A 72089-nucleotide genomic window follows, 5' to 3' on the forward strand; every position below is an offset into this window, starting at 1 on the left:
AAAATTCTGAACTCCTTTATATCTTGTAGTCTGTACAAAAACAGGTGGTGGTCACATCAGTTGGCAGGCCATAGTTGCTTACCCCTGTTTATATGAATAAATTATAAAGACAAATTGAAGCTCTAGATTACATTATCTTTCTGTAGTAGGATTTTATTTTACTCCCTGGCAGGTGGTAGTATGGACAAGACCCTATTTATCTAACTAGGGACTAAGTTAATTTGGATCTAGTTTCAATCTTTGTGAGGGTTAATTTATTTCCACTCACTCTTCCATGTATAAGCACATATGGAGATTGCAGATGCTCTGTTCAGTTTCTAGGTTCTTTTGACCAAATACTACAAACAACAAATGACAGTTCCTCAGAGGCCACAGAGAGTTGAATGTCAGACTAACACATTTATTTACGTCCTTTCTTCCTAAATGCTTGATTCTTAAAGAGTAAATTCTATCTATATCACTTAGTGATAATAGCATTGTTTTAGAGATGTAGTAGAGTTGATTGTATAAAGAAATGAAGAGTGGAAGACTAAAAAGAACCCTGGTAAAGAACCAATGACTCCAGCTCTCTCATTTGAACTCAGTTTCTTTACATACACACACACACACACACACACACACACACACACACACACACACACGCTTCATATGTTAGCGTGAGGTGACATAAAGCAATGTGAAGAACTCAGAGTGGGGGGGAAAATCTGGCAGAGAATCAGAGTTATTTTATTTTATGATATGATCATTAAAAGGTGAATAAACAAAAGGCTGGATAAGAAAATTTATCTCCTTAAACATCTGCCTACTCAACAGAAAACAAAATTACATTCTATGGAAACTAAATCAGTTCTCCAATCCTCTGTTCACTATTACAATGTGACTTCTTAGTTTGTTATCTCTGGCAATTCCACTATCATTGAAAACAACTTCAAATCAGTCATATATATATATATATATATATATATATATATATATATATATATATATATAGTGTGTATACATATATATTTCATAACTTATTAGATCAGGTGTCTTAGATGTCTTGTGTTTAATGCTGGTTTCTTAATTGTCAGCTCAATGCTTTAGAGAAAAGAAGATCATGTCATGGAAGACAGGTATAATTATGTTCTAAGTGGGATTTTATTGCAATAAAATGAGTGAGTATATGTATACTGCATAGCTTTATACGTAGCACATCATAAGAACATATGAGAAGTCTTAGTAATTATTGCTTAAATGACCCAATTCTAAGAATACCAAGAGAAAAAGATGAATTTGATGGACTCTAAACAGCCTCACAAATGTAAAAACGAGTCCTGATTTTTGTATATTTTTAAACTGTAGATGAATATCAACTCCTATTAAGGCTATAAGAAATCAAATGATTGAAGGGTATCAAGGATAACCAGCAAGACTGAGGTTGGGGCCAACTTGAGCTAAGTCTTCAGAATGAGTGTTGAGTGTGAGGTGATTAGAGTGGAGATGAGAAATATCAGTTTAAAAGTTTAAAAGCTCACACAACAAATTCTGGGACAAGATTGATGATTCCACCTAGACACTTTAAACTGGCTTCAAGTGTCAAAGTATCATAAATCATCCCTTTGTATGTCTGATTGTAAAGATCCTTGCTCAAACTCTACTTGAAAGCTGCCTCTGCCCTCTTTTTAGAATACATCAAGACTTACTATCCCTTCGGTTGACATTGGCGAGATGGGCAGAGAACATAGCCTAGATCCCAACAAGACCCTGGCCCACTCCAAGATGGAAAATTAACTTTTTCACCATAGAGACAGTTCCTAAGAATCAACCAGCTCTCCTCTCCCAAGTGTGAGTATCAGAATCAGATAATGAACTGCCTCAGTAATGAGGTCTCAAGGCACTGTAGTGTTCATATCCTGCTTTTTTTTTCTTTCATTAATCATTGGGGAGTAAAAAGTGCTATTTGGGGGAAAGATACACAGGATACTGACAGAAGTTTAGTACTTTATTACCCTCCTCTCATCTATTGTTGCTGCTTTGTGATCTACAGACAAGCTCACTGTGGGTAGGACTAGAAAATCTGAAGGAACTTAGAATTTCTTTGGCTCTAGTTTTGGATGGATGACTGGCATTGTTTCTCTCCTCTGAAGTAGCCACTTTTAGGTGTGGCTTCTTGGAGATTTGTCAGAGTGCCAACCATCAGGGGTTCCTAAAACATCAGTAACTCCATGACAAAGCTCTGTTTATTAGGTAAAATATAATTGTTTGTGATACGTAATTTAAAGTTAACTAACTGGTAGGTTTTAAATAATTTTAAAAAGAGCCGCAACAAAAACCTTGGGAAACATTTTGTATCTGTTAGTAAGAAATCTATAATATATTATTATAGATAATAAAAATTTCAGAATGATGGATGGGACTCAAGCTTGAACACAATTCTCTAGAAGATTTAAGAAGCTAACTACCTGGTGAGTCTTTCTTTGCTTTCTGTTTAGGGGGAACATTTACAAGAGTCACTCAGTTGGCACATATCCACCCTGGGGACAGTCTATAGACAGAGAACATGGCCTCTCATACAGCCTATGTAGACCTATCTGGAAATGCAGATGAACATATTGTATAATATGATAAAGAGGGAATAAAATACTTGAAGGGCTTTGCATTAAGTCTGATATCCAAAGCAGTTCAAGAATGGAAGCTTCATGAGTGCAAAGACCATCCTGATCATTTTTCTCTTCCGCTATCACTGTCCTTATACTTTTCCACCACTGAATACACTGTACTATCAAAGACATGGTTTTCCTGAGGATAACCAAGCCAAGTCTGATCTCAGCAAACTGAAATGCAAAGGGGGTTGTTGAAGCCTTCAGAAAGTACAACAATAAATTGGTTCCCTTCTCTAAAATAATATAAACAGTACATTCACCCAGAATTTGTCCAGAGACAAGACTTTGTACCACCTTTTATGCCATCTACCTGATAGAAAAGAAAGGCAATAGAGAGCCCTCTAGACTACAGCATCCTCTGAACATTGTGCTTTCCACCCAATCCTCACTCCCCGCTTCACCATTTCTCATCTTGTCCTCCTTCCTTACATATCCAAGGGCTGGATGAGCAGCGCCACTCTTTTTTTTTTTTAATTTTTATTTTTATTTTTTGACACAGGGTTTCTCTGTGTAGCTTTGCGCCTTTCCTGGATCTCACTTTGTAGACCAGGCTGATCTCGAACTCATAGAGATCCTCCTGCCTCTGCCTCCCAAAGTGCTGGGATTAAAGGTGTGTGCCACCACTGCCCAAAGTGAACATGCGTTAGCTGAGAATCAAACCCAGGTGAACTGCTTGGAAGGCAGCTATGCTCACACTATACCACCAATGCAATGCTGCAGCTCCACTCTTGTCAAGGTCTCTAATCTACCTACCCTTCTCTCTTAGAGAGGCACGTACATAATGACAACAGGAGAGAAATGTTTAGACTGTTAATAACTTTGAATAAGTGGACTGGAGAAGGAAGTAAAAATATTCCAGGCCATGAGCATAAAACTACAGGTCTGGAAAAAAAAATGCCTTTTATTCACTGAAATGAGATTAAGTTCTAATAATAATAAGCATGAATTTCAGTGTATACAGGTATAATGGAAACCTATTCTAAAGGAGTCGCCTCCAAATTATCAGTTGCATACCAGACAAAAATCCCAATGAAACTGCCTACTGCTCCTAGTTGCACTAGTTGGGTGAGCAGCCACTATGACCTCAGGAAGAAGTAAAATTTTGGCCATCATAAACGGACTATTAGAACCAAAACTGAAAATTGTGTTTTACCTAATTCATATCCGTGTTGGGACAGTTCGTATAGCTATTTGTGATTCTGCTTGATACACTGCAAAAAAGATTTCAAAGGAGAATGAAAAGGGGGAATTAGAAAATTTATAAAATCAGGTTTGAAGTATTCAAAGAATCGTTTACAATACAGAGAGTTATGATTGAATTTAAACTGGCTAAGTTGTCAAACAGAAAGGAATAACTACTAATAAAATTACTATTTATTATGGGCTTCCTGTTTGTCAAGTACCAGATCAAATTCTTCACCTGCATTAAACCTGTTTAATTCATGGCAGCCCTGTGCTTTATTACTATAATCAGTTTGCAGGTGAATTTTGAACATTGTGGTTAAAAGTTTGAAGTGATTGAAGGAATTTATGCAAGGGTGCCCAACAAGTAGTTTTTTCATGAAAACATGATTACAGCATTCAGGTAGAAGTGTGGACAATGATTAACTCAACTGAAATGTGTGAAATGGATATAGAAACAATTGCAGTGATTCAGGGGAGGATGATGAGCATCAAGTGCTGGGTGCTGGTGGGAAGTAGGAAGAAGAGGGAAGACAGGTGTATTTCAGAAAACTATGCCTTTAGGGCAGTATGTAAGGGAAGAGAAGCAATTCAATGGCCTCTCAACTTTCTGGATGGAAGTAAAGGCTAAATTTGGTAAAGATGGGAGGGTATTTCTACCCTATTATAGTCTTCTGTTCCAATTTCACCTTGGGGAAGACAAAAGGTAGATGGTCCAGTTTCTTTTCTTCCCTAACATTGTATGGGATGTACATAAGTAAAGTAAATCAGAGGATTTCAGTTCCTTCTTTGTTTAAATGAATTTTCTCATTTTTTTCCACATAGGGAAGCCCATTCTCCCTTTGTCAAAGATCCTCAGCTCATTTTATCCATTTTCCTTCCTTTAGCTAGAATTCTAGGAAGTAGCAGAATGCACGTATTGAAACACTCTGAAGCCATTTCCATGATGTCAGAGAAAAGTTGTTCCAGGTTTTGTAGGATAACTCGCCAGTGGCTTTTCTACTTTTTATGATCTTTGAGGATGACATGGGTAGGTAGATGCTGGGCCTAAGGAGGCAATGGCTAAGACTAGACCTAGTTCTGAGGTGGTTCTGAGGTGGAGAATGCCTTCTAGCGAATGTACCTAGCACTGGGTATTGGATGGTGAAATGTAGAAAGAGTATTAGTTTCACACATCTTTATTTTTGTCTTTATCTTTTACTAAACCACTGGTCTTTTTTTTTCCAGATAGAGTTTGTCACATTCAGTATCATACTTGCTTTTAACCTAGATCCAGTTCTCTAGTGGTCAAGTAGTTGTTTATTTAGAAATAGTTTTATTTCATTTTTTATTTCTGTGTGTATGTACATGAATGAGCACATGTGTGCATGTGTCATGTACACATGCACATGATGGTGTACATTGTAGACACCAAAGGACAACTTCTGGGAGTTCTACCATGAGGATACTGGGACCAAATCTTCAGACTTGAAATTTCATCACTGGGTCATCTTGCTGGCATTGTTTCTTTATTTTTTAAGGCAATTATCCTGAAGCATACTTGATACACAATAAACAATGAATATTGAACAAATATAGCAGTTAAGTGTGAAAAAAGACACATCCATGAGCTTCAAACATTCCCTAGAGGCTCTTGATGCTCTATTGTGTGTTCTACCCTCTCAAAATGTTTAAAATTTATAGCACAATGTTATTAACATAACCATTATGCTATATAGAAAAATCTTAAAAAGTAATTCACATTACATGCTGAAATGTTATAGTTGTTGAACAATTCCCCATTTCTCTACTCTGGCTACTGATAATTACTGATATTGCTAATTTAGTCTATATTATTTTGAATACTTAAGTAACTCACACAAATTGTCCACCTGTCTTGCTTGTTTCACTTGCATGACATACTCTAGATGAATCCTCATTACTATAAATTTCAGAATTCCTTCCTTTCAGAATGAACTATACCCTATTACAGAATGCTTTTTTTTTGAGACAGGGTTTTTCTGTGTAGACCTGGCTGTCCTGGAACTGACTCTGTAGACCAAGTTGGCCTTGAACTCAGAGATCAGCTTGCCTCTGCCTCCCAAGTGCTAGGATTAAAGATGTGCTCCACCACCAACCGGATTCAAATGTCAATTTTCTTTAGCCTCCCTTGTTTTTTTTTTGTCTGGATTGTTTCTCTAAGTTGGCTATTGTGTATAGCACTATAATAAAATATGAAAGTAAAGGTAACACTTTAGGGTTGTGATTTAATATAAGTAAGCATACAAAAAGTTATTTAACATGACAAGTTATTTGAAAAATAAAATTAAAATATATAATTAGATGTCACATCCTAAAAGTTAAGATGTATATAAAATAAATTATAAGCATGTATAAATTTGTGAATAATAATAAATATTATTAATATATAAAAGTGTTAAAAATATTTGAATGAATGGAAACCATGTGCACTGTTGATGGAATATAAACAAAGCAAAATCACTGTTGAAAACAGTGGAGGAAATTCCATGAAAGTTAAAATAGGACTAACATGTGACTTACTAATAACTATATAATCAAGAAACTGAAGCTAGGCTATTTCTACAAATCTCTTTTAATTTTGATCTACTTGGTTTTTTGTCTCCATCTGTGCTCCCAATCCCATGGTCCTAGCTTAAGGATTCTACATTCTCAAAGGAAAGGTAGCACAAAGAGGAAGACTGAGCAGTTCTCCAATAGCTGAGCCTTGAGACTCTGGGGTCTCCAGTCTTACCCAGGGTAGACACATTTGTTACTGAAGGCCTTGGTCCAGCTGACTCTGGTTTGTGTTTGCCTCATCAGAGCTTTTCTTCCCTTTGTCCAGCTCCCTGAAGTATACACTAGTCTCAATGTTAAAGTCAAATGCAACTTTTGTAACAGAGTTCCTCTTTGAAGGTTTCTCTAGCTTTGGTTGGCAGCACAGGCTTGCCTTTTTTGCTGTTTTTCTAACATTGTACTTTCTGACTCTGTCTGGCAACATGATCATTGTGACTATTATTCACCTGGATCATCATCTCCATACTCCCATGTACTTCTTCCTGGCCGTATTGTCCATCTCTGACACCTGCTATACTGTGACCATTATACCACGGATGCTTTCTGACCTCCTCAATCCATACCACACAATTGCTTTCCGAGACTGTGTGGCCCAGATCTTCTTTTATCTAACTTTTGGCATCAACAATTGTTTCCTACTCATGGTCATGGGATATGACCGTTATGTGGCCATCTGCAACCCCCTAAGGTATTCAGTCATCATGGGTAGGAAGGCTTGTGTCCACTTGTCATCTGGGTCACTGGGAACTGGCCTGGGCATGGCTATTGTCCAGGTTACATCAGTGTTTAGCCTGCCCTTCTGTGATGGCTTTATTATTCCCCACTTCTTCTGTGATGTGAGACCCCTGCTGAAGCTGGCCTGCGCAGATACCACTATCAATGAGATTATCAACTTCGTTGTCAGTGTCTGTGTCCTCATTTTACCTATGGTTGTGGTCTTCATCTCCTACGTTGTGATCATCTCCACCATCCTTAAGATCGCCTCCGCCGAAGGTCGGAAGAAGGCCTTTGCCACCTGTGCCTCCCACCTCACTGTGGTCATCATCCACTATGGCTGTACTGCAATCATTTACCTGAAGCCTAAGTCCCAGAGCTTGCTGGGGCAGGACAGACTCATCACAGTAACCTACACTCTTATCACCCCTCTACTGAACCCTTTAGTTTACAGCCTGCGGAATAAGGAGGTCAAAGACGCCCTACGCAGAGCCATATGGCAAAAGCCACTTCCTTCTTAATCAGGCTCCTTTGTGAACTCAATTCCTTCAGTTTGTGAATGTGCACGTATTGTAAGTTGTTTCTGATAATGCCTTTACTTATGGTATCAGGAAGACCAGAATACGCTAATGGTGAATCATCTAGAGGCTTCCTTCTATGCTATCAGAATTCTCAGTGCTCTGCTATAGAGGAATGAGATGAGGGTTTTTATGTACTTAGGAGAATTAGAATTAAAAACTATAAACATGGGTTACTTATAGCCAGAGTCTTGACAAGTTTTTAATTGAAAGCTTTGGTCCAACTATGCATGTCATGGTTTGACTAATACCTTTTCACTTCCCTGCCAAACTCCTTTAAACCTAGACCTTCTTCAATGCCAGAGGCAAACTGCTTTGTGTATAGACCTGTTCACGTGTGCATATGGCTACTCTCCATGAGAATAATTTGAATTGCAGTCATGTGTCACACAGTCACCTTTAAGCCAATGATAGACTTCATATATAATGGCAGAAAGCATATAGCTTATATTATACAATGGGCTGGTACTATGTGTGATGTGTAGCTACACTATATGATATTGATACAATGACAAATTTGCTTACAAATTATTTCTCAGACTCGATCCTCACTGGTAGGATGTACAAGACTGTATCCACTCAAATTTATTAAAACACTAAGTCCATCAATTGTCTAAATGTGATATGTATCAGTTCTGGAAACAAGCCCAAAAAGACATGTTTGTTGTTGATAAGGCTGCTGGTATAGTCAGTATTCAAACACATACCTTTATGTCAAAGACTTTCTTATTTTCTTTTTCATGAATATCACATTAATACTGAGTGATGACTTGGGGATTTTTAAGAGACTTGAAGTATGTCTTTGAAGTGGATGGTATTATAGAGGTAAGAAAGTAAAACAGCACCAGCCACAAAGAATACAGGTGTGGGCTATCTACAATCCTATAATGCATACTTGAGAAAATTCAGACCCAGAAGAAGACCATACTGACAAGGTTAGCTTTGTCCATCCTTTCAATGTTGGAATAAAGAAAATGAGTATAGAAGGGGGCCGGTAGATATCACTGTAAAAGAACATCAGATCCATTGTTTGACAGTAGCGGAGCACACTCATGGAAATGAACAATCTGTAATTTTAAATTAGCATGTGTCATTTTGTAAAAAAAAAAAAAAAAAAAAAAAAAAAAAAAGACTAGAATATGAAGTCTGTACAGGGAAGGAATGTGGAGTGCTATGTCTTCCCTCAGTGTCCAGATTTCCAGAAATAGTGAAGCCATTTCCTTTCTGTGGAGTTGGTTAAAAGACAATTTTTAAAAAATAGCTTAGCAATTCTGTTGACTCAAGTTAAATAAAGATATGAAGTATGCTGGTATGATGAGCAGTAGAACAGACATCACATGTCTGAAGATGAATTTGCCAAAGGCTGATGTACACCTCCAGATCGTACACTTCAGGATCCACACATGAACTCTCTGGGTAACCTAGAACCCTGGAGTGAGACTCTCAGTGAGTCCTCTTTGGAAGCATCCTTGCTAAGGATCTGCATCGTGTTTTTATCATGTTTGGGGAATATGCTGCCTCCAACGGTTTGTCTATTCTATGGTGTCTCCTCTCTATGGTGATTATGGAGAGCTGTCTTGGGTCCAGAGCTGTCATCTGTGAGATGGTTTAGAGTTTTTGCTGTGACTGTTTCACATTTCAGGTTTTCTCTTTCAACCCTGCTTCTTTCACCTGAGCAGAGGTGTAGGTGATGCATTCAAGCCTCTGTCATGGATTCTATTTGCTGTGCTCACCAATCTGCAGCTGCGTTTTAGAATTGCATTTCTAGAACAGTTGGCATTTGTGGAAAATACGATTTTTAGCCCTAACTTATTCTAGTACAGGTGGATGAGATCTTTTCTTTCAGTTTTAAAATATATTTTTGTTACAAGTGCTGTTATATCTACTATGACACAATGATTTTAAAATTTTGTTAAATAAATATCTGAGGTTTTTTTCTGTCTGAATTTTCTATAATTTCAGATTCTTTTCATCCTGACTCCACATTGCAGAGGGGCTTTTGCCCATTGTCTATGCTGTATTGAATATCAACGAGACTGACAGTACACCTATACCTTTTCAGTTCTGAAAATGGAAGAATTTGGATGTTGCAAACAGCATATGCAGGTGAATTTGATAGTAATTTTGAGAGCATTGAGGGGGGAAAGCTTTAGAGTGGGAATACTGTGACAATTGAAGCACCAGATGCGGACATGAAATTGCTAAGTAACTGTCCAGACCTGGGCAGGTGATCTAAGACAGGAAGACAGACTCTGATGTCATCCATAGACTTGGCTGTCTTGGGGCCTTCTTCCCTTCACAGCAGGAAACTGCATCTCCAGGTTTAGAGAGATGCCCCTCTGTTTTTCATTTCCCATTTGATGAAGAGAAGTTCACCTTTCGTCTAAGGACTTAATTTCCAAACAGTCTCTCCTGATATATCTTTTGTCTAAATCTTTATTCTGGTGGTGTCCTTGGAATTTATCTTCCAATATCACAAGCCAGGAGATGCTCATCTGTTTTCCCATCCTCTAAGTATCAGAAACTCATAAGGATTTGTGATTATCTATTTTGAGGGAGCAAATGTTGCTTTATGCTCTGTCCTGGACCAATTTAGTATAGATCAGAGGTGACCAAGGAGGACAAACAGGTAAATCAAGAAAGGAAATTTCCTAACTAACCTGAATAACGTACTCACTCTTTGACATAGATCAAATACTTCACATATATTTTAAAAAGGCACTGGGATATATTTTAATCCCAGCACTCAGGAGGCAGAGGCAGGTGGATCTCTATTAGTTAGAGGCCAGCCTGGCCTACAGAGTGAGATCCAGGATAGACACCAAAACTACCCAGAGAAACTCTGCCTTAAAAAACAAACAAAAAAAAAAAAAGAATCTTTTAGAAAGAGTATAATTTGGGCACCACTAACTATTAGAATATTAACCCAATTTCCTAAGTTACTTCTGGAATAGGATATGAATGACCATGAAAGTTAAAGAAATAAAACAGAAATAGCAGACACAGATCTGAAATTAACCGGGAATTTATATATGACAAGGAGCACACCAAAGTAGTGACAGATCTAGGTGCCCAGTGATGGAGCATGAAAGAAAATTCAGCCTGGCACTGGTGGGAAATGACTTCTGAGCCTCTGAGCCTAGATGATCACTACATGCAAAGTGAGTGGCAGTGTCTGAGACAAGGGAGACTCTAGAAACCACCTTGTCAAATCCCTTCTCATACAGGAAAAACAGAATCTCAAAGATTAGCCAGTCGCCTGGCCCAGTCCATCACTCAGTGAGAAGCAGCTTGGACTTCCATCCCTCTGCTCTGTCCATGGCCCTCCCAAGCTTGACTGGGGATGGAGGGAGGCAAACAAACGGTGACATTCAGGAACCTAGATATTCCCTCAGATGTCTCTCAAGCTGATCAAGCCTGGGAATTTCTGCCCACATCAAGCATCTCTCAGTTCTAACTCTGAGTATTTGGCATCACAACCAAGTCTGAGATAAAGGAGGGGCTTCCTGTGTAGTTCAATGCCAAGGACAATGACATAGTAGGGAACTCTGTAGAGCAATGTGTCTTGACTGTGTATATTGGCAACACTGTGGTCTGAAGGCTTTATACTGAAATAAGCCTTGGGCAGGAAGCAGAGAAAGTTTCCCAGAAAATCACCCAGGAGTTTCCAGTAGGGACTTTTCCCTGCAGAATCTCTTCTGCATTCACCACACCTATTTACATGAACCCATGTGGCAGGAATGTAGTCATCCCTTACCATATGAAATGAGGAGAATATTGGGGAGGAGGATGAGGAAGTTCACATAATATATCTGTATGTCTACCTTTTAAAAAGGCTGAAGCAATTACTATGTATATTCCACTGACACTTCTTGAGGAAATAAAAATTCCAGGCCTATCAGTCTTTACAAATTACACTCAAAGCTTTTCTTACAATGTCAGTAGGTGTAGAGTCTAGGCAAACTTAAGCCCTCTGCTCTCATACGCCATCATAAGCTCCAGTCCAGCACTGACAGCATGGACTCTGTCCCTTCGAGTTTTCCTTAAGCCCCAACTCATTGTCTGCATGAAGAGGAGCAGGAGCTGAGTTAGACATGATGCCTATCTTCATTCCTATTTTAGAAATGAAACACTTGACTCATAAATACATAAGCAGAGTTTCTGATATCATAAACCTAGGAAGTAAAAGAATAAAGATTTTGATCCATGTCATAATGTGTAGTTTGGCCCTAATAATGGATATCTTTGCAGGAAAGAAACTTAATCCAATTTACACTCTGAGGCAGACCCAGGCCTTCAACAAATGATTTGGTAACAAAATGAAAGAGATAGAACACAAACCTATTTCCCTTACCCAAGAACTGATTAGGTCCTATACCAGTGTTTCTCAACCTTCCTAATGCTCCAACCATTTAACAGAGTTCCTCATGTTGTGATGAACCCCAACCATAAAATTATTTTCATTGCTACTTCATAACTATTATTTTGCTACTGTTATGAAGAGTAAGTATCTGGTATGCAGGTTATGTTTTCATTGTTACAAATGACCCAAAGGGATCATGATCCACAGGTTGAGAACTACTGTGTGGGATTATAAACAGTGTTTATCATTTGCTGGATTTCTCAAAAGTCATTTGCTTTGTTCCTCTATGAAGATATGATACAAATTGCAACTGTAAGATTGGTTAATCTGATATGACTGAATTGATCAACTATGAATCCTGTTGTTCGAATCTTAAATGGTCTTATAATAAAAACCTGGAGCAAGATATTGGGGTGAAAGCTGAAAGATCAGAGAGGCAGAGCAGCCAGCCACTAGTTCTTACCTCTACAAAATCCTCAGCCGAAAGAGAGTGAGTTCCTGTTTCCTCATACCTTACATACCTTTCTCTGCCCAGACATCACTTCCTGGTATCAAAGGTGTGTGTGATTTCCAGTACTGGGATGAAAGGTGTACATCACCACTGCCTGGCTCTGTTTCCAGTGTGGCCTCAAACTCACAGACTTCCAAATGGATCTCTGCCTCCCGAGTGATAGGATTAAGCGTGTGTGGCACTGTCTGGCTTCTATGTCTAATCTAGTGGCTGGTTCTGTCCTCTAATCCTCAAGACAAACTTTATTTGGTTACAAAGTATATCACCACAGAACTTCCCATGCCTTGAAGTCATCTCAACTTTTATCAAGAGTCAAAAGCTCCTAGCAATCGAAGGCAGAACACAAAACCTTGCCAACATCACCAGTATCCTACCATGTCTTCTGTGCTACCTACCTCCTTCTTATGATGACCAGGAAAGGTTATTTTAAATTTGTGCCCTCATGGGTCTTTCTTCTAGATGAAAACAAACAATCTCTAAAGGTACCATGCCACATGATTCCACACTTGCTTTATTCAAATTGTGCTTCTCTTTTACAAACACAAATAAAGGATTCAACTCATTCTTTAACTTATTAAACCAGTGTTTATTGATCATTTACTATTACATGTTATTTAGCCAGCTGCAGATGGTTTAATGAAGCATTAATGCAAATCCCGAGGCACAGATTTTCCTATAGATAATGTGAGTGCCCTTTGACAGTTGAGAAACTATTGAGGACTGTGGAAAACTAATGTTAAGAATTCTTTCTCCAACAATGGCATCAGTTCCTTTATGTGTCTAGGTTAGGAGTTAAGTTTCAAGGTTTGTTGCATTTTCCTGTCTTCCGAATCTTCATGAGTAGTTTGAACTGTTTCTGGGTGGAGAACAATAACACCGTGTCCACAGCAAACAGAATTGCCACCAGAAATGGGACAATTAACTGTAGCCAACGATACTTGGTTTTGTAAACTAGAATGAAACATAGAAACAGCATTTATACAATTCAGATTAGAAACTGAAAGGGGGGATTCAGAGATACATCTTCTTGAAGAGGGACACGAGCATGATTCCCCACCCTTAGCCTGATGGGGTATTCAGGAACAGAGAGAAAACACCCAGGATACTAGGTTCCACAGTCTGCTCTCTAGATCACTGCAGAGGGATAAATGTTTCACAACAATCCCTATCTAGCTATTTCTTCTAGTCAGTGAAAGCCATGGAAACATGATGCCAGTAGTTGATGATTTGAAAGTACAAAAGAACACATCATAGAACCAGGGGTAATTAAACATCAGTGCTGGGGATACTGTGAATGTGTTGCTCTGATTGATTGATAAATAAAATGCTGATTGGCCAATAGCATTTTGGCAGGAAGTATAGTATAAGTGGGATAAGCAGAGAATTCTGGGAAGAAGAAGGCTGAGTCAGGAGTCATCAGCCACAGACCTAAGAAGCATGATGTGAAAGTACTGGTAAGCCACAAGCCACATGGCAACTTATAGATTGATAGAAATGGGTTCATTTAAGATATAAGAACTGGATAGCAAGAAGCCTGAGCCATTAGGCCAAACAGTTTAAATAAAATTATTGTCTGTGTGTTTATTTGGGTCTGAGTGGCTGCAGGCCTGGGTGGGACTGGAGATAAGTCCAGCAACACATCAGAAGTATAATTCAAACTTTGGCCAACTTGCTTTTTTATAGATAAGTACAAGCATGCCAAGATAAAGCAAAATCTCCTCCTTCAAAGGCAAGCATTTAAAAGTTCCCCTCTTTTATGACATTTGGTAAGAGTGGCTTGTCTTATGAGCCATAGAGGCAGCCACCTGCCTGCCCTCTGCGGGCTCACTCTCATCCTCCAGGACCTGCACACACAGCTCACTGAGGGATTGGTTTCCTTCCCCGTCATCTTCAGCTAATATGGACTCTCCAAGCTCTTTGTATCCTTGCTTCCTCCAGGTTCCCAAACCACTTCCAATCTCATAGATATAAACACTCTTCTTAGGAGCAAGAGATAATTTTTAAATGCTAATTGTAGCACAGGACTTGACAGCTTATAAAGCCATTTGACAAAACTATCTCATTAATCCTTATAAAATTTCATTTTGTGCATAGGTATTACCATCAGCATTTAGCAAATAAGGACTCTACTATGGCAATATGTTCTGGGTCTCCTTCTTCCAAGACAGTCACAGATTCCCTTGTACTAACTTTAAACACAGGCTCATATGGCCACTTTCTCTGTCCATGCTATGGACTATTTTGTTCTAGATCAACTTACCTTTTATTACAGTAATTCTGAGTTTCTCAGATGTGTAGTTCAGTCGGCGAAGAAATCCACTACAGTAATAGGTGCCGCTGTCATTAAGTTTGGCATTTCTAATGGAGATTTTGGGGGTCTCATAAGTGTACTTGAAAGCAAGGTCATCCTTATAGTAGATCACCTTGCGGAGAGTCCAGTTATTCCAGCCATGGCATCTGATGTCAAAGGACTTATTGTATAATACCATATCAGCAGAAGTCTGAAGGAGCAGCCAATCTGAAGAGTATTCATTACATTATGGTTAATATAGACTTAATAATTGATAAGCATCCTGAGGAAGGGGATGGGGAGAGAGTAGCAGAGAAACAGATCCACAGACAGGTAAAGGGTGTCCATGAAATCCATGTTTTGGTTCATAAGATCAATTAGAAAATAAAGACAAAATAATATGTATAATCGGAAATCTATGCCAGTGAATCTTTTCTCCCTTTGAAAAGTCAACCAGGAATCATAAAGTGTCTTTGTACTCTACTGCTGAGCCCACATGTGGAAAGAACAAAGACCAGAATTCCCTTCAGATTTTTCTAGCTGGATCTAGTTAAGAGGAAGCAGATAGACATACTCCTCCAAAAATATTTGAACTTAGGGGGATTATTTTTTGTCCTCTCTTTCTTCACAGAGGCTTCTCAGTTATGTTAATTATAGTAGGCCAAAATATTTCCTTAAAATATGTACATGAATTTTAACTACTATTTTAATTTTTATTTTCTGTCACCTTCCCTAACTGGACCTGTGTGTGAAGAGACTGTATCTGGTTCTGTTTTGTCAGTAGTACCTAACACAGTGTGTAGGAGTTTGTAGATACTCAGCGCTTGTTTGTCAATAATGATTCAGCAAGTTCAAAGAATCATGTTCTATGGTTAAAGCCATTTTTAAGAATTGTAAAACATAGCTGGGCGTTGGTGGCGCACGCCTTTAATCCCAGCACTCGGGAGGCAGAGCCAGGTGGATCTCTGTGAGTTCGAGGCCAGCCTGGGCTACCAAGTGAGCTCCAGGAAAGGCACAAAGCTACACAGAGAAACCCTGTATCGAAAAACCAAAAAAAAAAAAAAAAAAAAAAGAATTGTAAAACATTCATAAATGGAGGGTTTTGAATGAGAACATATCTTACTTGTGCAAGCATGTTGTATTTAAGAAAAAAACCTTTGAGGACTTCTCTAAATTCTACTACCAGGAAATAAATGACTATTCTATATGGTTTAGTTTATACTTGGAATTGGTTTATAGATGTTAAAACCTATGTTTTCACTCAAGAAAAAAATAATGTCTAACTTTCCCATTTGAAAGATAGTTTGCTCATTCAACATTTATTGATACCTAGATATGTTGTATTAGGTTTTGACAGTAAAAGAGTAATAAATAAGCAATATTTGTTGTAACAAAATAAACAATAGAATTGTTTTTAGTAGCAGAGAAGGACATGAAGAACATGTAGAGGCATCGTTCATGGCCCACAGATTGTTCAGAGAAAATCTTTACTCAAACATTATGATCCAAGTATACATACACAGCTCCTTGCAGTGTCCATATGCCTATCATGTCATTTGATCACAAAATGCATGTCTACATCTAGGTAAAATAGAAGAAACAGAGCAGAGGAATAATATTGATCACTGAATAGACTACTGAGAGAGAGAATGTAAGGAGATGTGCCAAAGAAAAGACACTGAGATGTCTTGAGTGAGAAGCCCTAAATCTCTTAAAATAAACTACATTCCTGCCAGCTTCTAGTGCAGTGGTTCTCAACCTGTGGGTCATGACTCCCCTGGTGGTCAGATGACCCTTTCACAAGGGTTGCCTCAGACAATTGGAAAACACAGATATTTACATTATGATTCATAACAGTAGCAAAATTTTATGGTTGTGGGGTTACCACAGCATGAGGAACTATATTAAAGGGTTGCAGCATTAGGAAGGTTGTGAACCACTGTTCTAGTGGGTCCTTCTTCATGTGAAAGATATATATTCCTATATGCCTAGAACATACCTCTCGTCACTTCCAAGTACACAGGTTTACTCTTGGAAAATCCTTGGTTCTGACATATATATTTTCCACTGTCCTGAATAGTGGCACTCACAATGTCCCAATGTGAAGTTGTTATGGTAGAGATGATGCCGTTGTGGAACCATTTAGTAGAGTTCTCTTGAAGATTGTTCCCATTGCATATAAGAGTCACTTTCTCTCCTGTAAATATTCTAATCCACGGTGGGTTCAACGTCACAACAGATTTCTGAGTGGCTTAAAGAATGTAAAATTGTGAAAATAAAGAAATTTTAAGTCATTGAAAGTTATCCAGTCTCAAAAGTCCAAACATGTCAACAGTCAAACAATGGTTCATCTTGCTAGTAACAAGACTCGGACATGATGTCTAGAAAACAAATAAAGAATGAAGTAAATAGTGATATGATCTCAGAGAGCAGCCAGTCCAGGCATGAAGATAGGGTTCACACACACAAGAAGTTTGGAAACAAGCTAAGTAATTTATTATATGATGTCATAACCTACTCTAATCCTCTGAACTTGAATATCAGTACCCATAAATATAAATTGCAATCTTTTTTAGGCATGGATAATACTTGATACAACCAATCATTGCTTATCATAATGGTTGGTATATAGTTAGTGTTTGCTAAATAATTGTTAAATGGTTGAATGTAGAAATAAAGGATAAATGTTAAAACCTCAGTTTCATTAAAATATATCAGGAACAACTGTCAACCATTTCAGATTATATCAAGCACTGGTATATTTTAGTATACAATGTAAATAAATTACATTAATTAAAATAAAAACATATAATAGCCTTGATAAACTATGAATTCTAAATTTTTTAACTATTTAATTGTGAATATATGCAGTGAGAAATGTTTTCAATTTTCAAGGTTTCATGAAAAGGACCAAGAGCATATCAGCCTTGGATGACTTCCAGGAGTAAGGAGATATGGTGAAAATTTAAATAGAAGCTAAAGAGCAGCTTGTGGTGATGACAAAGGTTGATATAGTCAATGAACATTATATTCAGACCCAAGGAACTTAGGATAAAACCAAGTTTTTGTTGGTTGTGCAACCTCCAGTAAGTGATGTTGTAATCTGAATTGCAGGAGTTCTCAATTACAAAATACCAATAATGATAGTAATATGCAAGTTGGATGAGTGTATGTTAAAGGCCTAGAAGAGAGGCTGACATCAGAGCAGACATGGCTGTTGGCTTAAGCAGAAGAGGAGGCAACTTGAGAGGGGAAAATGGTATGTGGGAAACTCTGGGGCTGGGAATAAATGATGGGGAAGAGGTGGATCTAAAAAGCAGACTTTCTGGGAAGAGGAAAAGTCAGAACTATAAAAAAAAAAAAAACAAGATGGATACAGACAGAGGAAGAGAGCAATGTCCAGATACACTGAGGGAATAAAGACAAACAACTCACCCGTCAGCATGACACCCAGAGCTGCAAAATCAATAAAGGGTAAGTTAGCATCTACCTCCAGTTTTCCTGGATGCAAGAAGATTGTGATCTGTGTGGGAATGAGACCCACATCCATAAAGTTTTAATAATCAGTGGGGAGAAGGAACTGCATTCTTTCTTTATCCTCCTCTATTGGTATCTGTCTTGTACTCTAAAAGATGTCAGAGGACTGAAAAGATCTAAGCAATTAGCCTGGTTTCCCACTGAGTGATATACTCAGGACAGTTTTCTCTGCTCCTCTCTACTGCATAGTGTCAGGAAATGCCCCCACGGTTTGCATAAGTGCTGCAAAGTCACCAAAATAACATCAATGTCCCCATCCTGATGGTCTCTAGATGAATTTTGGTCCCTCAAGGTGGAAAGTAATGTGAATCTGTACTTACAGATAAACAGCAGTGGTAGCCACAGCTGGGTAGACCCTCCATTGGCAGGAGCCATCGCCTCTGTGCCGTCAGGTGCTAACTGCCGGAGAGCTCTAACTATGGCTTCAGAAATAGGCTTGAAACCAAAAAGGAGAAGGAAATGTTTTCTGCATCGTATCTGGTTAACTAATCAGCTATGCCTGGGCTTGGCTTTCTCCAGAGATAATAATAGTGTTGTGCCAAATTTGGCAATTTTATAGTCACCCATTTGTTCTCATTGTACCTTCAGCAGTACACCTAGAATCTGGTGGGTGAGCACCATGGATCTAAGCAGAGCCACAGGCCTCCTTGAGGTGCCATTCAGTGCACAAGTATTTGGTTTGCAACTTAGAAACATGGGTATAAAGGACTGCAGAATAAAATGAGTACTTACAGAATCCCTTGGTACCAGTCCCTGGGTTAAATATAGCCGATACTGTTCACACACACACACAAAAAAAAATATGAGTTAAATATTACTGTCTAAATTTATTAGATTTTATTACAATCTATATTTTATTGATGGGAAAATAGAAAGGTTAGGTAATCTGTGTTATCATGCCACCTATTAAATGGAAAATTTGGGGTTTAAACATGTAAAAATGTAACACTGGAATCAATCTCTCAGCCTCTATGATGTTCTATCTAAGAACACTCCAGATCATGGAGAACAATAGGTGAAATGCTTTGAGGTTCCTCTCAATTACAGATCCTCTCCTACTTAATCTCTTACTCATTTGCTTAGTCTGAGAGTCTCCATCTGATTCACTGTGATCTACTATCTGATTGGTTCTTTGGAGATAGTCTCAGAGGCTCTTCCTCTGCTGGGTCCTGATATGGTTCACGACAAGGGAGGTAGATGTGAACCCTCACTTAGGGGACTGGGGCTTCTTAATTTTAGTTACATCTCAGCTTCAGTCAACTTACATTTTATGATCACTGAACATGAACAGGGTTTCTCCTTTAAATGAGTACTAATTCTTTTTTTTTTTTCATTAAGGCTGCTCTGACTAATTTACTGGTTTCTTTCAGTTCAGATTAAGATCTGATACTACTGATGATCCTGGAGATGATGACAAAAATGAATATATATATTTTTTCAGCTACAAAGTTTTTTTTCTATTTGCCAAGGCTCTAGAATAGGTGGTAACCATATGCTTAAGCACATCTCGCTCTTGGATGGTGGATACCAAGTCAGTGTAGAGCAGTGTGTGTCGATCCCCATCTTTCCAGGGCAAAACAGAAGGACTCTGCAACTGGATCTACCTTGTCCTGTATCCATGAGTCTGTTTTCCCATATCACCCATTAATAAATTGATATATATTCATATAAAAAGGCACATCTCTCAGTTGAAGTGGTTGGGACACTATGTATCATGCTTTACTCACCCTCCAAGATGATTGAAGTCTACTGAATTAAACATGTAATTGTGCTGCATGGTTATATTTCCAAAATTCCAGCTTTCCATGGAATTAGGGAATATAGTCTGATATTGAACATGATTCTAGAACATGCAATTATGTACTGTTTTAGTGAAAAAGCTTTAATAGAGCAGTTAGTGGTTTTTTTTCATTTAATTTTTTATTTAAAAAATTTAAATTATTTGATCATATCTGTACACATACCCTAAAACTAATTCTAGAGTTTCTCTTCGTGTTCCTTCCCAACTCCCTGTCTTCTTTGACTTTTAGTTTTTGAAAACTGCATGTTGCTGGTATTTACAGAGAAGAGGTTAAATACCCATAATGACTATGTAGTTGGGTTCTACTTATAAGCTAGGAACAGTGATATCTAGACCAATGGCTTCATTATAAGATCTAATAAGAAATCTTGCATGTAAAACACATTGCACAGCTACTAGCATGTGAAATATGTTTAATAAATGTATAATCTTCAATTTATTAGTATTATTTGCTAAATAATTGTAATAGAAATATTTATTTGGGCTGGGTTAAGGCAATAGGAAATCTATATAAGATACTTTCTTCAATAACTGGTATCTCATGGCAGTGAACTTTGAGCAATCTCAGTTCTCTCTAGAGTGATGAGAAAAAAGCAGGATCAGTAAGAAAGTTTCATTTGGAGAGAAACCAAGGAGGAATGAAGAAGGGTTTTAGCTTGTGGTGCTGGGAGGGTAATGTTTAAATTCATAGACTTTGGAGAGTCAGATTATGCTTCATACATTGATGAGACTTTGTTGAGGAATTTGTGGGATCCTCTTTCCAAGGATAGGGGGCCTTCAGGAAAACTGACTGAATTGCTGTCACTTTACTGTGGCTCACACGGCTTCTACAAGGGCTTTCACTGAAGTCCACACACTGTCCAAACAGCTCCTACTTACGTGAGGGAGCAGGAGTGAGCTCCCTGAGAGGTGCTTGCTTAGTCTGAAGAGGATGGGTTTGTCAGTGAGATCATTTTTATTTGCTTCACCATCTATAGCTTGCACTTAAGTGTCCAACAGTGAGATGAAGAAGGTGCTTTAGATGCAGCAACAAACAGCAGAAAAACAGCAGGTTCAACCAAAGGAATTCATTGAAACTTAAAAACAAATTATAGTATTTTTTTTACTAAACAACTAGCCATATAAACATCAGAAAGAATTAACCATACACTTATTTCCAGAGCATATTCCTAAAATGAGCAAACAAACAAGACAAAACCTCAGAAGTTGGGAAGGAACACGAAGAGAAATAAAAAAAATCACCAAGATTAAGCAAAAGCTTCACTTACCATGCTTAATATAGATTTGAATACATTTTAACTTTATTTTCAAAATGTCCTCCAAATTTATTTTATATACACTGTCTGGATGGTGTAGCTGCTCATTTCATGTACTCATTTTATCTTCATTAAGAACATGTGTTTTGAGGCACAGGGGAATTTTTAATACATAGAAATTTGAAATTATATTTTAAAGTAATTGCTTTCCTTTGTAGTTATTATTATTGTGAGCATGCATTTGAAAACACTATTCTGGAAGGGATCAATAAGCTCAGGACAGCAAATAATCTAAGAAACCCTTCTTGCCTTGTAAGGTTTTTGACAGTTAAATAGTGGAATCAAAAAAGAGGAAAGAATGTGTGCTTAACAAAATGAATACAGTATATAGAATCTCACTTCTTACCGCAGGATTTTTGAATCAGAGAACATATGTGATTAATTCATAATAGCATCTCATGCCCAGATTTAAACCTGTTGCCAGTTCCCGGAAGACTTAATCTGTATTTCACTCTGTGAAGTAGACATAAAACTCTAATGGCCCTGCATAAACGATGGGATTTTTGTTCTGTGAGGTGTCCTTGAAGCTGGAGTCAGAGTGAGGAGCTTTTAACAGGAACTTTATTGCCTTGCAACATGTCTGAAAGAGAAGCATCAGAACTGAGCCTACTCATGCCAGCTTCTTCCAAAATCATGAAACAGAAGGGCCAATGTGCTGGCTTACTCCGTATGTTCGGTAAAACCAATGTCTATATAATATTGGATATGAACTGTTAAAAAGACAGTATCACTGTCTCCTCATGGTATATGTATCTCATAAATAGCATACTCTCTAATCATCAGGACAAGGCTAAGTATGCAACACATCTTATCAATTTTGTCCCTGCTACCAATTCTATGTGGTTGGTAAAGAGGAAATTACATCATAGAGAGGTTAGGCAGTTTGTTGAAGGACTTGCAGTTGCCAAACAAATACTTAGGATTTGAATTCAGGCAATTTGGCAGGAGAGTGTACATGCATAACCAGACAGAAAGAAGTATTGATTTAATCAACACATAGAGATTGAGTGCCTGAGGATTTGTCATATCTACTTAAAAACTCCCTAGATTGGCCAGAGCTCATCACCCACAGACTGGATATCATCGATCTAGTTCTTCCATTTCTTGTTTTACACATTCCTTTCCTCACTCCAAGGTATGGTTTATCAGTCCATAGCCATACAATATCGTTACCATGGTGACATTTTAATTGTATTCATCTATAATTTATTTAAAGGTTTTTTTTTTTGTGTGTGTGTGTGTGTGTGTGTGAGTGTCTTGTGTGTATGTGCATTCATGTGGAGGTGCCTGTGGAAGCCAGAAGAGGGTGTTGAATCACCTGAAACTAGAATTACAGGGGACTGTGAGCTACAACATGGGTACTAAGAACTATAGTCCAGTCCTATGAAAGCAGTAAGTGCTCTAAACCACTGAACCATCTTGTCAACACCTCATAATCATTTCTAGATTTTTAGGGCAAGAGAGCATGCATCTGCCTTGTCTTGCTTCTGTCACCTTAAACAGGAGTCTGCTCAAGAAAGAACATTCAGTGGTGAGTGCTAGCTACCTGATGATTTTTTGCACTCAAGTCAGTGGCCTTGATACTTTTCACTTCTTGTCTTGACCAGAATGGTTACTTACTTTTGGTTCAAAAAAAAATCTGAAAAAAAAATGGAAACTCCTGGTACTCACACAGTAAATACCACTTAGAAAGAGATAAAGATAGGGGATTGTACAAGCTTTGGCTTGGGCACAGATAAAGATTATTAACCCAGGAAAAGAAAAATGAGACTTTAAGAAATAATATCAAGTATGTTTCCTTCCCTTCTCTATTTGAAGACGAATTTCTCTCTAGTTAGAAAGGAAGAATTGAGTGGAAATTTTCACAGAGATAGTATTCAAAGAGAGACTAGATGGAATACATGTATTTGACACCTGATGTTTTAACAACAAAATACTGTCATTCAACCTAAAGGTAATCATAAGCAGATATTAAAATTAATAGAATTGAAGTGATACGCTATAGACTATCTATACTGTTTATACTGTCATACCAGATATACCAATTGAATGTTGTTAGTGAAAGCCAAATGATTAAAAGATATGTGATTCTTTTCTGGGTGCAAATGAAAACTCAATAGACTGAGAAAAAACTTTTCTAACCAGTGTTACAATGTTTGGGTACTACCTAATCCATAAAATGAAAAGAAAAGTCAGAGGTTCCATACATTTTTTTTTCCAGAGCTGAACAAAACACAAAGCATACTCTGTGCATGTAGGGTGGGCATGTATGATTTTTAAGTTGCCTGTCTTTGGGATATATAAACAGGCACTCACTTTGTGGATGAGGTATCTTGTGGCATTCTATAGCTGTGGGAAGAATCTGAACCATGGGGGAGTTCTAAAGCACACTGACTATAAGCTTTGCCTATGAACATCATTTCTAGCCAAGAGACCCAAAGGGATTCAGACTTACTTTCCTGTCTTCCTATTGATGCAGATTCAGAGTGACTTTGCACAGAACACTCAGATGAGGGAGAACTGTATTATAAGCCTGCTGAGGAAGAGGCACAGGGGATGCAGTGGTGGAGAATGGTTATTAAAATACTAAAATATTACATTAGGTTGTTTAATTTTAAAAAAAAATTACTTGTACATATTTCAAAGAAATTAGAAGTCTGGTACGTGAATAGACTCTTAAGCTTGATTCTCAGCTCAGACCCCTTATTCACTATGTGAATATCTTCAAGGTACCAAATTACCTCATGCTTCTGATGCCTCACTTATGAAATACAGGTAGTGGTGGTACCTGCCTTAAGGGCATTTGTGATTGTTAAATGAGTTAATATAGTGAAGTGCTTAGCACAGAGTGTGGCTGATACTGCATCTATTAACAGCATCTATTACAAATATGATGAGTGCTTTGTACAAAGTTTTTGCTGTTAGAGAAGCGAGAACTAGGTGAAAGTTTCCCCAGAAACAAAATCTGAATAGGGAATAGTCTCCAAATGTATTTCCTGCACCTGATGTTTTATTGACATAACACTAGCATTCTGAGCTAATGGTGACTCTATCATTAGACTCTAGTAACACTTAGGAGTACTGCCCTCACTCTAGAGAAACAGTTCTTACATCACTCTGCAGGCTTGAAAGGATAGGGCAGGAGCCAGAGGTCATTGCCAGGTGTGGCTCCAAATAGAATTTCCCATTTTTGCAGTCAGCCCCTGGCCAAATGTAGTGTGAGCTGGGGGATATTTTATGCTTACTTACAGAACCAAAACATGGAAACAGTCTTCTCTTAAAGGAATCCCTTTAAGATAAGGACAAGAGGTCTTGGCACAGCCCAAAGCATTTGCATTTTAATAGGTGAATTGTGAATCCTAATCTTCCAGAATTGTGGATTCACTGTACTGTGACCAGTGAGTTTCTAGAAGTGAAGCTAGCTATGATTTGGGGTTGGGGAAAATTGGAGAGAACTCTAAATGGTGGCTCACGATGTAATCTCAGCACCCAGGAATCAGAAGTCGGGGGATTGCTGCACTCTTAAGGGCAGCCTGGGATATAAAGTAAGACTGTCTCAAACAGAGACAAAAGCAAGGACTAGGGCTGGAGAAACAGAGAATGTCTGCCTTTCAAGCATGAGGACTGGAGCTTGATCATCAGCATCCATGTAGAAGCTGGGCACAACGGCACCCTCCTTTAACCCCAGGGATGGCAGGTGGGCACAAAAGACCACTGAGACTGACTAAATGGCTTGATAAATCAGCAGGGTTCATGTTCTATTAAAGACTGTCTGCAAAAATAAAGGGAGCATAGTGGAACACTGACCTCTGGTCTCCCCATAGCATACACTCACATGCACACCACACACACACACACACACACACACACACACACACACCTGCACCTACACATGAACACATACACGCGAAACAGGTATATGCATCACACATATACAAAAAAAGAAGGAAAGATCTGTAGAAAGCCTTGGGGAGAGTGTGTGTGTGTGTGTGTGTGTGTGTGTGTGTGTGTGTGTGTGTGTGTGTTGGTGATTGTTTATCTCAATAACAAGTATAAGGGAGATATTTGTGGAAAAAGTGGGCAGCCAAACCCTGTAATACCAAAGGCACCAGGGCTGCCTTTCATGCTAAGACCTGCCCTGCTTCTGGACATCATTTTGAATTTTATACTTATTTATCTTGACTTTGGCAAATAAATGGAAAAGCAGTTTTTGCATTTTCTCGTATATACCTGGTTTAACAGAAACTAAACTGCCATGAGTACAGAAGGAAGAGTACTATTTCCCTTTTTTGGAACAGCATCCTTCAATCTTTATGTTTCAAAGAATGAGATCATCAACAGCCGCAATGGTCAGTATACATGTGTCTCATGCATGTTAGGTTCTGTGTTTATTACTTACTCATCACAGTTCCACTTTCTTATAAAGTTTTCTCTTTTCATTACTTCCTCATATTAAAGTCCAGAGTTTCTCTGATTTTAAAGTATATCTCTGTGTAGGTAGTACACAGAGGTAGACCCAGCTTTGGGGTCCTGCAGTTATGTAATTTAGGGATCTCTTCCTAAAAACATAGAAAATAATGAATATAATATTAGCTATTCTTATTTGACTACTTATTGGAAACAATAAGTAGTCAATAAACTTCAATATATTAAATAAACCTCAACATACTAAAAAGGGCAAAATTTGGCAACGCAAACACAAAATCCAGAAAAATTAATTTGTTGTTGCTCATATAAACTCTTTTATGGTATTTTTCTTTTTCTACGTGTCTTTCCTACATATTGTTTGATCTTGCTTTATTGGAGAGTAATATTCTAATATCACTTCGGTAGGGAAGCTAAAAGTATAATTCATTCCCCTAGCATCATTGATCAGTGTTTATTTTCCATTATTGCAGCTGGAGTGCATGGCAAATGCAATTTCAACATGTGATATTATTGTTTGTAGTGCTGTGGGCTTATGCTCACAAACGCAGGCATTCTGAGGCTTCTGGATGCTTGATTCCAATCACAACAGCCAAAAACATTATAATGTATTTGTAATCTTCTATTCTGTTTTAATTGAATAAGTTCTTTGCGGGGAGAATCTTATATTTTTATTAGACATCAAAACAACTCAAATCTTCTGCTAATGAAATTAGACATATCTGAGACCTATGAATTTTTTTAAAGATTAGCTTCTCAGGCCAGATATTTCACCCTTGTCTTTCCTTCTCTGTTCACAGATTTGTACCCCAGCATTGGCAGATACACGACTCTGCAGTGTGAAGTTCAGCTTTCCACCTCTGTGCTGTGAAACTAAGAGAGTCAGTTCTTGGGGAAGGGTTTTCCTGGGACTCACATCTACGCTAGGATGGACTAGAGTAGATTACTACACTGGAAAGTTGCTTAAACCATCTATTACACCTACTCAGAGTTAAGTAGTTCCTCAGCTAACGTTCTCCTTACCTGAAGCCCAGAACAACCCTCAGCTACTCTCCTGTCAGCAGCAGGAAGGGAACTATGATGGGGAGAAGTCTGAACGGGAAAGACAGTGTTTATGAATGATAGTGGCCAAGATACTGTGAAGAGCTGTGTGAAGGGCTGGCTCCACAGCCTGTGGTACTGAAGGGAGATCCGTTAATCAGCAGGCCCAAGCGGGAGGTCAGAGGCCACTGGGGGAATGCCCTTGGAGGGGATGTCGTGTCCAAGGACCCTGCTTTTCCTCTCTCTTTGTTTTTCTAGCAGCTCCTCTGGCCTGCATGCTTGCTGGGACAGTCTTCCTTATCACAGGCCCAAAGGCAACAGGGTCAACTGACTAAAACCTCATGAACTATGAGCAAAATAAAAGTTTCATATTTTTCAATTATGATTACCCAGGCATTTTTAAAAACAAGAACATAAAGTTGATTAACACAAATGTCTTAATTTTGTAAATTTTATAAAAATAAAAGATTTATTTAAGGCCTTTGTGAGGTCTTGTAAGTCGGCAGACATGAGGTCTGACTTTCATTAACCTTACCGTTACTATCTAGTAGTCAGTTTATACTCTATAGATGTCATATCAGAGCATCAAAGGGGATGTTGTAAAGTGGATGACAGCAAACAGGGCCTATTGGGACTGAAAACCATTGGTCTGGGTTTGCAGGAAGGGACCCATTAAGAGAAATAAAACCCTGAACACAGTCTGCCCAGTGGAATTCTTCACAGCTTTGCCTTTTCCTCTTCCAAGACTATTAATGCCCACAGATAGTAGAAGTTCCAAAAAAAATCTTAAGTAGGGATCTGGCCCCAGAAGAAACTTGGGGTCTGACATGTGATTGGAACATTGTAATGCTTAACTATTGGAAATGGAGGCATTGTAAGAATATTCAGGATCTCTCCGTGGCCAGTTCTTTAAGGCCATGTTTCTCACAAGTAGGGATTGCCACTTTTAAAATGACAATATACACACGTTTTCACTGATAACAAAACAAAGGCATTGGTATAAATATTACAAATTCCTTACATGATTAGTTAATAAGTTACTGTTCTGCATTTTCATTTTTAACATAATTTCCATCTGGTGACTCCAATTGTCTTGTTGTACCTGTGCAGGAGCCTTTAGGCTGCTCAAAAAGAGACAAAACCCACCAGTAAGAGGCTCCAAAGATAAAACAGTACTCTTTATCATCACTAATACAAAATTATAGGAAAATATATGTAGAAAATCCTATCTCCATATGACCAAGGACCAATAATTAATCAGAAAAAATGCATAATAGTAAAAATAAAATATAAGATTATTTTTTTAATTTCTAAATTGGATTCATACTGCTATTTACTATATATTTCAGTAATGTCATAATATAGATATTTAAAAGAAGAAGAGAAGTATATTTAATTATCAAAGTTTGTCTCATTAAAGTTAGGATTTGAATATAACTTGTTGGTTAATTATTTGTTCTAATCTCATAAAAAGAGGAAACTGAGCTATGAGATTCAATGACACCGTTTTGTACACTACATTTTCCAAACAGGAAATCCCTGAATTTTAACCACCATGACTAAAGAAATGAGTTAAATATAGGCTCAGATTTGACCCTGATCTTTCTGCCATTCAACCCAGCACAGCATTTAGTTTCCATATAAGAATAATATTAATCATGCAAATACATTTTTATTCAGTATACATATTTATGTGGCAAACACATTGTTATCTGCTGATGATACATAAAGGAAATAGACAAGATCTTTTCCCTCTGTGGTGAATCATCTCTTACCTGACAAAAACGAAGACAACCAAAGGGGAACCTTTCAATGAGAATGACATGAAAGGAGGAGATAAGATGCACCACACCAAAAGCTGAGATGAGAACTTTTCCAATAGTGTGGAATTCAAAGTCCCCATTGCAGGAAAAACCATGGAGAGTTAGGAATTAAGAGCACAGTTAGATGGAAGCTTGACAACAGAGGCAAGAGCACGAAATGAGATGGAACTGAGAATGGATAGATTGTGAGTGCCTGAAGAACATGGCAGAGTCGAGTTTTCTTTGAAGGGTCATGAAAAGTTGTTAGACTGCTGAAAGCGGGAAAGTGTGTATGTCTATAGATATGAGTGTGCATGCATAAACATATAATGTCTTGATTAAAACTTTGGGAATGCTTTTAAATACGTATGGATGGTATATGTATATTTACATATGCCCACATTTATATGCATAGATATTGAAGTAGATATGCACATAGATATATCTGCAGTCAGATGTGTTATAGACTTTCAGTATCTTAGGAGGTTGTTAAAATATGATTTAATTGACAATAAAATATGATAATAAGTTGTCCTAGAGAGACGGTAGTGAAGGGTTCATGGGTCCAAGGTGGGTATTAAGAGGATTTACTGACAGATTGGATGATAAAGAAAGCATAAAAGATAGTTCCTAATTTTCTACCTTAATAACTCTATGAGTGGTGACATCACTTATTATTGAAGGCTGGGGAAGGACTACAGTTTAAGAAAGTATCAGTTTTAGGGAGGAAAATTGAGTGTTCCAATTTGAAGAATGCTGTGTTGCGATTTCTCTTTTTATACAATGCTATTGATAAATAGGTAGCTTAGGAAGTTTTAAAAATTAAGTGTTTGGACTAGAAATGTAAATTTAAATTGCTGGCATCTATCTGAAGTGACTGAGTAAGATGAAGTCAGCTAAAAAACAAAGTAAGAGAGAGAATAAAGAACAAAGCAAATCCCAGGATGGAGCCCTAAGGAATGCCAACATCTCAAGGGTGGAGGAAGGGACTGGTCCAGAAAAGTTACTAGAGGGAACAGCTCATAAGATAAGAGGGTCATCACTAGCACTGGGAGGAGAGCACACTCTAGAGAAATGGTTCATTTCTGACTCTTGCTGAGGGATGAAGGAAGATGAGGAGATAAACGACACAGTGTGTGGTAATGTAGGGGTCTCTGGGAGTTAGTGATGGCGATCTCTACAGAGTGTGGTGCATGGCAGTCAAGCTGAAGTGGGCTAAAGAGAACAGGAAGGGAGGAAGAAGAAACAATTCTTTTTTTTTTTTTTTGGTTTTTTTATTATTATTATTATTATTTTATAACACCATTCAGTTCAACATAATAGCCACAGATTCCCCTGTTCTCCCCCTCTCGCCCACCCCTCCCCCCGGCCCACCCCCCATTCCCACCTCCTCCATATCAAGGTCTCCCCCGAGGACCGGGGTTGACCTGGTAGACTCAGTCCAGGCAGGTCCATTCCCCCCTCCCAGACCGAGCCAAGTGTCCCTGCATAAGTCCCAGGATTCAAACAGCCAACTCATGCAACGAGCCCAGGACCTGGCACCAATGCACAGCTGCCTCCCAAACAGATCAAGCCAACATCAGCGGAGCTTTCCAGTGGGCTGCAGGGGTTGGAGGATGCAGGGTTGAGGTGAGTTCTCATTTGGGGGAGATTGAGAAGGCTTTTGTTAGCTTATGATCAAGGTCTGGTAAGCATAAGTGGGTGTAGACACTTAAGTCCCTCCACAAATAAAAAGGAGAATTGTTTTCACTGTTTGATTAAAATACAGTTGTTTCTAACACTCAGAATAAGATTATTTCAAATCTTTGCATCTTGCACAAACACACTAAGAAGAATACTTCCTTAAGTACAGAGTCTTAAATTGCATAAAACCTATCACCAGGGCATTAACATTTGAATTTCAACCAAATAATTGAATGTGTAAGTTAAATGTTGAATAAATAAAACCAACAATACATATAGAAAGTAGTAATTCCCAGTGGTTGATAAGAGAGGGAGACAAGACGAAATACACAAAAATCCAGGAGGAAAATATGTCAAATTTTCCCAAGTCAGATTAATGCCAAAAACTTGACCAAGAACTTGGAGTGGGTAGGAATTGTTCAGGGATTCTGTACCCAGTGTATTCTGCTGTACAATGAAGGTCTTTATTCAGTGATTCTTCCTTTAGTAGTATAATGTATTATCGTGCTATGAAAAAAATGTGTGTGACCTTCCTACATTGTATTATTATCCTTTGTCTTGCCAATAAGATAACTAACTTGAATTTCATAAACATGCATTGGGTCATAACAACACTGCAGCTTTTAAAAATACTTATTAAGCAGCTGCTATGTGTATAGCAATACATTGAGTACTGTGTAGGACAAAGATACACAAAAAGGTATTTTTTAATGGGTTGCTTTGTAAAAGAAAAGTAAGGAAATGGTAATGGAAGAATGGAAATGTATTTCAGTAAAAATAAATATATAAGAGCCACAATTAATTCATAGCATTTACTGTATCTCAGATGCTGTGCTTTCCCCACTTAAGATTCACAGGAATCTTATAAGTAAGTACCACTAGCACACATGGCTTTCATAAGACACAGAAGTCTCAATCACATGACTAACGGAGTCAATATTTGCAGTTTAAAGATCTCTATGGCCAGGATCTTAAAAATGGGAAATAATGCTATTTGACATATTGTATTGTTTCAACATGGTTACTACAAAAGTTGGGATTATTAAACCATTCTCTCTATCTTCAGTAAGCTGAGATCACATGTCTAAATTTTGCTTTGATTATGAAGCATTATGTTACCAGAGCATCCAATGCTTCTAGAATTTATGGAAAAGAGTGTAAGGAGAGATAGACACTCCCCACTGGTGCATGGAGTTGGCCAATGCAGTCCTCATTTCTTATGGCATTTACTTAGTTCTTCCATAGAAAAAGTATATATAATGGAAGGTAATGAAAGTTTAAGCCTCAGAGATAATTACCCCAGGAGAGACAATGTGTGGTTGACAAGGACTATTATAATGAGTGGCAGTGGAGTAGCTTCCTACAGTGAGGGATGAATGAAAGGATGGAGTCTCAGATAGGTGGATCATTCTGAGAGATGTGAAGATGGACAAGATAAGATGCAGATGAAGAACTAAAAAGAAACACCTACCAAACAGCATTTGAATAATGAGAAGGTAAGGAAATATAATCAATGTTAGACTAACAGTGACAACAAACATAAAGGAAACTCCACTACTCCTTCACCTTAACTTACAAAGTGGGGTTAATATACAGCAAAAGCACTTAACAAAGCAAGAAGCTGATGGCTGTTCACTATGGATAGTTGCCTTATTCTCTATTCTCATTCCTCTCCTCCCAAAACCTTTATCTACAATGGTGTACTACCTGCAAGATATTCTATGGTAATGGTGACACAAAGCTTGTGGGAGTAACCAACCAATAACTGATTGGTTATTGTTTGTCCCAAGGTCCACTCAGTGAGATGAGACTCATACCTGAAACTGCCTGGGTGACCCAGAAACTAGATAGCCCAGAGAGTTAAGGTGAAACCAAATACTACTGGCCTTAAAAAAAAGGAAATACACTATAGTGATAAAATAACTCTTAATGATATTCTGTTATACTCATAGATCAGTGCCTTATTTAACCATCATCAGAGAAGCTTCTCCTGCAGCAGATGGGAACAAATATGGAAACTCACAGCCAGACATCACACAGAGAGTGAGAGACCTTGGAACACTCAGCCCTAAAATGGGATGTCTCCATCAAATCCTTTCCCCTCAGAGCTCAAGGAACCCCATGGAAGAGTAGGCAGAAAGAATAAAAGAGCCAGAGGAGATGGAAGACAGGAAGAAAACAAGGCCCTCTAAATCAACATGAGCAAAGCTCATTTGAACTCACAGAAATTGAAGCAGCTCTCATAGGGCCGATACAGGTCTGCACCAGGTGCTCTGTGTTTATGTTATGGCTTCCAGTTTAGTGTTTTTATGTGATTCCTGAGTGTGGGAAAGAATGGATCTCTGACTCTTGTGCCTTCTCTTAGGCTCTGTTCCTTCTGTTGGCTTGGCTTGTCCAACTTTGTTATAAGTTTTTTTTAATTTTTTTTTACCTTTTAAAAATTTTTTTTATAATTTGATTTAATATTACATATCAGCCACGGATTCCCCTGTCCTCCCTCCCCACTCCCACTCCCACCCCCGCCTTCCCTCCAGCCCACCGCCCATTCCCATCTCCTCCAGGGCAAGGATTCCCCTGGGGATTCAGCTCAACCTGGTAGATTCAGACCAGGCAAGTCCAGTCCCCTCCTCCCAGGCTGAGCAAAGTGTCCCTGCATAGGCCCCAGGTTCTAAACAGCCAGCTCATGCACTAAGGACAGGTCCCAATCCCACTGCCTGGATGCCTCCCAAACAGTTGAAGCTGATCAACTGTCTCACTTATCCAGAGGGCCTGATCCAATTGGGGGCTCCTCAGCTATTGGTTCATAGTTCATGCGTTTCCACTAGTTTGGCTATTTGTCCCTGTGCTTTTTCCCATCTTAATCTCAACAATTCTCGCTCATACAATCCCTCCTCTTTCTACAGGATTGGACTCCCGGAGTTCCACCTAGGGCCGGGCTGTGGATCTCTGCATCTGCTTCCATCAGTCATTGGTTGAGATTTCTAGCACGACAGATAGGGTGTTTGGCCATCCTATCACCAGAGTAGGTAAGTTCGGGCTTTCTTTCAACCATTGCCAGCAGTCTATTGTAGAGGTATCTTTATGGGTTTCTGGGGACCTTTCTAGCACTTTGCTTCTTCCTATTCCCATGGGGTCTTCATTTAATATTGTCTTTTTTCCCTTGTTCTCCCTCTCTGTTCTTGATCCAGCTGGGTTCTTCTGCTCCCCTAGGCTCTCTTTCCCTCAACCCTTGCCCTTCCTTAACCGCCCTCATGTCCAGGTTGCTCATGTAGATCTCATCCATTTCTCTGTCATTGGGCAATCCCCATGTCTTTCTTAGGGTCCTGTTTTCTAGGTAGCCTCCCTGGAGTTGTGAGTAGCAGTCTAGTCATCATTTGTTTTACATCTAGTATCCTCCTATGAGTAAGTATGTACCATGTTTGTCTTTCTGAGTCTGGGTTACCTCACTCAGGATGATTTTTTCTAGATCCATCCATTTGCCTGCAAACCTTGTGATGTCATTGGTTTTCTCTGCTGAGTAGTACTCCATTGTGTGTATGTACTACATTTTATTTATCCATTTTTCAGTTGAAGGACATCTAGGTTGTTTCCAGGTTCTGGCTATTACAAACAATGCTGATATAAACATAGTTGAGCAAGGGCCCTTGTGGTATGATTGAGCATTCCTTGGGTATATGCCCAAGAGTGGTAAGGCTGGGTCTTGGGGAGATTGATTCCCAATTTTCTAAGAAAGCACCATATTGATTCCCAAAGTGGCTGCCCAAGCTTGCATTCCCACCAACAGTGGAGGAGAGTTCCTCTTGCTCCACATCCTCTCCAGCATAAGCTGTCTTCAGTGTTTTTGATCTTAGCCATTTTGACGGGTGTAAGGTGGTATCTCAGACTCATTTTGATTTGCATTTCCCTGATGATTAGGGATGTTGAGCAATTCTTTAAGTGTCTTTCAGCCATTTGAGCTTCCTCTGTTGAGAATTCTCTGTTTACCTCTATAGCCCATTTCTTAATCAGACTGTTGGGCATTTTGATGTCTAATTTCTTGAGTTCCTTATATATTCTAGATATCAGCCCTCTGTCAGATGTGGGGTTGGTAAAGATCTTTTCCCATTCTGTAGGCTGTCACTTTGTCTTGTTGACCGTGTCCTTTGCTCTACAAAAGCTTCTCAGTTTCAAGAGGTCCCATTGATTGATTGTTTCTCTCACTGTCTGTGCTACTGGTGTTATATTTAGAAAGTGATCTCCTATGCCAATGCATTTAAGACTACTTCCTACTTTCTCTTCTATCAGGTTCAGAGTAAATGGATTTATGTTGAGATCTTTGATCCAATTGGACTTAAAGTTTTGTGCATGGTGACAGATATGGATCTATTTGTAAACTGCTACATGTTGACATCCAGTTATGCCAGCACCATTTGTTGAAGATGCCTTCTTTTTTCCAATGTACAGTTTTGGCTTCTTTGTCAAAAATTATATGTTCATAGGTGTGCGGATTAATGTCAGGGTCTTCAATTCAATTCCATTGGTCCACATGTCAGTTTTTATGCCAATACCAAGCTGTTTTTATTACTGTAGCTCTATAGTAGAGCTTGAGGTCAGGGATCCTGATGCCTCCTGAGGTTATTTTATTGTACAAGATTCTTTTGGCTATCCTGGGTTTTTTGTTTTTCCATATGAAGTTGAGTATTATTCTTTCCAGGTCTGTGAAGAATTGTATTCGTATTTTGATGGGGATTGCATTGAATCTGTAGATTGCTTTTGGTAAGATTGCCATTTTTACTGTGTTAATCTTGCCTATCCATGAGCATTGGAGATCTTTCCATTTTCTTACATCTTCTTCAATTTCTTTTTTCAGAGACTTAAAGTTCTTGTCACACAGGTCCTTCACTTGCTTAGTTAAAATTACCCCAAGGTATTTTATATCATTGTGGCTATTGAAAAGGGTGATTTATCTCTGATGTCCTTCTCAGCCTGTTTGTCAATTGTATATAGGGGGGTCTACTGATTTTTTTGAGTTGATCTTGTATCCTGCTATGTTTCTGAAGGTATTTATAAGCTGTATCAGTTCCTTGGTCAAATTTTTGGGGTCACTCAAGTATACTATCATATCATCTGCAAATAACAAAAGCTTGACTTCTTCCTTTCCAATTTGTGTCCCCTTAATCTCCTTATGTTGTCTTATTGCTCTGGCTAGAACTTCAAGTACTATATTGAATAAGTATGGGGAGAGTGGACAGTCTTGCCTTGTTCCTGGTTTTAGTGGAATTGCTTTGAGTTTCTCTCCATTTAATTTGATGTTGGCTGTTGGCTTGTTATAAATTGCCTTTATTATGTTTACGTATGTTCCCTGTATTCCTGATAGCTCCAATACCTTTATCATGAAGGGGTGTTGGATTTTGTCAAATGCCTTTTCAGCATCTAGTGAGATGGTCATGTGGTTTTTTTCTTTTAGTTTGTTTATATGGTGTATTATATTGACAGACTTTTGTATGTTGAACCACCCTTGCATCCCTGGGATGAAGCCTACTTGATCATTGTGGATAATTGTTTTGATGTGTTCTTGGAGCCTGGTTGCCAGTATTTTATTGAGTATTTTTGCATTAATGTTCATGAGGGAGATCGGTCTGTAGTTCTCTTTCTTTGCTGCATCTTTATTTGGTTTAGGAATCAGAGTAATTGTAGCCTCATAGAAGGAGTTTGGTAATGTTCCTTCTGTTTCTATTGTGTGGAACAATTTAAAGAGTATTGATATTAACTCTTCTTTTAAGATCTAGTAGAATTCTGTGCTGAAACCATCTGGTCCTAGGCTTTTTTTTTTTTTTTTTTTTTTTTTTTTTTTTTTGGTTGGGAGACTTTTAATGACTGTTTCTATTTCCTTAGGGGTTATTGGACTTTATCTGGTCTTGATTTAACTTAGGTATGTGGTACCTATCCAGAAAATTATCCATTTCTTTTAGATTTTCCAGTTTTGTGGAATAGAGATTTTCGAAGTATGACCTGATGATTCTCTGGATTTCCTCATTGTCTGTTGTTACGTCCCCCTTTTCATTTCTGGTTTTGTTAATTTGGATGCTCTCTGTGTCTCTTTTGGTTAGTTTGGATAAGGGCTTGTCTATCTTGTTGATTTTCTCAAAGAACCAACTCTTTGTATCATTAATTTTTTGTATTGTTCTCTTTGTTTCTATTTTATTGATTTCAGCTCTCAATTTGATAATTTTCTGGTGTCTATTCTTCCTGGGTGAGTTTGCTTCTTCTTGTTCTAGAGCTTTCAGGTGTGCTGTTAAGTCACTAGTATGAGATTTCTCCACTTTCTTTATGTGGGCATTTAGTGCTATGAATTACCTTCCTAGCACTGCTTTCAAAGTGTCCCATAAGCTTGGGTATGTGGTATATTCATTTTCATTTATTTCTAGGAAGTCTTTAATTTCTTTCTTTATTTATTCCTTAACACATTGTTGATTCAGTTGAACATTATCCAGTTTCCATGAGATTGTAGACTTTCTGTAGTTTTTGTTGTTGAAATCTAACTTTGAGCCAATGGTGGTCTGATAAAACGTAGGAGGTTACTCCATTTGTTTTGTATCTGTTGAGATTTGCTTTATGGTCAAGTATGTGGTCAATTTTAGAGAAGGTTCCATGGGGTGCTGAGAAGAAGGTATATTCTTTTTTGTTAGGATGGAATGTTCTATAGATATCAATTAAGTCCATTTGAGACATAACATCAGTTAAGTCCTTTATTTCTCTGTTAAGTTTCGATTTGGCAGATCTGTCCAGTGGTGAAAGTGGGGTGTTGAAGTCTCCCACTATTAATGTGTGGGGTTTTATATGTGATTTAAGCTTTAGTAATGTTTCATTTACATATGTGGGTGCCCTTGTGTTTGGGGCATAAATGTTCAGAACTGAAACTTCATCTTGGTGGATCTTTCCTGTGATGAGTATGTAATGCCCTTCTTGATCTCTTTTGATTGATTTTAGTTTGAAGTCTATTTTACTGGATATTAGGATGGCTACACCCACTTGCTTCTTAAGACCATTTGATTGGAAAGTCTTTTCCCAGCCTTTTATTCTTAGGTAGTGTCTGTCTTTGAATTTGAGGTGTGTTTCTTGTATGCATCAGAAAGATGGGTCCTGTTTTCATATCCATTCAGTTAGCCTGTGTCTTTTTATAGGTGTATAAGTCCATTGATATTAAGGGATATTAATGACCAGTGATTGTTCATTCCTGTTATTTTTTGGTGGTAGTGTGTGTGTACTTCTCTTCTTTGGTATTTACTGCTGTGGCTTTATCTATTGCCTGTGTTTTCGAGGGTTATCTGACTTCCTTCAGTTGGAATTTTCCTTCTAGTGCTTTCTATAGGGCTGGGTTTGTGGATAAGTATTCTTTAAATCTGGCTTCGTCTTAGAATGTCTTTTTCACTCTGTCTATGATGGTTGAAAGTTTTGCTGGCTATGTTAGTCTAGGCTGGCATCCATGGCCTCTTAGTGTCTGCATTACATCTGTCCAGGTCCTTCTGGCTTTCAAAGTCTCCATTGAGAAATCGGGTGTTATTCTGGTGGGTTTGCATTTATAAGTCACTTGGCCTTTTTCCTTTGCTGCTCTTATTATCCTGTCTTTATTCTGTACTTTTAGTTGTTTAATTATTATATGGCGAGGGGACTTTTTTGGGGATTTTAGTCTGTTTGGTGTTCTGTAGGCTTCTTGTATCTTCATAGGCATTTCCTTCTTTAAGTTGGGAAAGTTTTCTTCTATGATCTTGTTGAATATATTTTCTGTGCCTTTGAGTTGGTATTCTTCTCCTTCCTCTATCCCTATTATTCGTAGGTTTGGTCTTTTCATGGTGTCCCAAATTTCCTGGACATTTTGGGTCATGACTTTGATGGCTTTCGTGTTTTCTTTGACTGATGAATCTATGTCTTCTACCATATTATCAATGCCAGAGATCCTCTCTTCCATCTCTTGCATTCTGTTGGTTTTACTTGCATCTGTAGTTCCTATTCATTTACTCAAATTTTCTGTTTCCAGCATTCCCTCTGTTTGTGTCTTCTTCATTTTTTCTATTTCCCTTTTCAGGTCTTGGACTGTTTCCCTCATCTGTTTCATTGCTTTTTCATCGTTTTCTTTCAAGGATTTGTTGTTTTCTGCTGTTTTAGTTTCTTCTAGTTTTTTTAGAGCATTTTTCCCATTTTTTGTTTGTTCCTCAATTTCACTTTTGATTTCTTCTTTATAGGCCTCTAGCATCTTCATGATGTTATTCTTAAGGTTGCTTTCTTCTGCTTCTTCCATTTTGTGATGTTCAGGTCTTGCTGTTGGAGGAGGGCTAGGTTCTGGTGTTGCTGTATTACTCTTTATTTTGTTGTATGAACTTCTGCCTTGTCATCTGCCCATCTCCTTGTGGATTCGTTCTTGGTCTTATCAGCACTCTTGGTCCAGACAGAGCTGACAGATTCAGCATTTCAGGAAGCCTCTCTGGTCCAGATGGGCGCTGGGGGCTAGTCTCCAATTCTCAGGAAGTGGGGGGGGGGGGGGTTCTTGGGCGGATGGGTCTGGGGGTAGGGCATGTGGACTGCAGGGTCTGCCAGGGGTCTTAGAGAAGGGGAACTCTCCCAGGGGCCCCACCTGATGGCCAGAAACTGGGGTCAAGTTGGGCAGGTCTTCCTTGGAAGGGCTGGTGCCCAGGGATGGGACCTAGGGCAGGCCTCTCTGGGTATGACCCCAGGCACTCACCTCTGGCCCAGATGGGCACTGGGGGCTGGTCTCCAATTCTCAGGAAGTCGATAGTTTTTTTAAATCTTAACTTTTTTATATTTAAAAAAAATGAAGGAAGGAAGGAAGGAATAAAAACCTACCCATTAGGGTAAAGGTTAACAACTGAATGAAACTGGGTATACCAACCACTTCAGAGCAGGGCTCATGTTCAGGAGTAGTTGACCAACATATAATAGACTCTACATCTCTACATGAGTTTGATTTTTTGTTTGTTTGGGCTTTTGTGGGTTCTTGTGTGTGTGTGTGTGTGTGTGTGTGTGTGTGTGTGTGTGTGTGTGTGTCTGCTTTATTTGGTTACAGTTTGGTGGGGGTTTTTCTATTTGGGTGTTGTTTTACTTATTTATTTATCTATTTATTTTGGGGGGTTTGCTGTGGCATTAGGTTTTTTTTGAGAAAGAACTTGAAGTTGAGTGTATAAGGAGGAGGAGAGGATCTGAAAGGACTTGGGGGAAGGGAAATGTCATCAAAATACATTTAAATTGTTTTAAATAATAAAATATAATAAAAAAGAAAAGGAAGCATGAGTTACAACCTCCCAACACATATCAAAACACTGAACTATCAACCTATGCCATGTAGGGGGCAGGTAGAGGTACATAGGATACTGGAGTGTGAAAACAATTTGGGGTAAAACTTTTAAGTTTTTAAAATGCAATATCTATGTCTATTAACCAGAATGGACTGTTTTACTAATGGTGGGTGATTTAAAGGTTATAGAATTGTTTTGCACCACAGTACTAACTAATGTCTTAAGTAAATGATTTCATGTTTAAATCTCAGACGTCAAGAGTCTTTCCAAAATAATGATGCTGTGAAATGGAAAGGTTGGACTCCATGTGCTCAGTGGTCCTCGGTGGCTCTAACATCCAAGTGCTTGCTAACAGTGAGGAGTACTGATGTTCAAGAGGACATCAGCTAGTTATGTCCCTGTGATGGTCCCCAAGAGCAGGGACTCCTGCTGCCTGATGGATGAGTCCCTCATTCTCATCTCTGACTTGCCAGGGTGACAGCTCAGGACCTTTAGAAACCTTGCCTTCTGTGCCCTTGTCTCAAAGCTGGTGGAGGTGAAAAGAAAAAGCAGTGGGGGGCAGTGACAGATGTGAAAGCAGAAGCTGAAGAAAGAAAGGAGTTAAAAGCAGAAAAGTGAAAGTGAGCCGGATTGATGCAAGCATGAAGGATTTAAAAGGAGGAGCAGTTATTTCCAGTTTCCTATCAATTTTTGTCAAAAGTCCTAAAGTAACAACAAAAACAACAAAACAGAGACATTAAAATAAAAAAAAGAATTCATAGACAACCAATTTAGATGGCTTCATTTTGGACTGAGTAAACAGGACAGACTGGTTTGTGTGAACTATATATTTAAGAAATCAATCAGTAGCAGATAAAGAGTAACAACAATAAAAAAGGACCTAGAAAATGACAAGGGTGCGTTTATATGCACTGTGGAGCATGCTATGGGGAGAAAGACATCAAAGGAGTGAGAAAAACTAAACGAACAACACATGCCAGATAGGAATCAGCAAGGAGCTAAATCAGAGTGTTAAGATGAAGAGCAAGTAGATGGTTCATTCAGCTATTTAGACCAATAAGTTCTCTTGACTATCAAACTCACAGTCACCATTTTAAAAGATACCATTATCTCTGGAGAATAGACAAGCCAATGAACCCTTGAATGCTCAATGACCCAGTAAAGTCCCCTTTAATAGCACTAAGACTTTGTAGTGTCACACAACCCAGACTAGAGAGATGGAGAGGGATAAACTGTGTGGAATGCATCAGTTTTCAAGTGGAAAAAGAACAAAGGATAGTCCAATAAATGGGAATTGGAAAGTCTTAGTGCGTCTTTGTGTAGTAGAAAGCAATTAATACAGATTCAGAACTGGTTAAAATTCCAAGAACAAGTGTTGATGGAATTCTCAGCTGTAAAGCTGACATCTATATCATTTCCCCTCTCTGAAAGGCTTAGAGAACATCATGAAAGAGGGAGCAGGAAAACTGTAAGAACCAACCATCAGGGAGCAGAACTGGGGCAAAGCTGTCTCCTGGACATAGCAGGGATGCTGCGCTTATGAATTCACATTAGCTGTGATTGTCTGTGGAAGATCTGCATGACAGCAATTCAGTCAATAATCTAGCAAAACTTTGGAAGGGTCACGTGAGATCCCATCCCGAGCTAAGGAGCTACTAGGGCTCCTAGGAGAGAGACAGTTGGTTAACTTTAGGGACATGGTTCTGGTATGTTCCTATGGATGACCTCACACCTGTGTGCATGTGAGCAGCACTTGGTGGATCATAAAAAAAAATAACAAAATTAATGACATGAACTTTAGTGAGAGATGTAGAGAAGGAACTCCAAGAGGAGCTGGAGGGTGCAGTGGGAAGTAAATATGATAGAAATATATTGTATACATCTATGAAATTCTCAAGGAATTGATTAAAAATGTTTTATATATTTTAAAAAATCTTAATGTAGTCTCTATTGTCAAGTCTCTATTGTATCACTATCAAATAAATCCCAACTTATAATGGTAAGCACACTAGAGCTGGCTCTGGCCCACTCCCAAGACTCTAACAAAGCTCAGAGTAACTCAGAATATTAGCATAATCATTTAAATTTATATATATATATATATATATATATATATATATATATATATATATATATGATCTGTTGACTATTGATATTCCTGCATTGACGAGTGTACAGAGAGGGTCATGGTATCCTCACCTGCTATCTCAACCACTCCCTCCTGTACCTCCCAGCTAGTTGTGTATAATTCTGGCCTAACTGAACATTGACTCATGGTCTCTTAGAGTATAGAGTATGCAAGGTTAACTGGAGAGGATTCCATCTGTGTAGCTGTGGGAAGTCATCATCCATGCTGAGGTGACACTTTCAATGGTACAGCTACTTTGAAGTCACTCATGCTCCTCTAAGTAGCATCTACCCCACACTTTCTAAGTAAGCCAAAAACCCTCACAGGTTCCCCAAACTGGACTTTGGTAGGGTTATACCTTGGCCTATCAATGGTTCCTATAAGGATAAGGTAGGCATTTGTCTGTGTCTCCCCAGGGAAAGAGCTCTTCAAATGTCTACAAAAGAATCATCTCCATGTAACTTTCACACTGTGTGCATAGCGTATTAAAATGTACAACAGTGGTTATTTAGTGTTCTCATGGTGCTTCAGTCTTACCTACCCATGGCATGTATAATATAAAAAGAATGGTATATTTTCTTACCTGGTTCCTCATCATATATTCATTTGAATTGAATGTCTACATGCATTTGATCAACTTCTCTTTACCTGGGGCTTGCTCTAGTGCAGAGAATGTTTAAATTTCCAATAAATACTTACTAGAGAGATAAATGAGCAATTAACACATTGATTATTCCATCAAGATGCTGCATTCTAATAAATCATCCTCTCTTCCTTAAGGCAAATATTTCTAAAGTATGTATGCACATTAAAGAGCACTAGAGAGTCCTGGACCACTCTTGAGCTCCAATTCTTCACCCATGGTTGAAGCTACCAATCTTGTCTGTGCATCTGTGCTTAGGAAAACCAGCCTCCAGGACATACTCTATAGTTAATTTCCGTGGTAATTAGCATCATAGACTGTTTTCCTTTATGACTGATGGCCTGTCAGTCTTTTCCAGAATATGTAAAATGACTTTATAATCCTCTTTCCACCATTCTAACCATGGGATATTTGAATATAAATTTAATTAACTGGAAATACAGCATAATAAAGTGAGTAAATGAAAAGGAAGATGGAGTTCTTTGTCACGCCAAGTCTCAATCTGTAGGTGCTCACTATTTCAGTCACATGGCTAAAGAAGTCTCCTTAGTCCAGCCTTTTATGATTTATTTATGAACAAAATCCTCATTGTCCAAAAATCACAAGCAATTTGATTCTATATGGCTTATTCATGGTGGTATACTTGGATGCAAATGTTATTTTAAAATGATGCTTAGAATTTATGGCCCAGATGAAAGGACAGAATGGATTCATTTATTCTTCATTTCTTTTTCTCTTGAGTACAAACCTTACTTAGAGTGCTCTCTCTCTCTCTCTCTCTCTCTCTCTCTCTCTCTCTCTCTCTCTCTCTCTTTAGCAAATCATATACATTTGCTGAATTTTGCAGAAACAACCCTATCTCGTGGTGCAATCCTGCCATCTCATATCCATGTTAAGTTGGTCGGGTCATGACTATTTGTAGGCATGTATCATAAACAAATCAAAGGTGAATGCTTTTTACTTTCTTCACTGGATGTAAGGGAACACAACACGAGCAATTAAAACATGAAGGCTCATTTGTGTGTTTATTCTCATTCCTACCTTACATCTCATCTAACTGATACAAGAAATTTCCATATAAAATACAAATTTCATTGAATAGAGATAAATGAATGACATGATTAAAAAAGTGGTGTTTTATTCTTTATCATAAAAAATGTTTAGTCAAAGTTAGTTATCAAAAGATTAAATCATTAGATTATTGATACAAGTTTAAATGGAAGATCAGGTTGTTGCTCTCTGAAATGCGATTGATAATTTAACCTTTTGAGGCAATTTAAATATAACTTTTCAAAATTAACAACAATGGTTTGCATTTATGGTTTATAATGTGATCTTAAGATGGGGGTTGTATTTTGTTGTTGTTGTTAAGAAGAGAAAGAACATGAAGTTGGGTGGGTAGGAAGTGAGGGAGGATCTGGGAGGAGTTGGGGAAGGGGAAAGGATATTACCAAAATATATAGTATGAATTCTCAAAAAAAGTAAATAAAAGTATAAAAAGTTAAAAAGTAAAAATTAACAGCAAAGTGGAGCTGACCCTGTTGACTAGAGCACAGATGAGCCAGTCCTGAAAACATGAGTGTGGGAGACCTGGCCCGATTCCTCATCTCTCATATAGCATCATGAGCTGGGGAGAGATGGCCCCATATCTGAAGCAGGAATCTTAAAGGGTCTTATTAATAAAAAAAAAAAAAACCTCAGGCCAGTTATTGGCTGGAAGATCAGAGAGACAGAACAAGCCACAGCTAACCTCACCTGGCCAACTTCTCAACTGGTCTTGTTTCCTCAGACTAGAAGCTTCTGTGTCCTCATCCCAATGGCTCTCAGCTGAACTGCTGCTTGAAAGCTTGAAAGCTTAACCAGCCAAATGCTTCTAGTTCCTGGTCCTCACGCCTTATATATCATTCTGCCTTCTACTATCACTCCCTGGGATTGAAGGCTCACTCCCTGGGATTAAAGGTGTGTGTCACCATGCCTGGCTGTTTCCAATGTGGCCTTGAACTCACAGAGATCCCAGATGGATTTTTGCCTCTGAAATTCTAGGATTAAAGGTGTAAGTGCCACCATTTTCTAGCCTTTGTATCTAGTGGCTGTTCTGTCTCTGACCCCAGATAAGTTTATTAGGATGCACAATATTTTGGGGGACACAATACCACCATATTTCCTCTCTTTTTGTCTAAAATTAAAAAAAAGCTTATAACTAATACAAGACAAATTATATCCAATAAGTATATACAATATACACAATCAAGATTACATTAACAACGTCTAGTCCATTAACATTTGACAGATTCAAATAAAAAATTCCATTAATATATAACAATGTCCAGTCCAGTAACACTGACAAATTCAGACAAAAAATTTCATTACTTATCTTATTTAAAACAAGTAATTCCTTTTTAAAAGTAGACTCCATAATCTCCCTTTTTATCTTATCATAACCATATTCTCTCTTTTTTCTTTTCATAATAGATTCAGTAGTCTACCTTTTGTCATTTTTATATCTTCCCCTTTTTCTTTTCAGTGTAGATTCAGTGATCTATCTATTTATTCTATTATTTCTTTATCTTTTTTCTCAGAGTAGATTCAATGATCTATCTCATATTTGTTACATCAATACCTGAGGCAGGAGGGAGAACTGCCCCTAGCCCTTGCTCATCAGCACAAGGGGTGAACTAGCCAGGGCAGTGCTGGAGAGCTCACCCTCGTGGTAAAGACAGGGGAGAGCTGGTAGACTGACCAATCCTTCAACTACCCAGGCTCAGAAACAGGCTTAGGTATTAGCCCACCCCAGCATATACCTCATCTGTGATCTGCTAGAGCAGGAGGAGGTGGGTTGGTCCCTTGGACCCAGGCTTGCAGGGTCCCCATGACACAGGGTAGCAAGGGGATGTCCAGGAAGAGTCCCAGTGAAGGCCCAGCATAGATAGTTTGGCAGAGACACAGGGGCCTGGGACCAGACCAGTGATTCTTTGTATGAATGCCTGCATGTAAAGATGTATGGATAAAGGGGTTTACTGTGTGACTCACTGTGTCACACTGAAGCTTTCTGTTGCTAGAGTTACCACCCAGTCCTGCTTGGCTGATGGTCAGGACAAATCTCTCACCTGCCAGGCCTGCAGCTGTTCAAATCCAACCAAGTAAACACACAAAGACTTATATTTCTTATAAACTGTATGGACATGGCAGGCTTCTTGCTAACTGTTCTTATTTCTTAAATCAACCAATTTCTATTAATCTATAAGTATTCTATTACCGGTATCTTAACATCTTCTCATGGAAGTGGCTGGCAGCTTCTCTCCTGACTCAGCCTTCCACTTCCCAGAATTCTCCTCTCTGCTTGTCCTGCCTATACTTCCTGCCTGGCTCCTGGCCAATCAGCATTTTATTTACACAGAGCGATATCCACAGCACTTCCCCCTTTCTTTTTTTTTCAAAAAGGAAGGCTTTAACTTTCACATAGTAAAATTACATACAACAAAACAGTTATCTAGCAAGAATTACAGTTACAATATCTAGTCTATTTGTATTTGGCAAAATTAAAGAAGATATCCTATCTATCTTATATTTGTGAGTCTAAGGTTTCATATCTAACTTATCTTTTATCATAACTAAGAAAATTATAACTATCTAGTCTTCAACTATATCAAAGACTGAAAAAGGATATAATATTACCTGAGAAATGGGAGAAGGACACAAGCAACTTTCAGGAGTCTTGTGACAACAGACAGAGACAGCTGGCAGCCTGGATAGTCATCCATAGTTCCTTTGTAAAGTTGGGGCTTCTGTCTTCAACCCACAGGCCTAGAGTCTCTCAGTCTCTTCTCTCTGTGTCCTGTGGAATGTCTGGCAGTTTCCTTTGCAAAGAAGGAACCTGAAGGACCATTTTGTCAAGCAAAATTCAGTGGTCACCTCCTATGGGTTCTGCATGTCCAGTTGATCAAGCAGTCCAGGCAAGAACAGTTTTTTGCCCAAATGGCTATTTTTGCCAAAGTGAAGATAAACTCCATATGGAGTGTCTTCGATGTCCATTCTCCTCTCTGAAGTAAATTGGTGCTGCCAGGAGCAGACATGTCTCATTGTCCAGAAAGTCTAAATTTTAAAAACACTTTAAATGCCATATTCTGTAGGTCTTTGAAGTGTTTGAAGATTCCCTACCTAATTGAATTATATCTACGTATAACTAGAAAACTTAACATGACTATAAGTTTGACTATCATAGAAGACTAATTATTAATCTGTATTTCTTAATTATCCATTACAATCTAAATAAGTTACATAAACATAATACCTCAAATGAGAATGGAAATATATATACAGTATAACAAAATTAAGTTTAAACTTGTATCAATAAACTAAAATCCATAGCAATGTAAAACATTTTAAACAAGTTGCTCTTTAAAACTAGATTTAATAATCTACCCTTTTATCCTATCATATCTATATCAGCTTTCATGATAAGATTTTCCCTTTCTTCCTTTTTTTCTTCCTTTTTTCTCTTAAATTTTATTTTGTTTTATTTTGGGGTGGAGCATGGGAGAGGGGTGAGACCAGGCTGCATGATGTGAAAAACCCAAAAAAATAAATAAAAAGGAAGTTAAAAAAGAAAAAAACAAACAAACAGAAGACAAAAAAAGCTTTGCTTAGAATTGAACAAATAAGCACTATGTGCTTGTGCCTCTTTTTTAAAAATTTAATTAAAATATAATTATGTTAATGTCCCCCCACTTCCATACACTCCCAGCTTCCTCTTGAATTCATGACCTTTTATTCTTTAACTATTATTGTTACATACTGTATGTGCCCCTTAATAAAGGCTCCTAGATACAATATAGGCTGACTAGTTAAAGTTGAGGGACTGGCAAACAATGTGGAATTTTTTATTATAATTATGTCTGGCACTCTGGCATCAGCAGGCATGTGTGCACACATAATTAGTTAATAAAATAAAATAAAATAATTAAAGGAGCCCTTATGCTGATAAAATATGGACAGTAAAAATTTCTCTCATAGGTTTCATGTGGGAATGAGTCTTTTGTAGAGAACTGGGTCTGAGCCCATTCATATTATATTCTGTAAATTATTTGTCTATATTTTGTCTCTGTCCTGACACTTTGAATAATGCTGAACTTAAAAATAATGGATTGAACAAGGATGATCCCAGCTAAGACTTCCAGCAACAGTGAAGAGGGTGCCTGAACTGACCTTTCCCTGTAATCAGATTAGTGACTACCCTAATTGTCATCATAGAACCTACATCCAGTAACTGATGGAGGCAGATACAGTGATCCACAGCCAAGCACTGGGCTGAGCTCCTGGAGTTCAATTGAAGAAAGGGAGGAGGGATCATATGAGGAAGAGTGGGGGTCAAGATCATGATGGGGGAAAGCCAGAGACAGCTGACCTGAGCTAGTGAGAGCTCACAGACTCTGGACTGACAGCCGGGGAACCTGCATGGGACCGAAATAGGACCTCTGAATGTGAGTGACAGTTGTGTGGCTTGATCTGTTTGTGGGGCCCCCGACAGTGGGACCAGGACTTACCATGGGTGGGTGCATGAACTGGCATTTTGGAGCCCATTCCCTATGGTGGATACCTTGTCCAACCTTGATGCAGTGGGGAGGGGCTAGGCCCTGACTCAACTTGGTATGCCAGACTTTGTTGACTACCCAAGGGAAGCCTTACCCCCTCTGAGGAGTGAATGGGGGATGGGAGGATAGGGGTGGGGAGATGGGAGAAGGGGAGGGAGGAGGAACTGGGGTTGGTATGTAAAATGAAAAAAATTCAAATAAAATTTAAAATCATAATTATTTTTTTTAAAAGTAATGGATTAGTTTGATAAGATAAAATCTGAGGACAGCATGGTTTTCAGGCGGTGACAGGGATATGGTTGGCTGCTTTTCTCCAAATGTATAGTGAAAACCAAGAACAAAAATCAGACCTAAAAACAAACACTTTGAAAATCTAAAGATCTGGCCAGAATATGGGCAAATGTATGATTGGAATCAAGGAAAGGGTGGCTACTGGAAGAAGAAGTATTTTTTAATAAGCAAGCATTTTGTGTCAGACTAATGACATGACATGAGAGAAGCTCAGGAACTTGCCTTACCCACCCCATTACAGCGTTAAGGGTACAGAAGTTTTAGCTCATTTGAAGGTTTTTGTTGCTTTGCTTTGAGAAGACAGTTCAAAAGTGGCTCCTTGAGAAGTGTTTCTTGAGTCGAACCATCCAGGCACTTCAGCAATCCCTGAAGCCATGGTCCAAGAGTGCATAGCTACCGCATGCATAAGCTTGGCACCATGCATTGGATGCTTGTTTTGCATTCATGCAGAATGCAAGAGCTGCAGCTTCCACTCAGATTTCAAAGGAACTCTGGAAAATCAGACAGTCTGTGACAGATTTGGGATCTCGGCAATGCAGCCCATAGGAAAGTTTTGCAAGGCTAGAGAGAGAAATGGCTCACTAGGCAAGAGCACTGACTGCTCTTGCAGAGGACCTGGGTTCCAGTCCCAGCACCTACATGGCAGCTCACAACCATTTGGAACTCCAGTTCCAAGAGAGCGATGCCATCTTCTGTGTTCTTCAGGCACTGCATGAACATAATGCACAAGACATACAGGTAAAACACTGATACACATTATACATGTGTGTGTGTGTGTGTGTGTGTGTGTGTGTGTGTGTGTGTGTGTGTGTGTGTGTATAAAGTAATGCTGCAGTCTTATCATGGTAAATTAGTCCAATACAGCTGCTTCACAAAGCTCTCACCTCTAAATACCGCCAACATAAATTTAGGGATTAAAATTTTAACATATGAACTTTGAAGGACATATTCAAATAGTAGGAGTAACAAATGATCATCATCCTACTTTTCTTCTGTACAAATGAATAAATGCTTTTAATAGATACAGTCATATGAATATATATGGAATATGTTTTAAACCTACTAATGATATTCTCTCTGTGTCTTGCTCTCTCTCTCTCTGTGTCTGTCTCTGCCTTTCTCTCTGTCTCTCTCTCTCTCTCTTTCTCTCTCTCCACTTCACTCTTACTATCTCTGTTTTTATTAAGACAGAATCTCATGTAACCAGGCTGGCCTTGAACTCCCTAAGCAGAAAAGAATGACCATGTACTCTTTTTTGTTTTGTTTTGTTTTGTTTTGTTTGTTTTTTTCAAGACGGTTTCTCTGTGTAGCTTTGCGCCTTTCCTGGAACTCACTTGGTAGCCCAGGCTGGCCTCAAACTCACAGAGATCTGCCTGCCTCTGCCTCCCGAGTGCTGGGATTAAAGGCGTGCACCACTACCACCCGGCTGACCATGTACTCTTAATTACCCCTCTTCTTCTTGTGTGTGTCACCTTGCCTGGCTCAGAAAATGTTTATCTCTAAGTTAGGGGTTACCAATGGTTCATGTGATGTTCTTTTTCCTTTTATGCTTCTCTGTGAAGAATGTGCACTGTTTTAGTCACTGAGGAGGAGATTATGTGCTCCTTGAAGTATCCTTAGTCTGTATTCAGGATTGCTGTAGCATTTCCCTGAAATGGGAAGAGCTTAAGTGATTCCTCACAGGCTCCCCATGGAAGCAGAGATCATCTTGGTAGGGAGAACCACCAATCCAGAGTCATTTCATTTTATTTCCAATAAGTACAGGGAATAAGCCAAAGGGAAGAGGTCTGATGGTGACCTTTTCCAAGTGTGGGTGACCTTTTTGTAAATGGATGTAAAGATGAGGCATTTCTCAATGAGACTTAAGGAAATCAACTGCAGGCTGAAGCTGGGCTAGACAAGCCTTGACTTCCAGTAAGCCACTGCTACAAGTGATCTTATTTATTTGAATAAGATTTAAGAAGTAAGCTGCTTTCTAATACAGGGAAATTAAAATTTAGCATCTCCCCTTTGCAAGTTTATCAGTAATAGTTGGTTTACTTCTCTAAAACTCAATGCAGAGTCAGTTTCTGAAACCTGAAAAATTCTCAAATCAGTAAACAAATAAAAGCATCTCCTCCAGCAGCCACCCAATGTCCTAATGAAGCCCATGAGACTAGCAGTCAGGTTCCATCTTTCTTGTCTCTTAGGACCTCTAAGTGATTCTCCAAAGGAAGGATCCCAGGAGATCAAGGCAAAGAGATTCACTACTTTTTAGAGAAAATAAACATTCACAGCTCCTGAAATTTGCAAATTAAGAGACTGTGCTTATCTGTTTTTCCTCAGATACTTCATTGATAAAGAAGCCAACTTCCCTAACTTCAGGGGGACAACAATAACTTAATTTTTTCTTTTGATATCGGAGAGCTGACTTTTCTTCATTTTATCAGTCTTAGCTTCCACTGTAAATGCCTCCTGGATATGGATTTTGTCCACTCGTGTCTGTTTTCAGACTCACCCTTTTCAGTACTTTGTAAAGATTACTTCCAGAACGTGCCTCCTTCTCGTTCCCGTTGCCAAGGTTAGAAGCAGTGAGTAAATGAGAATAGAATACCAAGTGTATTTTTCAAAATTTTGCTATTTTTCCCTCTCCAGTTTTCATCATTTGGTTGCTTATATAGGCTGTTATGTCCATTAATGTTGCTGCTTGTGATAACGCCTTGCTGTGATAGTAGATTGAAAGACATGGAATCGAGCTGCCCCCTGAAAATGATCATCAGTATGTGAAATACTCTCATGTTAGAGGACGTTAAAAAGTAGAATGATGTGGGAAGTGGTAATTGGCAAGGAGACAGTAGAAAGTAAAGTTTTCCAACTACTAAAGACAAAAAAAATGTAACTGATGCTAGGGATGGAATAGTATAGACTCCAGAAATAAAAGGAGTGAGATGGGCCGTGCTGTTACAGGAAACGCTTGGGACAGGGAAGTCCAGTGGAAGAAGGTAGGCAAGAAGGTATGTACTGTCTAATTCCAATGTGTAAAACCAAAATGGCATGGAACTATATAAGGTTAAATAAAAAAAAAAAACCTAGACAGAAAAAAAAAGAACAAGGGGGGAGAAAAGGAAAGAAAGAATGATCATGATTACCAGTAGATCAGAGTATGTGGAGGAGAAAGCTAACATTTATGTTTGCACATCTCCACCACTCTGAACACTTGTAATTTAAAAGTGCAGTTTTATTTTTCTAAATACACATAGCAGTTTTAAAAAAAATAGGGCTACTAACTTATAAGATAATACATTTCTCATCATTGCAGGCACTGAAGCAAAATTTGGGGGACTATTTATGAGGAATGCTGTGCTTTGAAAAATCACCTCCTAACTCTAGGGTTCACAATGATTCAGTCATGTTTGAGAGACTCAGAACTTCCAAGTACATGAGGTTGTTGTTGGTGGTGTTTGTTTTTTTTTTTTTTTTTAAATTCTAGCTTCCAATAGGGAAGTTTTGGTGAATTAAATGAGTGGGATTAGCTGCTTGCTCAGAATTGGTTTTCAGGTCTAGGAAGGAAGTTATTACTGTAGAAAAATTTCTTTAAAAAATTTTAGGAGCTGAGATGAAAATTTTCTTTCCCCCAAACAATCAGAACAGAAGTTGAAATGCAATGTTGCTTCTTTGATGCTTGGGATTCCACAGAAGGAGGCTGGGATGTTGTACTGGCTGTCCTGATCCAGCTGCCCCTGTGTTCACTTATCTGTTCTTCTGTCCTGAGGAGCCAGCGTCAATTTCCTGATGAAAAAGATTAAGAAAATGCAGGAATATGTAGGCTCCACTCAGTCTCTGTAGAACCCAGCACACTTTGATTCCCCAGTTACATAAACATTACTTTTTGCTTGTCTAAAAATGTATCATGAATCCCCATTATACAAGAATAGTTAAGGGCTAGCCCATTCTACCCCTCATCTCTCAGGAAAGCAAGTATATATTTGGCCTTATTCATATCTCAATATTTTCAAACTGTTTTGCATTGTTCTTCAAAATCTTTGGTTAGGAAAATCCAAACTCATCTCCATTCAGCTCCTTGCATCCCGCTGTAGTAAGAGCAGCAAAGATATTTAGTCAACTGTGAATATTTTCATTAACTCGATTTTTTAAATATGGCCTTAAGAATCTCTTTTAACTTTTGGTGTTCCTTTAGATTTTGCACCTCTGATAAACATCTCCTGCTCAGTCTACTCCATCACTGTTCAGAAAGTTTTCATTTTACTAATTCCAGATTTCAAAATCTGAAGATAATTCCCTCTAGCTTCCTGCTCCAAGACTCTATCTCTCTCAGGCATTGTGCCTGCAGCCTTTGCTTCTCCGAGGTAAACTCACCCACTGTTCTCACCTTTGTTCCTTGGTCCTCTCTGCCATCCAATGATATATTTTCACTGGGGAGATATTTAGCAATTTTGGTTTTGGAGGTATAAAGAAATAATTAAATGTAAAAGCCTTCGATTATATAGAGAATATTAAAAAGATAATTTTGGATTCTCTAAACATTAATAAAAAAGGTATTTTTAGTGGAGTTTCTTCATTTAAATGCTGTTTATGTTATTAAATGTTTCCCTCCTTTTCCATTCTTTTTAAAAATATTTTAATTTTAATTTTTTAATTAAAGTATAATTACATCATTTCCCCCTTTCTGTTTCCTCCTACAACCCCCTCCATGTCTCCCCATTTACTCTTTTTCAAGTGCATGGCTTCCTTTTTCTTTATTTGTATTGTTATATACACATGCATAGATATATAAATACAACCTGCTGAGTCTGTTTAGCATTGCTTATATGTATACTATTTCATTCCTTATTTTGATTCTTTTTTGTTTTATAAATTGCAATCTGTCATCTTCCTATTGGTCAAATTTTCCATGTCAGCTCTCCTTAGCTATGAACTGACTATACTATTCCCATCAGATGCATATGCCATAATTAATTTAATTATCAATTAATTATTAATTTACATTTTTTCTGTCATCCACTATTATAGATAAGATCATTACAAGTTTTTGTACATACATCCTGATACACATATCTGATAGTTTCCTTAGAATACATAATTAAAAGTGGAAATATTAATCCAAAGATTTTGTATAGATCATTAATCTACTAATATTTCAGGTTCTAAAATTCTCCTAGTTTTCCAAATTATTTTTCTGGATTTTCCATTTCTTCACAATGTAATTTCATTGATAGATTAAGAGGAAAATACATTATTTTTTCCAATAAAAACAAGGAGTCATCTTATTTCTCATCTATCTATGGTCATGATACTTATTAGGTAGTTGTGATATAGGACAAATTACCCTAGTTTTGGTAGTAAAAGATCAAATTAATTTGAACAAATTATATAGACTTAGGTATCATATTTTTCTTGCTGCAAGATGGGAGGTAAAAATAAATATATAGGGCATTATGATGTTGAATAACATATGGAACAAACTTAAAGTGATACAAAGTACTGCTTATTGCTAATGTTATTCAATTATTTTTGAACATGAGAGACTTTTGATTCCAAATTACTCCTCGGTGAGAGAATAGAAGTTAAAATATTGGTTTTCCCCACAGCTGTGTAATATATAATTATAAAGAAATTAGAAAAGATAGTTTACTCCAATGAGGCCAGCTATCTGTGAAATTTACGTGTAACCACAAGCTGGAAAAGGCACGGAGATGAACACAATCCAGGAAAATGAGTTGCTGAGCAACAAGGAGCTTGATTGGCAGGTTCTATCTAGCACTGAGAAGACTTTCTGAGGAAAAGGAGGCATCCTTCAGTATTGAATAAAGAAAGGAATTTTTGTTTTTGTTTTTAAAATGTGATGGAGGACAGTGAGGTTTGCAAATGCCGAATGAACTGTGAAAGTGGGTTCATGGAGTAAACAAAAGTGTGAGAGAAGGTAAACGTTTGTGAAACGCTGAGGCAGCCGGCGCTCCTTTGTTCAGCGACACAGAAGGACAGACCTTTCAGAAGACAATGAAAATTCTATTTTAAACAAATTTTAGTGGACACGTTCTGGAGCTATGTTCTAAAGGGAAATGACTTTCTGATTTAACTACGTCTTGTCTGTTTCTCTTGCCCACCTCTCTCTCATACCTACCGTCTACCTCCCCAGGCAATCCGCTTCACACTTCACACATAAACTTCTACACGTTAAACCATTTCCTGATTGTGTCTATCTTTGACTACTGGATGGACAGCTGTCCCTGCTAACTCTTTATCTACCCAGATGAAGAACGATTATCAGTTCTTCCTGAGCGTCACCTGCTCAAGGCATTTGTGCACTAATGTATTCTGACTGATTGACTCACACCTGTCATTTCTGTCTGGAAGATGATGAGAAGAAACCACACAGTGGTGAATGAATTTGTTTTTCAAGGTTTCTCCAGCTTTCAGGAATATAAGTTTACTCTCTTTATGATATTTCTGACCTTGTACCTGCTAACTCTGACAGGCAATGTCATTATTGTGATAATTATCAGTATTGATCGTCACCTTCATACTCCCATGTACTTCTTTCTTAGTACGCTTTCCACTTCAGAGACAGTATACACATTGGTCATTGTACCAAGGATGCTCTCCAGCCTTGTAGGTTCGAGCCAATCCATTTCTTTGGCTGGTTGTGCTACTCAGATGTTCTTTTTTATCACTTTGGCCATTAACAACTGTTTTCTGCTCACAGCGATGGGATATGACCGCTATGTAGCCATCTGCAACCCTTTGAGGTACTCAGTCATCATGAACAAGAGGGTATGTGCCCAGCTAGTATGGGGGTCCTGCAGCATTGGGCTGCTTGTGGCCATAATTCAAATAGCATCTGTGTTCAGGGCTCCTTTTTGTGATAGAGAGGTAGCTCACTATTTCTGTGACATCCGGCCTGTTATGAAACTGTCCTGTGCTGATACCACTCTACATGACATAATTAACTTTATCATCAGCTCACTGGTTATTGTGGTGCCCATGGGCTTGGTTTTTATCTCCTACATCATCATCATCTCCACCATCCTCAAGATTGCCTCTGCTGAGGGGCGGAAGAAGGCCTTTGCCACCTGTGCCTCCCACCTCACTGTGGTCATTATCCACTACGGTTGTGCCTCCATTGCCTACCTCAAGCCCAAGTCAGAGAACACCAGGGATCAGGACCAGCTGATCTCAGTGACATATACTGTGTTTACTCCTCTCCTTAACCCTGTGGTATATACCCTGAGAAACAAAGAAGTCAAGGACGCCATTTACCGTGCTATTGGGAAAAAAAACCTTGCCTAGGATATCTGGCTGTTTGACATACAGTGGATTCCCTTTATCTGTCTGTATTTTCAATTAATCATGGTCCATTCTGGTCTGAAAATATAAATAGAATATTCCTAATATGAATAAGTCTTCAGTTTTAAATTATCTACCATTATAAATAACAAGATGAAATCTAGTACAGCTCTGACCCATCCTACTTGGAACGAGAATCATTCCTTCATTCAGTTCCATATGCTATCTACTGTGGTGGTATTCTAATTGTACTGAAATGTGATTTTGATTGTATGTTAATAAATAAAGTTGCCCGGGGGTCAGAGCTATTAGAGCCATAGACAGAGTGTGGCGGTGGTGGCACACGCCTTTAATCCCATAGATCTCTGTGTGTTCAGGGATACAGCCAGCATTGGAGACATATGCCTTTAAGACCTAGGGAGCTGTACATTCAGACAGTGATGAGGCAGTCACGTGTTTGGGTTTACAACCAATGAGAAGGCAGAATGACTGGAAAATCAATTTACACACAGGAAATAGCTCTCTTTCGGGAAGCTGGGACACCGCAGGCGGAAGGGTGAGATTTTAGCTCTGAGCTCTGACCTCTCAGCTTTCTCTTTTACATTGTTTCTGTGTTTCTTATTTAATAAGATGGTTGGTTACATCTACAATCTACTGATACTGTATATTACCAATATCTTCAGAACAAAACATAGACAACAGTCACATAACTTCTTATTACAATGTATTGTTATAATTGTGCTGTTGTGTCATTAGTTTTTTTATCTCTTCATGTGTGTATGCATGCTTGCATGTATGTGGGTATATGTGGGGTGTGTTCATATATACACATGTGGAATTCCAATATTGATATTAGGAATCTTCCTTGATCGCTCCTCTACCTTATTCTCTAAGGTGGGGTTTCTCAATCAAGCTCAGAGTTTATAGATATGGTTAGTCTCTTTAGCTAGCTTTGCTCTGGGGATTCCCTGTGTCCACCACCTGGAGATGGAATTGCAGATGGACTATCCCATCTCATTCACGGGCTCTGGGGATTGGAACTCCAGCCCCCACACTTGCATGGAAGTGCTTTATCCCCTGAGCCATTTCCATATCATTAGCTGTTGTGCTAATCTCTCAGTGTGCTTAATTCATAAATTAAACTTTATCGTAAACATGTATAAGTAAAAGAAACAGTGTACATAAGGTTGAATGCTTATATAACTCAGCTTTAGACATCCATGGGGGTTTTGAAACATATCCCTCATAGATAAAGGAGAAATACTGTGTAGCTGGTCACAGTCCAGGTTTTTTTTTCCTTTTTCTATTTAGAAATATTTTTTCATAATATATATTCTGATCACACTTTTCCCCTCACACAACTCCTCCCAGATCATCCTCACTTCCTCACTCACCCAACACCTCTCTCTCCCTCTCCCAACAAACACACAAAAATAAAGCAAGCAAATGAAAGTCAAGAAACATGCACACACATGCACACACACAGCCCCCACAAAACACAAGAACAGAAACCAAAATATACAAGTAAAAGGTCTGAGTATTTCTGAAAGCTCAACAACAAATTTTTTCCCCATCATTTCTCCTATACTCAGGAAATTGAAAAATTTCACGGTGAAGTTACATTAAAGAACGACTCAGATGGACTAAAGGTTGATTCCTGTTCTTATTTTATATTTATTTTCTTTTAATTAAAACTTAAATTCTTTTCATGGTGTGAACCCTGTGTCCTGCACATGCAAGGCAAATGCTCTACCACTCAGCTACACTACCACCTTCTTGCTTTTATCATTATTCTGCTGTAGCTTTTATTGTCTCCAAAGTTACCACCACAGTAAGGACGAGATGCAGCTCACAAATGGGGAAATGGGTAGGAGTCATAATCAAGGGTGGAGTTGATTGTTACCAGTTCAGTGGTGGCAGAAAAGTGAGTTGTATGATGCTTACATGAACACTGTGTTTTAAAATCACCATAAACATCAGGCAGATACTGAGTTCTAAAGCTCCAAAGATGTTCAGATGTGCTAGAAACAGTCAGAGCTCCCTCTTCTACTTAGATCACTTTCTTCTTGGGGCAGTGATGAAAGTTAGAGACTCTGACTGTCCCACAGAAATGCTACCATATGTAAACATTCTCACCTGCCTTGGAGATTTCTCCAATTTTTTGAAGTTCTCCTTAAAACCAGTCCTTCAATGGGTCTGGATCACCAGTATGTTCAATGTTCTTAAACAGCTTAACCACATTCAATTCAGAACTTCATCACAAGTTCTGTGGAGTAACACAGGATGTCTGAAGAAAGATTTTTGAAACTAAATACATTAATTCTACACTTTAACTAATTCCTGATTGTTGCTAAAAATGGAAATTAGCCCATGATTTTCATTCTTGTCTGTGTGAAATATGATCTGAACCTCATGCTTTGTTTTTACCCTCTTGGTTGCTATACTGACAGTCTTATTCTGTATGAATTGTTTGGTATTTACTTTAAACCATCGGTTTTCAACCTTTGGGTTATGACCTCTTTGAGGTCGAATGATCCTTTCACAGGGGTTGTATATCAGATAGCCTGCATATAAAATTTTTACACTACAGTTCATAACAGTAGCAGATTACAGTTATGAAGAAGCAATAAAAATAATTTTATGGTTGTGGATCACCACAACATGAGCGACTGTGTTAAAGGGTCGCAGCATCAGAAAGTTTGAGAACTTTAATTTTGAACACTTTCCTATACAATAATTTGGGGTTTCCCTAACCCCTCTGCCATTGCTCACTAAAGGGGAAGGTTACTTTCATGTGTGAGAAAGGTTTAAGAGTTAGAATTACTTAGCCTGGTGAAGAGATTGAATGTGTTAAATATATTTTGTGGTCCATGCAAAACTAAAGAAAAAAATCTGCCTCTCCTTTTCAAGAATCCTATTAAAATGCACAGAAAGTAACACTTCAATTTAAATCCAGGGCTTCCGTGTCTCTAGTGGTAATGTGAGAGCCAAACGTATGTGTTAAGTTTTAAGTTTTAATTATTGTGCCTAGGTGATCCATGAAACAAAAATGCCTCTAATGTGTAAGCCCCTTGCCCAAGAACATTTATTTCCTGAAATGCTGGAGGCTCTTGTTTATGGGAGATAATAAGCCACATGTTTTTGTTTCCCTAAACAAGTTGCTTTGACTCAACTGCACAGGATGTGCTTGATCACATGTGGGCAGGAGGTATGTTGGCAAGAAATACATCATAGTGTGTGTGTGTGCCCCTGATTGGATGTAGGCGGAGGTACATAGGCAGGAAGTATGTCAGGATATAATGCTTGTCCCTAATTGGACCTAATGGGAAATACAGTGGCTTTATGGGCTTGTCTGTCTAGGCCTCGGGAAAATGTGACTTATTGCCATTTTCTGGGAACCCCAGAATGGTCCTGGCCAAAGTTCGTCCTCCTGGACAGTATTTAATTAAAACTTGTTTCAAATTTGGCTCAAAAATTGTGACACTTGTCTTTTTCTGGTGATTCTCAGGTTTAACAGTAGGAAGGCCAAGAAAGGACACTTATGCATGTTCTATTACAGCTGCTTCCCAGGGAAGCTAAGAGAGAGCTTGAAGAGGGACGTCCAGTACGGTTAATTTTTGTCTTTTGGGGGCTTCCCTAAAGTAGACATCTTTGATTCTTTTCTAGGTATGTGAATGGGCATTTTCTTAACCTAGCTCTTGAGAAGCCCTCTTCTGAAACTCTCTTTAGAGGTCTGACTCCCTCAAGGCAGCCTGCTCCTGAGGGCCTTCTGAGAAGCCACATTGTGTTCCCAGGTTTCTGCATTTGAGTACACAGAAGCACCATAGTACCTACCCCATTTGCACAGGATTCTACAAGATGGGCGCCCAGTTCTGGGAGCAGTGTGTCCCCCTAGCTCCTTTGGTTTGGTGCTGCAGACAACTCTGACACCCAGCTTTTGCAAGAGTAAATAATACATAGCAAAGGCTCACATTTGTTTGCTTTTCAATGCAATCCACACTACTATTGCAACAGAAGCAGGTTTAATTTCAGAGAGTATGTGATTATTACTAAACACAGATTATGACTGACAAGAACGAAGTTTAAGCCCACAGTTTGGGTTTAGTCACCACATAGCCATTTTCTTCAAAAGCAAGAGCTTGCCAATTGATAAGGTTGCCAATGTAACACCCGCCAGCCATCTCTCTTAGGGGAACCACATGGTCCCACAAGGAAACCTCCCACATCTCCCCAACAAAGGATTGTTTTGCTTCAAAATGCCCCCCAAAGGAATCCTGCTCTTGTCCTATGATAATCTTTGCCTCAGCCCCCACAGTGTACCCCTTCCTCAAGCCTTTCCTTCCCAAAGGCTTTCCATCCAGCCAGAATTCTGCAATCCCAGAGGCAGACTCCCAGGACACACAGATATGGGTTGGGGCATAAGGATTTAGGGGTGCTTTGAAAGTAACTTCAGAATTCCCAACGTAGAACATGTACTCTCCAGCTTTTTGCACAAAGAGAAGAATCTCGTTGTCCTTGGTCCTTGTGCTGTAGGAGAAGAGGCTGTAAGGGCGAGTGAGGTCAGTGAAGGCCTTCAGACACAGCGTGAAGTTCTGCAGTGACTTCCTCGCCTGCGGGATCAGGGACACATAGGCAGTGGCTGATTCTTGAGGGAAAATAAATGCCTTTCCCTTCATATCTGTAAAGAAAGGAGAGTAAGACAAACATTCCATCAGCTCTGCTGTTCAGTTTGTTCTTTTTGTGGCCCCAGAGCTGCTTCCTGGCAGAATGTGTATAGCACATTGGTGCACACGGAGTTCCTGCAAGTGTGTGTGTTCAGCAATGCTAAGCAGCTATACAGTGTTAAAGGCAGGCCTGGAAGGGAGGTCCAAGCCAGCAGTCCCAGCACTTGAGACGCGGAGGCCATCTGCTCTATATAGTGAGTTTGAGGACAACCTGAGCTACCACAGACCCTGTCTCAAACAAAACAAAACAATGAAAAGATGGATTTGGGTTCCTTTGATTGGTTACAGAATTAAAGATTTCCTATATCAACTCTACTTCCATCTTCCTTAAGATAGCACTGAGATAAAAGAAGTACCAGGGACAGAAAATTAAATGTAACTGAATCATCGCAATGGATAAAGCATGAAGCATTGTATATTCTCTTGCTATTGACCTAATCACGATGTTTCTCCTAGAAAATCCCTGTAGCTGGGGTTACATACGTCCTGGCCCTTGTTGTGATGAACCAACACTTGTGGTTAGTGTGATGTCTGAGGAACAGAATCATGGAAATTGCTTGGCCCAGACCATGATAGTGCTATCCCCTCATCTCCCCTCTCTCCTGCACTTCCTATGTCCGATAAGGACCAGTTTTCCACAGGAACAACAGGATCAAAGGATTATTTACCGTGCGTTTGTTTTGCCTTAAGAGCCATGTGAAAAGATGCTAGTGTAATCATTATAAGAATGATTATTCCCTTGTTCAGAAAAGTGAATTTAACAAATGCTATAGTTGGGGAAATAAACTCTAGAATAATGACTAACTGAATCAGAGGAGACATGGCCTAGAAATAATATAAAGTCTTGAATTGAGTTAGTTTTGCTTCATAGTTGGAAATGGAAAAACAGCATGGATTCTAACATAAAAGGGCTTCTTAAGAAATGCTTGTGCCCTGGACCCCTAGAGAAACACTTCCAGAAAAGACAGCTAGTTAGACTGTATGAGAGAAGAGAGAGAGAGAGAGAGAGAGAGAGAGAGAGAGAGAGAGAGAGAGAGAGAGAGAGAGAGAGAGAGAACTTCTGTCAGTACAGCAGCAACCAGAGGATTGGCGTGTAAACTGTGTATTTATGTCCTGTGATCAATTATCTCCCTGTTTGTAACCTTGTCAGTGAACAAACTTGGAGCAAAATATCACGGTTAGCCTGAAATAATGTATAACTCACTGCTGACAGTAACACTGAGGCATAGGGAAATGAGTGTCAAGTTTTCTTACTGGCAGCAACAGGAAAGAAAATATAAAGCTGTCAAAACAGTGAAGTGTCTTCTTTGGTAATAAAAAGGTAGTTTTATAACAGGCATCACAAAGTTCATTCTTCTCCTAATTTATCTCACCGTCATTTATCGGGATGGGTGATATTTGTTTCTCCATTGTATTGGTGAAGAAATGAGGTTCAGAATCCTGCCACTTCACAAGGGTTGTTCAATTATCCAATCATTAGAGAGAGATCAGTTTCTTTTACAAAGTGCAAACTACTTACACTACCTCTTACACTACCTCAACTAAGTGCTTAGAAATAATGAGAGCAAACACCCCCTTTACCAACTTGTCTTTTTCTAGGGAAAAAAATATCACATCCTCCCTCTTGTTCTCATAGATAAGAAGTCACTGTGCTCTCATCAAGGAAGCAAATCCCACTCCCCTTTCTTTATTCTTCTTTCTTGAATCCAGAGACATCTTTACACCCTGGTATAGTAAGATATATCCCTCGTTATCTAAGGGTATCTGTGGTAGTTTTTAAAATGTGACCTAAATTAATTCTCTTCCCACTGGATGTGTGCTGATTCACTGATAAGGAGTGGAACACAGTTGAACGCTTTCTAAGATCTGATTACCAAATGGCTGTGGCTTCTGAACTGGACACTTCTTTCCAATCACGTGTTAGAGTCTGTTTTGTAGAAAGGGACACAATGACAGGAGACTAAGAATGGTCTGCAGTCAATAGACAGTAAGGAACTCAGGCCCCTGACCAGCTTCCTGAAATGAGCAGAAACTGATTAACCATAGGAGAAGCTTGGAAGCAGACCTTCTTCAGTGCAACCTTCAGACAACACTACAACCTTGGTTGAAATACTGCAGTCCCATAGAGATCTGTGGTTGCAAACAGTAGCTAGGCCATTCTCTGTTGTTTTCACTTGTACAAAAGCCATGAGATAGGAAACATTCACTGTTTCCAGCTGCTAAGCTGAGGTAGCATCATAGATAAGAGTAAATGTCTTCCACATACCTTTCACTCACATCTTCCTGAAAATAGTAACAGCAAAAGCTGTTGGACTCTATCTGTTCTAGACATGGAGAGTTTTCCAGCTGAGACCCACACCTACCTGATTGGGATACACATCCTGAAAGAACAGAGAGGAGCAGGCCACCCACAATAAGCTTTGCCATGGCGCTCTTCTTAGACTCGTCTGGCAGTGGGAGGACAGCAACGATTGTCTCTGTGGAGAGACATTTGCTGTTTAGCTCTTATATTGCACTCATAGGGACCACACCTTTGTTTTCATAACAGAAAGACAAAGTTATAAAAGTTTAATATTAACCGAACCATTATTTGATTTTAAAGTCAATGTGTTAGTAGCCTCAAATAATATAAACTATCTTGGGGAAACTCTAACCAAGCAAATGAAAGACTTGTATGATAAAAAGTTTAAGGCATTGAAGATATCAAACGATGGAAAGACATCTCATGTTCATGAATCAGTAAGATTAACATACTAAAAGTGGCCATCCTAACAAAAGCAATCTACAGATTCAATGCAATCCCCATCAAAATTCCAACACAATTTTTCACAGAACTTGAAAGGACAATTTTCAGCTTCATATGAAAACACAGACTACCCAGGATGGCTAAAATACTTCTGCATAATAAAAGAACTGATGGAGGTATCACCATACCCAATCCAAAATTGTAGAGAGCTAGAGTAATAAAAACAGCATGATACTGGTACAAAAACAGACATATTGATTGACGATCCAAACATAAGTCAACACACTAATATTTTATAAAGAAGCCAGAAATACATACTAGAAAAACGACAGCTGGCAAACTGGATGGCTGTATGAGGAAGAATGCAAATATATCCATACTTACCACTCTGCACAAAACACAACTCCAAATGAATTAATGGCCTCAGCATAAAACCAGATACACTAAACCCAATAAAATAGAAAATGTGGAATAGCTTTGGACTCATTGGCACAGGAAAAAATGTTCTGAATAGAACACTGTTAGCACAGGCACTAAGATCAACAATTAATAAATGGGACCTCATGAAACTGAAAAGCTTCAGCATGACAAAGGACACTGTCGTTCGGACAAAGTGGCAGCCTACAGAATAAAGGATAAATATTCTTACCAACTCAAAATCCAATAGAGGACTGATATCCAAAATATATAAAGAACACAAACCAAATAACTTGATTTTGATATCAAAACCAAATAACTAAAAAAAAACCCCAAATAACTCAATAAAAAAAATGGGGTGAAGATCTAAACAGAGAATTCTCAAAAGATGAAACACAAAAGGCTAATAAACACTTAAAGAAATGTTCAACATCCTTGGCCATCAGGGAAATGCAAATCAAAACTACTTTGAGATTCCATTTTACACCTGTCAGAGTGGCTAAGATCAATAACACAAGTGACATTCCATGCTGGTGAGGATGGGAGTATGGGGAACATTCATCTATTGTTGGTGGGAGTGAAAACTTGCACAGCCACTATGGAAATCAGTGTGGCTGTACCTCAGGAAGATGGGCATCTATTTACCTCAATATCCAGCAATACCACCCTTGGCCATATACCCAAGGGATACTTCATCCCACTACAAAGACACTCAATCCACATGGTCATTGCTTCTCCTTTCATAACAGTTAGATATTGGAAACAACCTATATGTCCCTTAATAGAAGAACAGATAAAGAAAATGTGGTTATTTACACAATGAGGTGTTACTGAGCTGTTAAAAAAAATGAAATCAGCTGGGCGGTGGTGGCGCACGCCTTTAATCCCAGCACTCAGGAGGCAGAGGCAGGCAGATCTCTGTGAGTTCGAGGCCAGCCTGGGCTACCAAGTGAGTTCCAGGAAAGGCGCAAAGCAATTCATCCTGAGTGAGGTAAGCCAGACCCAGAAAGACAAACATGGTATGTATTCACTTATATGTAGATATTAGCTGTTAAGTCAATAATTATCAAGCTACAATCCATAGAACCACAAAGGTTAGATGTAGGCTGAGAAACTAGGGGGAACAGATACAGGAAGGGGAAATAGAATAGATAGTATGGATGAATGGGGAGAAGTGAAGGATGCAATGGGAGGATCAAGTTGGAAGAGGTAGGGGAGAGGAGGATGAAGGAGAGAATATGGAGAGAATGAAAATTAAGGGCCATTTGAGGAGTAGTATGTAAACCTAATACAGTAGAAGCTTCCCCAAAATATATACTTATATGAAGGCAATCTAAATGAAATAGCCAAAGAATGGGGGAGAGAAAGCCCCAACTGGCCATCTCTTGTCACCAAATGAAATTTCCAGTACCAGGATTAGGTCATATCTAATTGAGTTGTTGGACAAATGGGTCCCATAGGAATTCCCATACATCCTAGACTGTTGCCAAGACTATAGGTTGCTCTCCAGAAACTGACAGCAAGGATCCATTGCAGAAGACAACAACTGATTGAACATGGAGAAGTCAAGCTGGTGCCTACATAGAGCTTCAACCTTGTATGCTAGCATCTTTGGTATAGGAAAGTAGTCTGCTTACTACCAAAACAGAAAGGTAAACACCAACCCATCCACAAAAGCTTCGATCTGCAATGGTGTCCTGTCTGTAATATATCCTAGTGCAGTGGTAGTACAAAGTTTGTGGGAGTAACCAAGAAATACTCGATTTGACTGATTTGACTCCCGGAGATGGAACCCATACCCAACACTACTTGGGTGACTAAGAACATGATACTAGATATGGGTCTTTCAAAAAATAGCGGTAAATGAATCCTGCTGTACTTATAGATCATTGCCTTGCTCAGACATCATTAGAGAAACTTCTTCCTGCAGCAGATTGGAACAAATACAGAGACCCACAGCTAGACATGCAGAGAATGAGAGGCCTTAGAACACTCTGCCCTAAAATGCAATGGATTCATCAAATTCCTCCCCTCAGGGCTCAGGGAACCCTGTAGAAGAGGAAATGTAAAGAGTATAAGACCCAGAGAGGATGGAGGACACCAAGAAAATAAGGCCTTCTAAAAAAAAAAATGGGCAAAGCTCATATGAACTCACAGAGACTAAGGTAGTATGCCCAGGGTCTACACAGGTCTGCACCAGGTCCTTTGAGTAGATATTATGGCTTCTAGTTTAGTGTTGTTATGGGATTCTTGAATTTGTAAATGAATGGGTCTCTGATTCCTGTGCATAGTCGTGGGTTCTTTTCCTTCTGTTTGTTTTTGTCCAATTCTGACCTGTTAGCTTTTGTTTTGATCTTATTATATTAAATTATTAAAAATAAAAAAAATGTGCTTACTTTTTGGATCTATGCTTTCTATTTTAGAGCTTTCTACTATAATTATTCTATTTTCTTTTGAGCTGTCCTGGTCATGGCCCTTTTAACCCCAGGTAGGAGATGTTATGTCCTCATGAAGGAATGTATTTCATCTTTTGTGTAAAGGAACTTGTGATAGTCTGTTACACAACAGATCTTGAGTGTCCCCAAAGGTCCATCTTTGGTGCTCTTATATGGCCATGGAACCCTTGAAGAGATACGGACTGGTGGGAAGGTTTAGATAACTGGGGCAAGGAGAACGTGGACTGATGGTATTCTTTCTCTCTTTGCTTTCCAGCGTCCATGAGATTATCAACTTGCCTCTCTAGTTCTCCCCTCAAAGGTTTACTGCCTCACCCTGGTTGCCAAAGCCATGTGACTTGCTGAAACCTCTGAAAGCATGAGACAAACTACACCTTTCCTCTTTTTAAGTTGATCAGATCAGATCTGCTATGCTAATGGAAAGCTGACTCACGATCAGCATGGTGTTTGGACTATAAGATAAACGGACTTGTCCATCTTATCTATAAATAGCACCTCTGTCCCCTTTGTTTAAAGTCTAGGGTATAACTGCAGAAGGACCTTCACTGATTCAGATGATGGTGGAGTTATACAGAGTTGCAGCAGGAAGACTCCTTGGTTTGTAGCAGAGTGGAAAACCAGCTCTCAGATACAGTTGTCAAGTCCTCTTTAAAAGCCTTGATGCTGAGTCTTAAGATGTATCTCAGGCCACCATTGTAGTAAATTAGGAGCTTAAGTGAGATGTCTATGAAGTTAAATATACTCAGGCTTTTTCAAGAGGGCATGAAATAATGCTTAATGCTTAATGCTTAAATTCAGGGCATAATCCAGCTATTCTATGATATAAATCTATGATTTATAAACCTGACTATATTTCACTGAAGTATGTCTTTACTTGTTTACAATAAAAACCATTAAAAGTTGCATTATTTGGTTGCTCCTCTGTTGCTATCGCACAGTTTAAGTCTTTAAAGCCAAGAACATATGGGTCTAGTATGTTTTTTTCCTCTAGCTCAATCTCTTGGTAGTATCACTATGATTGGACTTATAATAAGAACTCTAAAATTATTTGTAAAATGAATGCCTGTGGCATTTCCCAGTGAGTGAGAAGAACTAAAGGGAATTGTGGGTATTGCAGCTTGGTGCTAACAAAAGCCACTATGATTGTGGTGGTCGGTTTCAATTAATTATGAGTGCAATGAACCACATTGAAACTCAGTTTTAAAAACAATACGTATTTATTTATCCACAAGTCTGTGGGTTGGTGATTTGAACTCTAATTCTTTTGTGCTCAGTGATTAGTGAGTGAGCTAGTCAGTACACAGTAATAGCACATGAGTCAGAAATGGAGTAGCTTGAATTTCAGCACATATGATCCTTGTCTTGTTTGTGTAATTTCAGATTAACCTAAATCAATCTTGCTTTCTCTGTCTCTTTTAATTCTAAAGCTCCATCCATACTGGCAAATTGAAAGAACACCCAATTTTAGAAATAATTTTGCAGCATGTTTTTGCACAGTCCAAAATAAATAAGTTATTATATTACTCTATGCCGATATAATTAAAGGTTAAATTATAAGCTAGTTTTATTGTTCTTTAATAAGAATCCATAAAATATATTTAAAAGATAAATCTGAGTTATTCACATTAAATAAATGTTTCATATTATTGAATGAACTTTAAATTAGTTATGAAAGAAAGGCTGCAATTTATGGGTAAATTTAACATATGTTTTGCTTATCATATTTAACTTGGAGACGGCACTATGTGTATTAAATAAATGAAGATCAAAATGTATTTTTGCTATATTACAAATGCACAAGAATAGTTTTGATTTTTTCTGCTGCTGATACTAGACTTTAAAATACAACTTTTAAAAAAAAACCCTTATGTTTAGTTTTTAAATGTTTATTATAGTTTCCAAAGATTTAATTAAAAGGTAGGGATATCTCCAGGTACCATACAGAACTTAATAGATTTGGCTGTTTCTAACAGCAAGTATGAATAAGTTTTAAAACTAAGTTATTTGTATAAGTTTAAAGTAATAGTGTGTGTACAGATATGTGTACAAAGGTAGGTACATGCAAAGAAATAATCGACCCATATTCATTTTAGGGGTTTTCTTGAGGAAGAAAATGGAAGGCAAAGAATTAAAACCAATTTCCGACTTATCTATACATGTTCCTACCCATAAATAAGAAGCAGGGGAATGAGAGTGGAATTGGATATGGGGCAGTCAAGGAACGTGGCAGCTGTATCTTGGTAGCTGTATTAGTGGAAATATTAAAGCAACTCCACGTAGTTAAAAGAAAGGTTTATTTTGTGGGGTAACTTACAAGTAAAGGGATAGGTCACAGTGTCTGGGAGAGGTAAAGTGCAGTTCAGCAGTGTTCTCTGGAGAATTCTGCTCGGTGTACATCCAGCATCCAGGATCCAGGAACCAGGAACCAAGAGAGCAGGCACATCAGGATCTCGGGTCTTAAGGGTTCCTGTCTCGGCCCCACCTCATAGGTGTGACAGTTACCAGAAGCCTCAATGGGGGTAGTGCTTCCAGGTCAAAGCCAGAACAGCTATCCACTACATAGCTGTGCTTCCTGGCTAGGCAGGAAGCTAGGAGGAATCAAGAAGACTACAATGTAGTAGTGTAGCCGTCTCTTGATCATCCCCTCTCCATCCCACCCTCATGGTTAAACAGTTTTGGAGCTGGGTTTATGTTCTTCCTGCAGTCTCAGAATAAAGCATCAGGGATCTTTCCTAGATGCCACACAGGCATACCAGTGAAGGGGCTGCATCTTCAAAAGACCCTGGCTTCTTTATACTATAATTTGTGTTGTGATTTCAAAACACCTCTCCTCACCTCCAATGCCTACACTCACTACCTGTGGGTGTTTATTTAAGATCTTGGGGATAAATACCCTGATAGAAGATCAGATCCATCAGAATTTGGGAGAGAAGAAATGATCCCCTTTGCTCTATGAATATACCATCTGCCTCATAAATATCCACAGTAACATCTTAAAAGCTCACTACACGGAACCCAATGAGATATCCTTCTCCTTTGGACCAGTTCACCCCAGTTACTCCCTGGAAGGTATTATCATAAGCCTTTTCTTAAATCTACTATGTCAATAGTCTGATTTTTTTCCATCAAGAATATAAAGCCAAGGAAAAAATCTTCATTTGATAACAAATCAATTAAGACAAACATGTCATGGTAAATACTTAATATCTAGTGTATAATTTAGTAACTGTATCTTTTGCAAATTTAAACTTTTCATAACTGTTATATTTAATTTTAAAGATAATCTTCACGTCAGTTTTCTAAGGTAACATTTTTATTTCCTCATTAACTTATTACAGTTCAATATGAGTGTTCCTTATGATCTATAATTTAACCAATGATTTATTTCATGTGGATTTAATGTGAAATAGATGTGTGACTAAGAATAAAAAGAATATGATGGCCAAAATCACCACTAATTGAGCAATGATAAATACCCACAAGTGCCTGAGTCATGGGCAGATGCTTCAGATCTCTACTGAGTGACAGTCCTAGAGGGCTTTGTGGGTTCAGTTCTTTTTTTTTTTTTTTTTCCAGAGCTGAGGGCCGAACCCAGGGCCTTGCGCTTGCTAGGCAAGTGCTCTACCATTGAGCTAAATCCCCAACCCTGTGGGTTCAGTTCTTAACAAGGTCAAGAAGCAGTGAGTATTGTCATTGCTTCCATCTCAAGCATTCAAGCACACACCTGAACCATGAACAATGACAGCTTTTCATGGAGGCATCAGTCTTTCATGTTCCCACATTGTCCCAAGACCTATGTCATCACTCACATTATTCAACATATTAAAATTCTGTTGACAGAGAAATGAAGGTACTGTGGTGTATATTGTTTGATCCAAATTAAAACTACTTCCATTTGCAATAATATGGACTTACTTGTAGGACTTTTTAAAATCTCTCTCTCTCTCTCTCTCTCTCTCTCTCTCTCTCTCTCTCTCTCTCTCTCTCAATCTGTGTGTGTGTGTGTGTGTGTGTGTGTGTGTGTGTGTGTGTGTGTGTGTAAGTCAAAGGACAATTTGGCAGAGTTTGTTCTCTCCTTCCACCAAGTGGGTCCAGGGGACTGAACTCATACTCTCAGGCTTGGAAGCAAATGACGATATTTGCTGAACATCTCATCATCCTGTAGGACTCTTGTTAAATAAAATAGCTACAGATAAAAAGTACTGCATGATCTCATATATGGAATCTTCTTTAAAAAATCAAATATAGCCGGGCGGTGGTGGCGCACGCCTTTAATCCCAGCACTTGGGAGGCAGAGGCAGGCGGATCTCTCTGAGTTCGAGGCCAGCCTGGGCTACCAAGTGAGTTCCAGGAAAGGCGCAAAGCTACATAGAGAAACCCTGTCTCGAAAAACCAAAAAAAAAAAAAAAAATCAAATATATAGAAACAGAGAGATAAAGCACAGTAGTTACTAGGGGGAAACAGGAAAGGGAAAAGCGGGTGTGAACAAGGTGTACAAAATTACACCACAGAGGCTACCAAGACTGGAGACCTGAGGTATAAAAGGGGAGCATTATTAATACAATGACTACATGGACTAAAAGGGGACTAATTGAAACTATACTGTATATTGAAAATTTGCAGAGAGAGCAGATGTCAGGTACAATTTCCACCCAGCATACAAAAAGATAAAACTATCAAAGGCAACGGGTATGCTAGACTGCTTACCTATAGAAATTGTTTCACTGTTTATTTAAAGCTTATTTCATACAACTTAAATTCACACAATAATTCTTGGGGACAGAAAGCACAGCTAGGAATGTACTTTGTGATTAAGTATAAGGACCTGAGATCAGCTTCCAGAATTCATACAAATTTAGATAAGGATGCATGTGCTTGTCATCTTAGCATTGGGGAGGAAGATACAGGTGGGTCTCCTAGGCTTTCTAGTCAAGCCAGCCTAGCTGAACTAGTGAGACCTAGGTCCTAGTGAGAAACTCTTTCCCAAACAGATTATGGACAACTCCTGAAGAATTATACCCAAGATTTCTAGTTTCCACATGTACTCATATAGACCCATATTTCCACAGGAGCATGTGTGCACATATCACACACACACACACACACACACACACACACACACACACACTGGGGGTAAGGTAGGAGAAATATCTTTCAAAAATAATCCTAATATGGCTTTCTCAGCTTGGAGAAGCCAAGCCTAATTCAACATACCTGCGATCCCAACACTTCAGAGGCTGAGTCAGGAGGCTTGAGAGTGGAGCACCTTTGGCTACAGTGTGAGATTTTGTTTCAAAAAACAAAGCAAAACAGAATAAAAGACCTGGATATGCTTCATTTAGAAGACAACATTTTGTCTTAGCAAATTATAGGTAAATGTGTATTGTGGTCACACTTGGCCCAAAGCAAGTTTTATTTATTCCTCAAAAGCAAAAGAAAACAGATGAATATGGAGTACCTAACTCCCACATTTGCCTAAAGAATAGGTTTATGGGAGTTGAACACCAGATAGGACAGCTTTAGTGAGACCAAACTATTGGAGTTAGCTTATTTTCTTACTAAAAGCTGACCAAGTATTGGGGAAGGCTGTGACATCTTACATAAGAGTAAGACATCAATCAATTGACATTTCACTTCTTCCTCTCTCCCCTCTGAAAAAGAGCGACTGAGTCTCAAAGGACCCAATTCAGAGTTTAACATAAATAATAATCCCCAGGTTTATTTATAATTAGCCACATCCAACCATCCAGGTAGTATTTTCTAAATAGAAAATAAAAGGCACAGATACCAGGTGTGAGAGAAAAAAAAAGGGCAGATGGGATTCTGTACGCTTGGTTCATTAAACTCAATAAACACTATATTTTTTAAATTCTTAGAATTGAGTTGATACACTCAAGCAGGCAGGATAAAGCTTTACCCTACACTATCTTTAATTCCTCTATCATATGTAAATAGGAGAGCACACAACTGTAAATCCTATGTAAATTCCAAAAGGTAAAATAATAAGAAATTAACATATGGTCACTATAACATTGACAGGTTAATTTCTTCATCTTA

The 72089-nt window shown here is 38.6% G+C and overlaps 4 protein-coding genes and 1 long non-coding RNA gene across 5 annotated transcripts; 2 read left to right on the forward strand and 3 right to left on the reverse strand.

Moving 5' to 3' along the window:
- Window positions 1-2018: 2018 nt before the first annotated feature.
- On the forward strand, window positions 2019-8543 carry LOC102924797 (olfactory receptor 10J3-like). Its single transcript, XM_006990558.3, has 2 exons — window positions 2019-2447; window positions 6480-8543. Exon 2 carries the CDS (start codon window positions 6695-6697, stop codon window positions 7634-7636), a length of 942 nt encoding a protein of 313 aa, XP_006990620.1. The 5' UTR covers window positions 2019-2447; window positions 6480-6694; the 3' UTR covers window positions 7637-8543.
- Window positions 8544-13136: 4593 nt separating this feature from the next.
- LOC102924368 (high affinity immunoglobulin epsilon receptor subunit alpha) lies at window positions 13137-18851 on the reverse strand. The gene is made up of 5 exons (XM_042257899.2): window positions 18715-18851; window positions 18293-18313; window positions 16857-17108; window positions 14828-15085; window positions 13137-13518 (listed from the first exon to the last, which is right to left on the reverse strand). Exons 1-5 carry the CDS (start codon window positions 18767-18769, stop codon window positions 13367-13369), a joined length of 738 nt encoding a protein of 245 aa, XP_042113833.1. The 5' UTR covers window positions 18770-18851; the 3' UTR covers window positions 13137-13366.
- A 4927-nt stretch (window positions 18852-23778) lies between these two features.
- On the reverse strand, window positions 23779-28382 carry LOC143267834 (uncharacterized). The gene is made up of 3 exons (XR_013043411.1): window positions 27999-28382; window positions 25911-26070; window positions 23779-24047 (listed from the first exon to the last, which is right to left on the reverse strand). It is a non-coding gene; the product is annotated as an uncharacterized LOC143267834 (long non-coding RNA).
- A 26377-nt stretch (window positions 28383-54759) lies between these two features.
- LOC102924480 (olfactory receptor 10J1-like) lies at window positions 54760-55692 on the forward strand. Its single transcript, XM_006990557.3, has one exon. The coding sequence runs from the start codon at window positions 54760-54762 to the stop codon at window positions 55690-55692; it is 933 nt and encodes a 310-aa protein (XP_006990619.1).
- Window positions 55693-59771: 4079 nt separating this feature from the next.
- LOC102924167 (mucosal pentraxin-like) lies at window positions 59772-62840 on the reverse strand. Its single transcript, XM_006990556.3, has 2 exons — window positions 62777-62840; window positions 59772-60367 (listed from the first exon to the last, which is right to left on the reverse strand). The coding sequence occupies exons 1-2, from the start codon at window positions 62838-62840 to the stop codon at window positions 59772-59774; spliced, it is 660 nt and encodes a 219-aa protein (XP_006990618.1).
- Between the last annotated feature and the right edge of the window lie 9249 nt (window positions 62841-72089).

The sequence above is a fragment of the Peromyscus maniculatus genome, chromosome 11 (assembly GCF_049852395.1).
Source record: "Peromyscus maniculatus bairdii isolate BWxNUB_F1_BW_parent chromosome 11, HU_Pman_BW_mat_3.1, whole genome shotgun sequence".
Classification (NCBI taxonomy): domain Eukaryota; kingdom Metazoa; phylum Chordata; class Mammalia; order Rodentia; family Cricetidae; genus Peromyscus; species Peromyscus maniculatus.

What these genes read in the sequence shown, in the direction of transcription:
- LOC102924480 (XM_006990557.3), top strand. Translation starts at nt 54,760, where the DNA reads ATGATGAGAAGAAACCACACAGTGGTGAATGAATTTGTTTTTCAAGGT.
- LOC102924167 (XM_006990556.3), bottom strand. Translation starts at nt 62,840, where the DNA reads ATGGCAAAGCTTATTGTGGGTGGCCTGCTCCTCTCTGTTCTTTCAGGA. An exon ending in AGGATGTGTATCCCAATCAG is followed by an intron (nt 60,368 to 62,776) that starts GTAGGTGTGGGT and finishes CTTTCTTTACAG; the next exon opens with ATATGAAGGGAAAGGCATTT.
- LOC102924797 (XM_006990558.3), top strand. Translation starts at nt 6,695, where the DNA reads ATGTTAAAGTCAAATGCAACTTTTGTAACAGAGTTCCTCTTTGAAGGT.
- LOC102924368 (XM_042257899.2), bottom strand. Translation starts at nt 18,769, where the DNA reads ATGGCTCCTGCCAATGGAGGGTCTACCCAGCTGTGGCTACCACTGCTG. An exon ending in GCTACCACTGCTGTTTATCT is followed by an intron (nt 18,314 to 18,714) that starts GTAAGTACAGAT and finishes TTGATTTTGCAG; the next exon opens with CTCTGGGTGTCATGCTGACG. An exon ending in GTACTTGGAAGTGACGAGAG is followed by an intron (nt 15,086 to 16,856) that starts GTATGTTCTAGG and finishes AATACTCTTCAG; the next exon opens with ATTGGCTGCTCCTTCAGACT.